This window comes from Pyrgilauda ruficollis, unplaced genomic scaffold, assembly GCF_017590135.1.
Source record: "Pyrgilauda ruficollis isolate IOZ18807 unplaced genomic scaffold, ASM1759013v1 scaffold37, whole genome shotgun sequence".
Taxonomy (NCBI): Eukaryota; Metazoa; Chordata; class Aves; order Passeriformes; family Passeridae; genus Pyrgilauda; species Pyrgilauda ruficollis.
In genome coordinates this window covers 8625342-8697430 of record NW_024525156.1, presented here as the reverse complement: position 1 = coordinate 8697430, position 72089 = coordinate 8625342, and the positions used below count along the sequence as shown (strand labels likewise).

The following is a 72089-nucleotide window of genomic DNA, read 5'->3' as shown; positions in this document are numbered from 1 at the left end:
TCCACCACACAGACACACATTTTTACAGGTTCTTGTCATCAGGTGGGCATTTTACTCCAGGAAAGACTCCAAGTACCTCCACCATTGTGGAGATTTCAATGTTCCTTTTCCATGGAATTGATGTAGACATTGAAAACGACTGATCTCAGGACCGGTTCTTAGGTGAGCCCTTCAGCAGTAGCCCTTCATCGTAAGAAGTCACCATTAAGCCAACCATCTGCTTTCTAGCCTTTAAATCCAAGGAAATAGCTTTTCTTCAGGACACCCCTAAACACCATCCACATGGAACATTATGAAACCATTTTTGAAAACCCAGGTGAATGAGGCTGACTGGATCTCATGTATTCATGTTCTTATTGACACCCCCACAGACATCCAGAAGGCTGGACCAGAGGTTTTCCTTGGAAAGCTTATTTTTATGGGCGCTTATTAATTATGGAACCTTTGCTGTTTCTTTCTCAGCTGGTTGTGCTCATCCTGTGCTCTGAGAGCCTATTTTGTAAAGCAGAGTCCTTCTTACCAGGGGTGGGAGGGAGGGTCACAAGTCTGGTTCCCAGAACCTCCTCTGAGCTGTGCTTTGGGATGGGACCAACCCTGGCAGGCAGCACTCTGTGTGTGCTGCTGTGGTGTTGCAGCATTGCTGACCAAGATATGGGATATGTTGCACAGCCACATTTCCACTGGGTTGGGAGCAAATGTCTCCCCATCATCTTCATCAGCAAAAAGAAAAGAAAAGATTTAACTGAGCTTCCCTGCCATGATTTTTTTTATTCCTGAATGTCCTTTCTACACCTTAGTCATCCAACCATCTCACAATTCCTACTGCTTCTGCCTTTGAGTATTTATATAACATTCTTGCTGTCAGCATAAGCATCCATCCCAAAGTGCTCCTCTAGTTCTTATTTCTCTCTCTTAATTTCCTGTTTACAGTTGACCCAAATTACTTTGCAACCATTCTTGTTCTCATTTGAGCATTACTATTTTTACGTATTGGCTTCTGTTAACATCTATTGCATCCATTCTTTACAGATTCCTGTCTCCTGGTTTTAACAAGCATAAATCCCTCCTTTCTACCCAAAGACTTGTCCACTTACTGGCACTCAGGACCTCTACTTGCTCCCATGGTTTCTCACAAGAAACTAGAAGTATTCTGAAAAAGTCGGAATGGAGGTCTTGGACTACACTCTTGTTCTTAACAGCAGACCTTATCTTAAGCTTACCATCCTACCCTTCCCTACCATTTGGTTCCAGCATTCCTGCACACCTGGGGTCTCATTCTGGTACCCTTAAATATCTTCCCTAGGCATCAAACTTCACTGCCTTGGTGCCCAGCAAGCAAGTGTCCATGCTGCCGTCTCAGCCATCACAAACCCAGCTGCTTGTTTTCAGTCAGAAACCCACTACCACCACCTTCTTCTTCCTGTTCTTGAAGGTCCCCTTTACCAATGGATTGTATTTTGTGCAAAAAGACACTAATATGAGCTGGAAGCCAAATCTCATCAGTGACAATAGTGCTTTCCTTCCACCAGGACACTGGTCTTCCTGGAAAAATTTCTAAAAATCCTGGCCAGACCAGAGGTGTGCAGGAGAGTGAAGAAAGAGCATATTTATCAATTAAGCACAATTAACAACCAGCATAGACCACCCATTGTCTTTCATGTCCCAGGTGATGAGAGCTGACTCTCTTCAAATAAAGTGCTCTGTGCAGTCTTTCTGGTTTGGATGGAAACACAGTGGTGTTTCCACTGTTACATTTGCCTAACCTGCACAGGTTTTATTTCACTGACACAGTACACACAAAGTACTCTTTAACTGATACTTTATTAAATGCTTTTCCTGTGATCATTGTCCTTGATATCCTGCTCATGCAGAGGAGTGTTGGCAGGAGTTTTGCGGGTTTTTTACTGCAACTATAGATTTTAGAGAAGTTAATCTGGCAAATAAAACAAAGAATAAGAGTAAATGGGCTTCATAGTCAGACTGTGCAATGAAAATATGTTCTTGCACTTTATAAGTGTTTTAATAGTATGGAACTTTCATTTTCCCTTCTTTAAAGAATTCTGATTTCTCATCTGATGACAAAGCAATGTTTAATCCTCTCTGTGCATTCATCACCATGGTACCAAAGTGCCTTACAGAGAAATAAGGCAGGTGGTTGGCAGTCTTTTCCTTGAGACTTTCAACAGAAGTGGCCCTTGAAGGATTTTGACAGCCTGCCTGTGTCAACCTGTTAGTATTATTAGTATTACATTGGCATATATGCATCAATGAAACAAACCCAAGGATTTCTAAGTTGCCTGGATGCCATTGTAACAGATGGCTGGGAATAGGAAAATAGCCCAGAAAGCATTTCTGCATGCAGCAGTGCTGCTGTTAGTTGAAACAAACCTGAAAGTGTTTGCTCACCCTGAAAATATTATCAGATGCTTTAGTGGATGGAACTTTCACTGACAATGTGACCAAGTTAGCGAAGCACTAAATTATTGGCAGTTTCAGTGATAGTTTCAAGTGTCTTGAGTTGAGCTTGTTACTGAAGAGATTAGCAGAGACCTATTGCAGTCTCCCTGAGACTGCCCATCATCCCTGAGGGAACAAGTTCCTTTGGACTGACAGACAGGATACTCAGCAACATGTGGAAGTACATATTTACATTCATGAAATTCAGTAACAACAGGCCAGAAATTAAGCCTCCAACAACCGATAGGAACACCTTTTAATCAAAAATAACTTTTCTAGTTATTTTTCTCCTTTACCACATTTCCCCACGCTCCACCCACACCCCCTGCCAGCTATTCCATTCCAGTGGCTTCTGGGCTGCTGTGCAATCAGTACACAGAATTTATGTAACTCTTCCCTTTCTGCTAATTCCAATTGATGGCAGATACATGTAACAACCACATTCAAAGAGACAATTCTGTAATTTATTTTCTGAAAGAAGAATACTTTCTTTCTGCTTTGTGCTTATCTGGCTGAAGGTAGACCTTGAGTTTATAAGTATTTTTATTTATCATTGTACTCTCCTTTCCACCCTACAGCTGTTTCTTTCCTCCCAGAAGCCATAGTGCGGATTAAGTGCCACAAGATTAAATCTACTAACAGCTCAGTTTCCAGAAGGTGGAAACAGCTCAGTTTCCAGAAGAAGGTGGATATACTGCTCTGGTGGAAGCAACAATTAGTCAGAGAAGAAATATGCATGTGTTCATCTGCAAGGTGCTTTTTCTTAGTTAAGCAACATCAACATAGAAGCAATCAGATGCAAGGGAGCAAATACTGTGGATAAAGTTAAGCAACTGATCTGCTATGAAACCTGATCTGCTGTGCAGAAAAGAATTAGGAAAACAGAAAAGCATCATCTTACATTTTCAGAGGACTCCTTAAAACCTCGACACCATGTCAGGCAGTGTGTGGTATATATTACAGGTAGCTGAGTTGCATCTCACAAACATGTCTTAAGGTTTCATTTTTCCACACGCCACTTTGCAACAGCTGGCATGTTGGATTTTTTCTTTTTTTCCCCCTTACTAATACAAAATTCTTGAGTGGGTTGGCTGTGAATTCCCATCTTTCTAAGCAGAAAGCATCCAGTTCTGCTTTTCCCCCCACATTTTGAAGAGCTAGACATGAGACACAGTGGGGAACTGAGCTCAGAGAACTAATTTTTGGATCTGATGGGGATCAGAGTTACAGTGAAACTGAGTGGTCCCGTGCAGAGATGAACATCATCAATATCCCTTCATTAAATGCAGCTTCTCCTTTTGTGAAAGCTAGATTAATGGACACAAAATTTACTCTGGCTCTCAGGACACTGTGAATCAGGCATTTCCATTATTCCCATGCCTACCAACAAAGAGGTTGACACAGAAGCTGGGCAAAAGAGCAGTGAGAAATCAGACAGGTTTCTAGCAGAATTCCTAACAAATTCCAGTGAGATAATCTTCAGAAATTATTTCTATCTGAAAGAGTAAACAAATGTGATAAAATCATGTCTGAGTCTGAGCACACCTAGATGGACTTGTTTATGGTCTAGCAGCTCTTGTCTCCCATCCCTGCTACTATCTTGCACATAACAGCATATTTCCTCCTTTTACTAATTTGCCAATAATTTTGTTGTTCTTGTTTCAGCTCTGTGGGCATCATGCAAATGATGGAAATCAGACTGGATATCCCATCCTTAGCTTAATGAAGACTTACAGGGGAAAAGTGAAGATGGTAAATTTGCTTCAGTGGAGACATACAAGCTTGGCACCACTTCAGGTAGAGCGATTGTAAAAACCAGCATTCCAGATCCCATGGAAGAAGTTACAAATACATTAACAGATCCAAAATACTAAGGAATGAAACAAATACTTGGAAAGGGTGGGATGGGGAGAAGAAGGGATCCTGCTCCAATACCCAAACTAGATTCACTTCGACAAGTGCTAATCTGCTGAGTTGTAAACACAATCATGTTTCTAAAGAAGAATTTGAAAAGGTTAATGAACATCACAGAAATGTAAGCTTCTTGGTTACTTAGGAACAGAGCTGAGTGATTCACAGCCATTTCTTAGACCAATCTTTGCTTTATACACTCCCTCCAATGCAGGTGATAGAAGAGTGATTCAGTCTGTCTGACACAGACTATCAAGGTCTGTGGGCCCGTTCCTCCCCATCTCCTTCATTTCCTTCTCTGAAGCAATGTTATTTGTGAATTGTGGATTGGATCCCAGCCAGGAGTATCTGAAAATGCAGTCTCATATTGCCTAAATCCATAAAGAGGAAACTGTTCAGACAACTGATGCACCTTCAGGGCAGAACATTAAATTGATCCTTTGGCAAGGAACACCATGTGTAGCTTTACACAGCAATTCCCATAAATACTACTAAGATTATCAGCCAAAGCATAGATTATCTTGAGCTGTGGTTGTCTTTAAGGAGCAGCTATGAGAACAGTTTGTACTGTGCGCAGGTACTTGTCCAGTCTATATGTTCCCCCCACCTACCACCCTAAAATTTGTGCCTTGAGAAAAGCTGGTGACAATGCCTCATCCTGTATAGCCAAGGTGACTGCTTTCCTGGAACATGACAAATCACCCAGTGGAAACGGCACTGTTGGCTAGTCAGAAGGGAACAGCTCAGATATTCTCCTGCCATAATTGAGTGGGAGTATCTGTTGCTTGGTATATCTCTCATTATTTTCTTCTAAGTGTTGAAAGATCTCGGGGTAAGTTGTTTGGGGTCTTTCTGGGGCAGATGGAGCCTCGATGTCCTTCTTGCATTTTCTCAGCTGAGGGAGTAGCCTCCACTGACACTGTATGTTCCAGCTCCCCCTTGTCAGTCCCTAGAGGTTTGCAGTCAGCTTGTGTCTCTGGATCAGCACTATATGTAGTTTTGTGTACATGTAGAGCTGCATATGTATTCCCACACACATTCCAGGTCTGATTTACAGTTTGAACTACAGGCCAAACTAGGCCGTTTTCTGAGTTGTCTCCATCATTCTGCAGAAAATTACTGTTCCCAAACCATTTTGCTTGGAATTTAAATGTAGTGTGTACAAGCTTTGAAAAGAGAATTTTCCATAATTTTTAAAGAAAGTCTTAAAAAATTAGCAAATATTATTAGTACCTTTTCCTGAAAACCCTTCTGGCTGCCACTATGCATGATTTCATGGAATGAGAGTTTTCCTTTCTGAGAAACATAAACAAGACTCTTCAGGTATTTCAGCCTAGTATTTGTGACCCTCTATTCTAATGCACATTTTTACCTCTTGGCCCCTCTTTGGTAACTGGTTACCTGTTAAGCAATAGAGTAACCTTAAGAAATTCACTCTGATGGAACATTCTTTGTGATCAGGATGAGTGAAGTGTTTGTTTTAACTCTGGAAGCAGGGTACATTTTTGTATATGCTTGGCTATTTCTTCGCTTGTTTTAAAGTTATTTTCCAGGCAACAAGGACACGCAATGTCATCATCCATAACAACATCTGTTGATATTGAAACACTCCTCTCAGCAGATGCCTCCAAACTGGTATATGGTGGCATATCTTCCAAATTCTCAAGATTCAATGACTTGAGAAGGCAGTTGAATGGGTTTCCTCAGTTCATGTGCATCTCCCTCATGTGCATCACTCTACCCCAAGAGATGTAGAGATTTGGATCAAATTCAGCGTGGCAACTGACATTTTCGTGATCAGGAATCTAGCTGGCACATTACAAAATCTTTCAATATAGGCTTTCAGTTTTGAGTGGGCTGGTGCTATCTGCATTTTCAAATTCCTGCTAGCATTTGAAATCAGGAATAACATCGCTCTGAAATTCCACCTCCAGAGAGCTACCAAATTTCTCCACAAGTACAGCATGAAGGATGAAGATGCCTCTCCTATTCAGACTCATTCATCCTCCCTTAACACAAGGCTCTGAAGGAGTTAAATCCTCTAGTCTAGTCTAGTAAAGATTGTGGTCTTGCCAATCTTTTCTTTTTTTTTGACTTTTTTTTTTTAAGGTGCCAGACACAAAAATAAAGAAGATGTATCAGCACACTTCCTTAGAGGCTGAGCTTCCTGATTAAGAATAAATGCAGGATATACAGTGTATTTTATTCTGAAATGGATTCCCTTCTAGAATTTCATGAGTACAATTAGCCATTAGCAAAATCTCCACACACACACACAGGATTCAGATCAGGAAATAATAGAAAAAGCCACATACTGCTAAAATGTGGAGAGGGAGAAAACCACAAAACAAGAGCCAACTGTTGTGTTAGTATTGTCCTGATACTGCTCCATGCCTGTCTCTACACAGGCTGAGAAGAGGGAATGAGTGATCATGTTGTAAAATGCCCAGCTACAATGCAGTGTGTTTGTACTCTTTACCACTGTGCAGTGGTGATGGCTGATCCTGGAATTCTGCATTTCACCAGTTTAGTCCAGGGTACCCACTGCTTCTTAGGAGTACCTCAAACATCCATGAATTAGAATTATTTTAGTGACAGGAAATTCTTTCATATTTTGGATGTCCAAGTACTAAAAATACCAGTGACAAACCTGAGCACTCGAGTGTAAAAATGAATTTGAAAGTTCCCTAAATTTGGTGCTGCTTGGGGCCATCTTAGTGTACAGGAACTTGTTCTGGTTTTTTCTTTTGTGGTTTCTTCTCCCCTGCAAATTTTTCCTTATTGGGTGTGGGAAAGACTTCTGTTGGATTGATGAGTGCAACATGTACACAACTGCCTGGTTCTACTCTCTGCATCTTCACACCCGTGATGTATGGAGAACCTGGCTGCTGCTACCACGTTTAAGACATTCTTCATTACCTGAATCTGGTGTTTTGAGGAAAGTCTTCTCTGTGTACCTTTTACATTCTACCGAGTGAATTGCAATTCACTCGTTTTCCATTTTAATATGTTATACAAATAATCATTGTATCTTCCAGCAGTACTTGCAGATATTTCTGACACACTGGTGAGGAGCCAGGTTCTATGGTGTCAGGGCTAAAATGGGTAGATACATGTTGGATTTGTAGCAACATGCCTTGGACTGAGTTTTGTAAAAGGAAAGATACAGACTGATGTTCAGAACATCCTGTGAAGCATCCACTCTGACTATTTCAGGTTCAAAGTTGATAGTTTCAGAGGAGTTCCTGATACACAAATGAATATGTAGAACTCTCCCTTCCTGAATGACAAAGGAACATATCCCCACATACTTCAAGGTATTTTTTAAATCAGGATTTAATATTATTGTCTGTGTTTTAGTGCTACAGCTGGTTCTTATGCCTGATGCTTTTTTCTTCTCCCACTGAGTCTAATTTCCTCAAAAATGAAACAAATCATATAACTCTCTCCACGATCATGCTGCAATGGTGTTGTCATAATTATTTTTATCTTCTCTTGTACAAGCCATATTAAATAGTGGCTATTATAAGGTTTTTCAATTTAGACTTAATTGGCAATCTGAAGCCTACAATTTTTTTGCCATTCATCATAATGGCTTTAAAGTGTACTCTGCCTAAATTCTGGATCCAGTAAATCAGGAACAGAGAATAGCTCTAGGAAAAGAAAGAAGCCTAAGGAGGAAAGTAAAACATCTAGGTAGAACCTGTTTGAGATGCAGCTATGTTCCTATGTTGAGGCAAGGATGGGAAGTTTGTTCCCCAGTAATAAATGACAGTGCTCCATTCTAAAAAAATCTCTGGTGGGCAGATGAGCTGAAGTCATATAGTAAATGTTTGGGAGAGTTTGTGGCATATGTTGAGAATGGACACAGAAACACATTGCTGAGCAGGACCTAAAGTAACCATATGTTCTCAATGTGTCTTTTCTTTCTGCTTGCCTTGGTGAATGGGATTATCTGTTTTCACATCCTAGTTACACTCAAGAGAGAGTACATGTATGATCTGAGCTAGAAAGGCTGTGTACAGGCTAGTAGTGCCATGCCAATACTCCCCAGAAAAAAAAAAACAAAACATCAAACGGTACCAATTCCTCTCTGAAAAACTTTTTTTCTGAATTGGGTTTGAGCCTTTTTTTTTTTTTTTCTCCAGAATTGCCCCTTCCTTGCTTTTCTGTCTACTTCCAGAAATGCTGTGCTTCCCATGCTAATTCTCTCTTGGATCACAAGCCTCTGTTTGCTGATTTTCATTCTGATGCTCTCTCTATAAAACTAAATGCAGAGCTCAAGGCCACTGCATAAAGCAATCATACTTGCATCTTGAATGGGCACATCTTCTTTAAATGTTCATGATATTGTGAAAACATGCATAGCACTAAAATTGTCTGCCTCTCCCCCACCTCCCAAGATCAATACATACCAGACTAGAGATAGATACAGTTTTTCTAAAATTTACAGTTATAACAGACATTTAATAGCTTAGTTCAACTAAGTTCAATACCTTAGTTGTCTTGATCTCTGTTTGGCTTATTTAATCGATCCCAAAATCATCTCTCTTCGAGGATTTTTGAAATATATATATATATATAAATAAAAATGTAACTTTTTTTTTAATGTTTCACTACATGACCTCAAGGCTCAGACCCTTATTTACAGATTTTTATTCACGTTTTTGGCAAGCAGATTTTGCATTAGTTTGCTCAAAACCTGAAAGCAGCATCAAGGATTAACAGAATCTAAAATTCATCATCTACAGCTCCTCAAGTGTGAATTTAATATGAGAGAAAGCTGACAGTATTATTGCTGCCAGGGTATATGGCTCTGAAACCATTCAGCAGGGCCAGAATGAATTTGGTTTATATCTGAAAAGGATGCCTATTGACAAAAATGCATCAGCCCATTTCTCAAGGGAAAATCAAAACCATTCTTTCCCAGGATTTACATACAGAGCTTTGGAAAGCATTTATTTTACAAACAAAACCAGGCATATTGCTTCCTGTTTATGCTGCACTCATCAACTCAGTATTCTAATAGATTTAACAAGAGGCACCAGTAAAACCATGGTTTGACCAGAGCAAATTATTTATAATTAATGCTTACAAGCTAGATTAATTTAGTCTCATTCCTCTCAAAGTGACTGGTTTCCCTATGAGGGCGTTTCACCCATGGCTAACCATGAAAAAGCCACCTTTGAGGACAGCTTTGAGTGACCAGCTCCATCAGAGGTCACATCTGGAGAGACTTGCCCATTACACTGCTTCCTATCAGTCTTGGAGTAGTTGCAGAAAAGTACTTGAGATTTTATTATCTGAACTATCGGATCAGTTATAATTAATGTGAAATTGTTTGTTTCCTGGCAGGATGATGCCACGTCTCAGGATGTGGGTAAACTGATCATGATGATTGTCTCTCCCTTTGGGTGAGGAAAACTTGGAAGAAAAGCTGAGGAAGCCACACATGCTTTTATTTCTTCAGTAAATTGTGGCAATTTAAAGCCAGATAGCAGAGAGAGTTACAGATCTTAAACTAATAATATTGATTTTCCTTTCTGGAACACACAGCCCCTCTACAAAACATTGCTATGAGAAAAAATATTAGACATCTGCTAAGCTATGCTTAACAGAAGTATTTATGTTACTCTTAGACTGAATTAAGCAGGGTGACATATAGCAAGTACATAGGAATAGTCATATGATTTACTAATTTTCACCGTCACTACAGTTATTCTTCTAATCTTGCATGCTGAAATTGAAGTGCTTTAGCAGAGGCCCTAACACTGTCTCTTCAGCTTTTAGAAGTTACTCTTGTACATTTCAGAGAGCATGTTTACATAGAGAGTATGTACTGTCTGTACTTTCACAGATAAATGTATTTTTTGCATTTTAAATAAACTGGATGGGAATAAAAGAATGTAATAAAAGAGGACCAAATTTCTTTCTCCATTTGAGGAACCATGGTCAGGATCAAATGAGCTGTAATATGAGGAAGGATAACTACTGATCAAAGCAGCTGCAAAACTACATGTAAGCCAGGGAATGGCACGCAGTTTCAAGGACTCTGATAACTTTCATCTTCTTTTATCATCTCTGAATAAGGTGAGGAGTTTCCAGGAGGGCACACCCTCAAGAGTGTACTCTCAGCCAGTTTGCTGATGACACAAACTGGGATGAGTGGCTGACACACCCAGAGGGTTGTGTTGCCATCCAGAGGGATCTGGGCAGGCTGGAGAAAGGGGCTGATGGGAACATCATAAAGTTCAACCAGGGGAAGTGTAAAGTCCTGCACCTAAAGTCCCCCAAGCACTAATATATTCTGGGGGATGCCTGGCTGAGAAGATGCTTTGCAGAACAGGACCTGGGTTGAACACAAGCCAGCAGTGTGTCCTTGCCACTGGAGCAGCTAATGGTATCCGGGGCTGCATCAGGAAAAGTGCTGCCAGTATGTCCAGGGAAGTGATTGCCCCTCTCCTTAGCACTGGGAAGGCCTCACTTTGTGTGCTCTGTGCAGGTCTGGGGATCCTCAATACAAGAGGCCCTAAGACATACTGGGGAGAATCTAATGAAAGGCCACAAATATGACAGAGGGACTGGACTATCTCTCTGTAAGGAAAAGATGAGAGAGCTATGGCTCTTCAGCCTGGAAAAGAGAAGGCTCAGGGGGATTTTATCAATGTGGTTAGTATCCAAAGGGAGGGTGCGCAGAGGACGGAGCCAGACTCTCTTCAGTGGTGCCCAGTGAGAGAACCAGAGGCAATGGGCATCTACTAAAATACAGGAGGTTCCCTCTGAACATCAAGAAACACATTTGTACTGTGAAGGTCACCAAGCACAGGCACAGACTGTCCATGAGGGATGTGGAGTCTCCATCCTTGGAGATACTCAAAAGCTGTCTGGACATAGTCCTGGGCAGCCAGCTCTGCGTGTCACTTGCTTGAGCAGCAGAGATTTGACCAAAGGACCTGCAGAGGACCCTTCCAACCTCAGCCCTTCAGTGACTCAGTGAGAATCCCAGGCCAGGCTGACATAGGCGTAGTTAGGATCCCCAGACAGTCCCCTGGTTTCAGTCTCATTTGTGCAAGTGAATTCTGCTTGAGGGCCCATCAAGGGAGGCAGAATGAGAGGGAGGAGGAGATCTAAGACTGCAAGAACATCTCTGTGTACTAGACACTAAATCACCTGGTTCTTGGAGTGAAAATGAAAAGTGTAAGAGCCTGTGAGAGGTCAAAATTACTGTCAGCAGCTCTAAAGGGAGATAGAAAAAACTCTATAGAGCCTGTCCACAAGGACTACTGAGAAATATTTCTCATGTGGGTAGTTTCATGAGATCAGATGCCACTTCTGTACACCTTCCCAAACAGCATTGTCTGAATGCTTTAGTGATCACCTGGGGCTCACTGCCTTCAGACTGGCCATTTCTTCACCATATTGACTACAAAAGTGTATCAAAGGAAGCAGCAAGTGCCAGAGAAAAGAAAGACTTGTAGGAGATGCTGTAGAAGCAGCACTAGAGAAGGTGGCAGCAGGTCTTAGAACTTAAATACAGGATGAGGGAGATACAAGACTTTTTTTATTAAAAAGCCCCCAGTGTTTGCCCAGGCAAATCCTTCATAATCATCTGAAACCATATTTAACAACAATGGATTTCAAAGGATCAGTGGTACAGGGGTTTAAAGAAAACAATCCTGCAAACATGGGAAGACCTTTTCCAGTGAGATGATTAACAGGACTAAATTGAGGAGAAAAAAAAGTTTTTAAATATTGCTCCAGATGTTCACTGCTCTGCACCTTGTTCAGCTCAGGTGGGCTTAGATACCTGATTTTATCTTCATTACCATATTAATTTTCAGTTATCCTAAAACTGGGAGAAAACTTCCCAGGTGAAAGTCTTATGAATGCACATCCAGCTTACCTCCTTACAGCAGTCCTTGCTGCCTGTGTAAAATACTGCCAGGCCAGAATGGTAGCTTTTAGATCTAAGTCTTTTGATACAAATGTGTCAAATGGGAAGAACTCACCCTTGCACTTTGACATATCAACACCCATAGTTCAATTAGGACAAAATTTGACAGTAGAACATTCTTCTAGCATTAATAACTGTTGTAGCTTTGTGTAATGTCAGATTATATTGCTAGTCATAACATGAAAGTTCCACGAGCCTTTCTCTAACTGACAGAAGAGAAAGCATGCCAGGTTTTTCAGCCCATGAATTTTGGGAGAGGAGTGAAGAGAACTGGAGAGGCCCTATAAACTGCCTTTGGCAATTAGAAGATTAAATGGACACACATGTCTTAGTTCTATATAGATTTTATCAGTGTACAGAATAGCCCACCAGACTGCATTTTCCATATTTTCACCAGTTTTACACATCTTTTTGCAATTAACACATGGTTCAAAGACTGAAATAAAACATCATTGATACTTCATGTTTATGTCATTTGGCATTCATCCATAATTTCTCCCTGAATTATTCCATGTTGTCTGGGAACAGCATTTGACAACACAGTCTTCAAAGGGTTAGTCCTGCAGGAGCTGTGTAAAGCAGATCCTGCAGACTCTTACATGGATAGTCCTGGTTTAGTCAGATGATGATTAACAAGAAGAGCTGATCCAAAACAATTGAACTAATGTAATGTAATGTCTTTTTAATGATTTCATGCTGCTAGGCTGAAATACCTGATTTTATGGCATAATGCCTAAGAGTTGGGTATCCATTCCACCCAGCCATGTTACACATGTGCAGGAAAACCTCTTCTACCTATAAGGGACCCTTCCACAACACTCATGTCCAAGGATGCAGCAACAATGAAAGATGCAATTTTCCTCAATGTCAGTAACATTGAGATTCTCAGTGTATATTACCTTGGAGAAATTCTATATTGATACCAAATCTTGATTATAGTTTTTCCAATAAACTTAGGTTTCTTACCAATTATAGTGATCCAGGTGATCTTATATTCCTGAGCTAGCTGAGTCATGTTTTTTCCATCAGTATTAACAAAAAATCATGAAAATGAAGCCAAAGAGGACCATTGTTAGAGAAGCATTTACTCATTGAAGTAGTGGCAAAATTTAGCTTTTTAAAAAGAAGTAAAGATTATTTATGCATTATTGCATATTGTTATAATTATTATAACACCACATTCCTACAAGCAGGAAAGAATTTCTGGAATGTAAAATATTGATATTATGATGGTGGTTTATTAGTACTTAGCTAAAAGTTATGGCAAATGTAAAGAGGATCAGTCCTACATCTGCCACGTGTTGTCATAATTCAAGGTTTAAGAAAGTACATTGAGTGATACCAGCCTCTGGCAAAGCATTACTGATTGAATGTCTGCCTCACATAGTCTGCATAACCCTGGGCTGAGGCTCGGCCCGAAGTCCATTGTACAGCTCTGCTGAAATTACTTGCAAGACATGATAATGTGCAGCTGCACAGCCATTCTTTTGTGCACCAGCTTAGCATTGTGAAACAGGGCATTCCCGGGGATCTACAGAAGTATTTGTGCCATTGTGAGACACACTGGTTTAACCTAGATGTACAATGAAGCCAAGGTACAAAACATGCAAAGAGATCCTCACAGATGTGGCAAACTTATGTGTTGTGAGCAAAAGCTATGGCTCTGGCTACACTGCAGGCACTGCTCTCTGTAGCTGATGGAAGGCTTCTGGCCACATAGACTGTGCTGTCTCATGTGGCAGGTGTGCTTACATCACCTCACAAAGACTGGTGCTGACAATGTGGGGAAGGTATACAAGGTGAACTCCTCAGGAGTAACCCCATTCCCTATCAAGATGAGCCATGGGTGATATCTTTCCTGTCCTGTGTGTCTGGTTTCCTTTGCAAAGACCCAGGAGTGCAGGCAGGAAGGGAGCTGCCGCATAGAACAGTAACTCCTTGATTTCAACAAACACTGGACCAAGAACTGTGAGACACAAGAGTAAGAAATGCAAACAGTGAGACTGAAAAATTAGGGCTAATTCTAGCTGACACTGAGACATTTGCCATCATGTGTGCACAGCCTTGAAAGGTTGAACAAAAACAACACAAAGGAACTTCTCTCCTTGCCAGTCTGGGTAAGTAACAGTAACTCCTGTGCCTCTGCCTGCTGTAAGTCATGCCTCTATTACTCACTCTGTATGAGAATGTTTAAATACTTCAGTGAAAGTATTGAGCAGAAGGTTTAAAATTAAACAAAAATAAATACTTTTTTACACATTACTACACTGTAGATTTCAATAATGCTGCTTGTTGTCAGCTTGAGACTACAAGCAGGTTGATGAGAGCCTTGGAAACTCCATGAGTGCATTAGAAGCTGTCAGCTCTAGAAACCCTTAAAGAGACTTTAAACAGCTCATAGAAACTGGAAAACTGAAACAGAGGCATGTACAGGGACTTCACATTAGTTTATATTTGTCTTGTTTTTATGGTTAGTTAGAGCCTTGAGTTAATGAACCTTGAAGAGTGTCCAAGATGTATTTGTTCACATCTGTGTGTGTCAAAGCAGACACTTAAAATGGATGTTGAGAGATTACAATAGTCAGCATCTTACCTGTATACTTTCAGCATGCTTTTTTCCCAGTTTGTTATTTAAAAACTCAGTTAAGGAGAGTGTTACTTGCCTGAGAAGCATTTAGAATCTTTATTCTCAACCTTACCAGGAAAGATTTCCCAGAGAACTGATTTGCAGTATCTTGCTGCAGAGTATCACTTGAATACTGCTGGACCTTCATAGAACCCACTGCAAACAAACACCCACACTGACTGTGCACCCCAGTAATCTCTTAGTCTCTTTTTCCAATGTGGGTTGTGACTGCTGTGTTCTAGGCTCATCTACATCATGTGTTCTAATTTGCTAAGATGAATGTCATCACCACCACCATCAAAAGCCTTTCTAAAGTAAAATAATACAATAACAATTGCTTTTCCTTTGTCTGCAGCATCTGTTACCCATTATAGAATAAAAGTAGAGTATTCTGATATAATCCATTCTCAAAGACACACAAAGTTACATGTTTTTTTACTCTCTGTGTGTTTTCCTCCAGGTAGTCCGATAGTTACTTGTTCCATTACTTCTATTTCCAGAAACAGAAGCTTTGCTGATTGGTTACATTTTCTTCCTGTCTTTTTAAAGCTCTCAACATGTTTACTCTTCCCATTGGGTGAAATGCCTCCTATTATCCATAAATTGTCAAAAGTGATTTTTAATAGCTCTGAGATTTCATCAGCCAGTTCAAGATGTGTCCTAGGACACAATGGTGCCATCCTTGCCTTGGCACTGACCACTCCACTAACCAAGCTAATTAATAGTAGTAAGTCAATCAGCTATCTGATAATGGAAAAGGTCTGTGGAGCCACACTGAGTTTCATTTATCTATGGACTGAGGCATACCAAACAGAGGGTACTTTGGAAATGCTACCATTGCACCTTTAACTTTCAAAATGTGCACTCTGCCGTTCTCATCATTTGTGCTCTGTGCAACATCTGTAGTTCTAAGTGATTTTTTCCATATGGTGAAAGTCCTGGAGATTGACAGGTTAGTTTGTACAACCAGAATGTACTCATATAAATAAGATTACACTAGGATCTTGGGGGCAAGGGGAATTTGTAATGCCATATGTGTTAATTTCTGTGCCAGATAAAATTATTTTAATCCACTATTGTATGCAACTGTATGTGCTTTGCCCAGGAAAATTATACTCTTGATATCTTATTCTCTCTGCTGCATTTCTGAACTTCTCAGACAATGGGAATGCTCATCTGTACTTGAATAAAATCTCACTTATTGTGTTAGTCTCCATCCTTGCTTGCTTGATTACTCAGCATGCCACAAAAACAGGTTCTTGTAGTGTTTGCTCCTTACCAACATTTGCCAAAGGGGATAATGCCAATTTCAAAATTGGGGTCATTTTGGTATATTTTTTTGGTGGAAGACAATAATATTTTTGTGTCTCTTAAATAATTTCTGTAAGGAAGTAAAAAGAACAAGACAGACCCATCAGCTGGCTGCAAACAGTATTTGAGTTATAGTAATGAATTGTGAAGGTGCAAGATAGGGATTGTGAGACTGTTTGGACTGAACATGTTATATATAGGAGGACAATCCCTTGTATCTGTCAAGTTCTCACTGTAAGTCCCCTCTTGATAGCTGAGCATATGTATGCAGATATTTGACTATTAGGTTTGACAGGAAAGGGACTTGAATCTGACTACTGAACTCTACAAGTACTGAGCATAACATAATTTTGGACACTGTCAGTGTCCCTATTAAAAATCTGAAAGTATTGTTGAAGTCAATATAGGATTTGTGATTTATTTTCCATCAAACACACAGGCAAAGAAGTCTTCACAAAGTCAGTTTCGACAGTGAGTATAAAAGCATGTGAAGTGAAGGCTGTCAAGATGACTGAAAGCCCCTGTGAATCATTGCTTTGGACACCTTTCTCTCCAGCTGGGCACCTTCAGAAACTCCTCAGCTTGAATGAATTATTTGGTCAACTTGTTTCCAAAGCCTATGTCTTTTTTTCAGTGTAGCTGCAAATACAATAAACTCAAGCAGAGTGAAATGAACTGGCACTTCAGATTAATGTCAACATCTGTGTGAAAATACTTCCTATCAGTGGATAGCACTTTTAGCTATATCTAGTTTATTTGGATAGCTGCATTTATTACTGCAGACTTCTCTCCATTGCAGCTGCAGGCTATTAACCTGGAACATGACCTCTTTTAGTTATTACTTAAGGCAGTAATAGTAGTGATACAGATTACAATGAAAATCCCTTGAGAAAAAGTAACAGAAATTAAGCTCAATGTCATTAGAATTTTTCATGTCCTATAGTGAAACCAGTGTATTAATGAAAAAAATATGGGGAAATAATGTGGAAACACTTAGCTAAAAGAATCTCATTTTTTGGATTGACGTCTCTCCTAAGTATCAAAGATGAGATTAAAGGAGCAGTGGGGGGTGGGCAATAAGAAAAGCAAACTCATACTAGAATGATTTAGGAAAGCAAATCAAATGCTTTAGGGCACAAGCTGAACACCCCTGGAACTAGGATTTGAAACATAAATTTCAGGTAGGCTTTACTCCGCATGTAAATAGGCCATGTGAACTTTCTTTGAAATTTAATTACAGACCATTGCAGGAGGCAGGACATTTCATCATTTGGACTCTTGATCTTTTCTGGCTTGTTGAGACCTATGTTCCTATGAACATCTCAAGTTACTACAGGCTTCTGTTCATTTTCTTGCCTCGGAATCCCCTAGGGATTTTTATGCTGCAGTTTCATGTTTATTCAGAACACAATATCAAATTTGATAAAAATTCAATAACGGCATTCAACTGGACAAGCATGTATGCATGATTTTTTGTTGTTGTTGTTTGATATCAAACTTACTAGTGAACGTATATGGGCATGAGAAGATAAAGTACAAAATAGGCAGGAAGATCAGTTAGTTTGACTGATGATCTTTGCTCCCAGGACCTACAGCTTTAAAGTGCTAATTAATGTTAGCTGGTAACTTCTCATATGTGCATCAGCTGTGTAACATTGCAAATTGGGTCTGCTTTGCAAGGGAACATTTCTTATTAAAGACGGTAAAACTCCTTTTTCTTGTGATTCAGAGGAACGTGATCCAGACATAAAAATATAAAAATCACAGAATGTTACTTTTCACTTTGGACAAGATCATCTAACTCACCCCACTCTCTGAATGATTCATTGCAATATTATCAAGAGAGAGCTGGGAATGTGTATTATAAATAAAGGACAGACCAATTTCAAAAGAGGTAATGTTATCAGGAGAAGCATCTCTGAGAAGAAAATAGATTCAGGGATGAAATTTAAGGTAACATATTCAAATATCTTTATTCACATTTTAATTAAACACCCAGGTTTATCTTTCAAGTAGTGTTATGCTTCCAGCATTTGGCTAAAAAGAGCTAGGAGTCTCTGGGACATGCAGAATTTGAAAAGTTCACAGCCAGTCATGGAAGCTTTACAAAGGCTGCCCTATTTCACCTGAAGACAGACACAGCCATCCATGCATATTCATGTATTTTAATTCAAAAAAAGGTAGCAATTAATTTATACTGTGCACAATTTCAGGATGCTCTCCTTCCTCTCTTGAGTGTAAAAGGCACGTGCTTACTGTAAATGATGAAAAAAGTGTTTTAATTAATCCTGAGGCATCCTACAGATTGATTGTAAGTATCCTTCATTTACTACATCAGGTGAAAAAAAACCAAACAGCCATCTATGGTATAATACTTCCCTCCTGCTCCATGCCTCCATAAATATGTAACACAGTCAGAGCAGCCGGTGGCAGCCTTCCAAGCCAGTGAGAAAGGGCACCCATTTCTGTAGTGTGTGCTGGCCAAAAAGCCACCTTCTTTCCTGCAATGGAGAAGGTTGGAAAAAGAACATTTTTTAGTTAATTCTGCATCTTCCACACCACAACATGATTTGCTATTTTCCAAATAGGATGGATCCTTGAGGAGAGATGTCCTGCAGGCTCCTTTTAACCTTGGCAGCACAGCTCTTTGAGATGCCATGCTGCTATTTGTGGCTTCCTACCACAGCTGCACATCAAATATACAAAGCAGCAGCCAGGCACACTTTGGCAGCAGGAACAAAATTATAATGTGAGGACTAGAAGAGAAGTTACTTGTTTTTTATTGTTCTGGTTAGAAATTAGTAATCAAATGTACAGAAGAAAGTAATTGCTTGCTGTTCTAAGCAATTGTTCCAGAAAGAAAAGTTTGTTACCAGGAGAACAAGGGTCAAATTCACTAATTGTATATTCATGATTAGCATAGGCCTAATCTAGGAAAATTTTGAAGTTGTATCCAGGATCTCTTAATCCAAGTTGCATTTTCCATGTATCTGTTTCTTCACCATCACCACTCCAAATGACAGAGGCAGAAGAGGAACCGTGACAAAACAAAAGTGGGAGTGGTAATGCTTTAGTTCTTCAGAAGCCTAAGGAAAAAGTGAGAGGCTGAGATGCACTTAAATGCAGTCTGACTTTGCCCCACTCCTATTTCTGAGGTGACTGATTAAGCTTTTTTGTATTTGCATGCACATTTGGTGCCTTTTTGAATGCCCTTAGGTACTCTGTCTGATCTCCACATCTCCAGATGCTACCCTAAAAAGGCACAGATTTCCTACAGGTCCTATGGCATGTCTGCAAGCTCGGTGTGAATGCAATCATAGCTTGCATCCAGAGGACACAGATTTCAGATGAGCACACTTAAAGTTTTCACTGAAGTGTCTGCCACTGACGCTGAAGTCACTCCTGCCCCAGTGCCTCCACACTGTCCAAAATAACTCAGGAAAGTTATATTTTGCAGTTTTAACAGTCAGGGACTATTCAAACTGGTTGCAGGACAATCCCACAGTCTATCCTTTTCCTGCAGCCATTCTTCAAAGAGTCACATGTCAATACATGTGCCTTCATCTCTGCAGGAGATTTTATTCAACTGTGTGTTCAGGTTCAAGTTTGCAGCAAGTTCAGTGGCCTTGCAAACTCTAAGTGTGAAGCTGCATCTGGTAGTGAGAACATTCTTCACTAACATGCTTTCCTGTAGTGAACAGTGTGCAGCGAAGGAAGCAGGTACCCCATGGATTTGTGCTCAACCTTTGTGTACTTGGTGTGTTGGGATGTCACGCCAATGAAAGACAGAGATCCCTGCCACAGGCCAGCTCTGAGTTTTACTGCACTGCAGGCATTTCCATGGTTCCCTTTTCTGCCCCTGCCCTGTCCTACCTTGCTTGCAAAATATCATAGAGCCATAAATAAAGAATCTTTTCTAAAAACTATCCTTGAGTTTGCATAAACCCCTACTCAACACCCACCTCCAGGAATCAACTCCTAGCAAGGTACAGAAAATCCTACATTTCCTTTACTACAGATTTCAGACCTTGATTAAACGCTCATGGGCTTCCACTAATAATTTTCTTTTCCTTTCCCACACCAGATAACATGGTCCTGCATTACCTAGCATTTTTACAAGCGTCTTCAGGGGAAGAAAATGAACTTTAAAAAACCCTGAATAATCAACTTAGCCAACATCTCACTCATCTGGCAGGAATCTGGGACCAGTGAGAATGGAGTGAGAAAATACTGTTTCCCCTTTAAGAAGCACAGAAGATGTCACTTCTGGTTTATATAGCTTTCCAAGACAAATCTTCCTGAAATAAGATTATTTAATTAGCAAATACAGTGGATTTTGTAAGAACTAGATCTCCTTCAGTGATGTAACACCTTAATAATCTAATCCAATGTGGCCCATGGTGACTGTTATATATTTTCCTACAAATTTATCACAAGAAGGAGAACTTTGGCTCCCAGCACACATGGGCAATCTCATGAAATAGCATTTTCTTCTTTGTCTTTTAATTATTTTTTGGGAGGGCTGGGGGGGTACACAGGTAAAGAGGACAAGTGATTATTTCACAGAAAAACACACTCAAGCTGCAACCTTGAAATTATAAAGTCTGTCTCCAGCTCTTCTATTGAATCTCACTAATGTTTTGGAACTTTTAGGAAGGAAAGTCTCATATCTGCAGGAGCTCTTCACTTTTTTGGGAGTTAAATAACAGATAACTGACAACTTCCTTGGGTCACTTCTGGCAGAGTGTTCTCAGTCCAACCAGAGCAAAATCTGTCAGCTTGCATTTTTTCTGCCACAGTTTCTCAGAAAATGCTAGATTAGGTAATGCTGTAAGTTACGCTGATTCATCTTAACTGTGACACGTTCTATGGCTGAGATCACGCAGGCTGCAACAACTGCTGCTGTGTCAAGAGTGGAGGACTTGGTCTTTTGTTCAAATAACAGGGGCTTGTATTTTTAATTTTTAGTTGAGACTAAACCCTTGAAGACAAAACAGACCTACCTGTGGTGTGAGAAATAACCAGAGCAGTGCTTCTTCAGCCAGGAATGAACATCTCAGACCTGAGTGGATGCCCTTTTCCTTTCACCACATAAAAAAGTATGTCAGCATACTTTTATTTTCACCACATAAGTAAAGGATGTCAGAAAAATACCTACTTAGTTGCCCTCTGTGGTTTGGTTTATCAAGAAAAATTTATTCTCAATTAATGGGTATCTAGACTTGAATTTCGACATATGGTATAACTATGACAAGTTCCAGTTCCTACCATCACAAAGTCTCTGTTGTGAAGTCCTCACCCTGCCCTGTGTGTACTGCAGAGATGACCACACCAGGGTTCAGCTCATGGTGAGATCCCCCAGAAGGTGTTTCCATAGAAGAAGCCACATTTCACTGCCTGGGTACAAACATTGGACAGTTTGCAGGTTTTCAAGTTGTCAGACATAGGCTGGAGGCATACTGAATAAAAGGATTTAGGAAGCTGTTACATTATTTTTAATGTCTCCACTGCTTCTCAAGGTTTGATGTTGCTTGTACTGCATATTACAGTCATTCTGATGCTTATAGACAAGGAAATACAAAGAAAATATTCGGGGTTTTTTTAAAAAACAGGTGGTGGGGTTTTTTTTTTGTTTGTTTGTTTGTTTGTTTTTTGTAAACATATCTGACCAGCTGATACTAAAATAAATTCACTTTGGCCTTGTACAGTAGCTTTTGCTCACATAACATCTAATGGAAAAGCTAATTGACATTCTGTCATTTCTGTTTCAATTAACTGAACTCAATGATGCCGCCCTCTAAAATTCGTGACAGCTGATCTATTTCCAAAATAAACCAAGTAACTAAATTTATTTGCAAACAAAAATTACCTCATTCTGGAATACATGCTAAGCCTTTTTCTGTCCTCATCACCCGGTACAAGAGAAAATGTTAAGAAAATGCTTTCAAACAGTTAAAGATCAAAAGGGAGACTCTATGTCACAGGAAGACCATGGTTGAGAAAAATTAATCATAGGTAGTTTCAAATGTTAAAAAAAAAACAAAACAGCACCTTCAATAAAAAACAGCATACTGGCAATTAAGACAGAAATTCCAGCAGAAAAACATAGCAATTACGGATAGCATTTCAAGAAGAAAAATGTATTATAATGAAAAATCAGAACTTTCATGGCATCATCCATGTAGGCATCTGAAAGCATGTTCCAGGAGTGCTGAGAGGTCCCCAGGTGTGTGATGGCAGGATCTGGCAGGGCATCCCTTGGGCACGGGATCAGCCACAGCCCTGGGATGAGGCTGACACTGGCCAGGCATGGTGGGAGCTGTGGCTCAATCAAGGCCAAACATCAGAGGCTCATTTTAAAAGCAGCTCCCACAAAAAGGGGCTGTGGCATCCCCAGCATCCCCAGCCACAGAAGGAAGAGGATATTTTCATATTTCCAAAAATTTCCATGTTTCCTCCATAATGGGGAAATGAACTCAGAGCCCCAACATGTATGGAAGTTTGAGAAGCGCCTCAGTCTTCTGCTGAGAATAGATGCTTCTGCCTATATAGGGATGTATCAGTGTTGAGCAATACCGGATTGGATAGGAAACTAGGTATGAATTTCCAAAAATGCAAGAGAGCAGTGTGAAAATAAAGATTTTTGTTGGACAAGTGGTTTCTGGCTGCATGAGATTTGAATTGGTTGACAAAACTGTAAAATCTTCCACCGCAGGATGAGTGTGTGTGTTTATAACAAAACTCAGGCATGCTCAGTGAACCAGCAAATAATCCACTGTCACCAGCACGGCTATTAACCATCTGCAGGGATCTTTTAGTGTAATAAAGCTGGACATGGAAATGTGGCAATGGCTTTATTACTCAGGAGCGTGCTTTATGTTCCTTTAAACATGTAAAATGTCTTTAAAATTAAACAACTTCTTACAGCCAAAATGCCTCATTTTTGTTTACAGGTGATCTCCACCAATCTGAGTTGCATTGTGAAAGGGGTGTACATGTGGTAGTCAGCAAATAGAATGATGTGCCTGTATTACTATCTAAGTAGATTTAACTTTCAACTGTCTCATTAGTATTTTGTTTTGAATGTAATACACCAGCAATTACTCCCTTTGCTCCCTTATTAATATTTTAGGACTGTATCATCTTGTTTTCCTCAGAGGTACAGGAAGCAGCAAAAAGGAAGAAACTCATCATTGAGCTGTTTTGTTCCTCTATTTATGGTACAGGTCAATGTGTTACGGAAATTTTTTGAGGAAAAAAAAAAAGAAGAGCAGTGTTTGATTTTTCAGCATGTGGTAACACAGTGCTTCCATTCCTGTAACCCCCCCAAGTAGTTTGCTACATGCACACCTTATTCCTGTGTAACCTTTTCTATACATAAATATTTGCATAAAGTGTGAATCTTGATATACAATAAAAAAAAAAAACCAAACAACAACAACCAAACAACAACAAAACAATACCCCCTATTCTGTTTATTCTCTGAACATTTCTCCTCCATTCATTCAAACAACTTCCTCATATTTTTTTGTTCCTGGATGTTCTACCTACAGCTGATTCTCCTCAGGTAAAAGAATTGATGTGTGTTTCCATTATTGTACTTGGAGGAAAATATTGCACAGTGCTGAGCTGGCGTTGTGGAGAAAAGAATGTACCTGTTCCCTCAGGGGTTGTACTTCTCCTGCCTGTTCCATTGCCTGCTGGAAATGCAATTCATTTCACTGTCCCACAGTCTTATTACTTCGGTGTTATTTTTATCCGTATCACTGTTCGTTATTATTTGCCTTGTTATAATGCCTAGATACTTCTGCCAAGATCAAGACTGTACAAATGTGGCCTGAATCTGCCAGTAAAATGTTGCTTATTATAGTGGAAGAGGTAGGAAAAAGAACAGAGAAAGTGAACATTATTGTTTCAGGTTTATGTAGAGAATAAGCCAATCTCAGGGAGATGTTCTCACATCTGGGAGTCTAGTGCTGGTTTGAATGTATGTCCCACTGCTCCCAAAAGAGATGGCAGATGTGACAGCCACAGTCCTCTGGAGGCTGTTGGACACATCTGGGAGTGCAAAGAGCTGCCTGCGTTTAGGCAATCAGACGCCTCTGTTCAGCCTACTTGAGGTCACTTGCTTAAGGTTCTTCAAGAAATGTACAGCAAAATGTGCTTCAATATAAATCCCATAATTTCCAGTTCACTGTCTTAATCACAAATTAATTATTCCTGGTTTCAGCTTCTCTTTTTTTGCTTTCTCCCAACCACCTACACTACTGCTGTTATGAAGTGAATTATCCTTTCTTGCTTTAAATTTTTCTTCTTTCTGTTTCGATCTTTGATTTTGGCTCCAGTCCTCCTCTCTCGCTCAGCAGAAGGCTGAACGCTGCTTTGGTTGGAGGCTGTGTTACAGAATGTTCTCCACCCCTTCTGCTCTTTTGTTGGCATCTCCTCCTACCCCCAGCATGCCAAACAACTCCAATGCTCTCTGAAGCACAGGGATCGCTAGCCTTTGTAATTCTCTTTTAGCCAGAGTGCCCGTAGCTGTTGGTAGACGGCAAACAGGTGATGTATCAAAAAACTCATTTCTGTGAAATACCCACTCACAATCAGTTCTCCAAGATAATTACATATGTGTGAACAAAAAAATTATTCTGATTCATGTCAGATGGATTTCCTTTTAAGAGTCATGTTATACATTTATTTCAGGCAAGATTAGGTAGAAAAGACTGACCTTCTTAAAGCACTCTGTTATTCTCTACAGTCGCATTTTTCTTTCTTTTTCTGTCACTAAGAAGTCATTCCATTTCTGTGTTGACATTTTTATCTTCTTTTTATAGCCTTTCCAAAAGCCATGTCACTTACTGAACTTTTGCTGACAAACAAAAGGAAAGAAAAATGTCATGAACCTCCAGAAACAGCAAATGGCAAGGGCATGCTGTATTATTCAGATATGGTTGAATAACTTTTTAGCATTCATTTCTCATTTCACTCCTTTAGTTCCACTATCTTTTCCTTCTGGTTTTGCTTTAATTCTCTTCTACCCAGTATTTTTGACTCATCTGTTTGTTCTGACACTTCCCTTTTTTTTCCCATAATTTTTTTTATGATCAACACTTCTTTCTTTAGAATTAACCTATTTGATTAGTTCTGTCCTCACTTTCATTTAGCCTCTCTGCCAACCCCTTCAGGTATTATATTGCTATGAAAAAAATTTTATGTAGAAAATTTCCTAAGTCCACGGCATCTGCTATTCATCAAAATGTCTCTGTCAATGTGCCATTTTTTTGCTTTACATTATCAAATCTGGACCAATCCATGTTATTTACCTACTTAACAACCACCTTATGAACAAATGTAATTTTAGGATTGGAGCATCTTGTTCTAACGCCAAGCTAAATGGCCACCACTAACTTAGCTAATGTAGAGCTGCCAGAAAAATAGTTTTTCATGAGAATCAGAATTAGTGGCTGATGAGAAAAGTTATAATGATACTTCTTATTCCACTATGAGAAGTCAGCCTCTGAATATGCGTTTTTTTAGAGCAATACTGTAAATGGCATTGTTGTTTTTTGTCCTTAATATATCTGTTGCATGGCCTCCATAATAGATGCAGACTCTAGGGGGGCTGAAATTGCTTTAACAGCACCTCGCCCCAACTCGTTTGAATGTCACTCTCCTGCAATATGGGTCTGATGCTTTTCTGCCAACAGCACATTGCTGAGTTGGTCTCCAGCCAGGCCAAAAGCTCGGACCAGGTGTTTGGAATATATTCGACAAGCCTCTCTGAAGAGCTTGAGAGCCATCTGATGCCGTGAGATCATGGGCTGAGGAGTGCTGCTTTGGTTTCGTGTGCTGCTTCGGTCTGCTGATAAAATATCCACACCGAGAAAGCCACTACTATCACAACACAGCCAGTGAAGGCGCTGGCTGAGCTCATCAGGTACTCCCTCCTCTTGAGACTACAGATAAATGGCCAATGAGGAAGCTGTGTGATTTCATCACACTTCGGATCTAAAAGTGGCTATGGAAAAGCATATGGCTTTGCAATTGTTTTTGGTTGGTTTTTTAGGTTTTATTTCTCTCTCCTTCCCTGCACAGACAGTTGCTGTCATCTTCACGAGATCAAACGTGCACTGGTGTCATACTTGATGCTGAAATTCACACCTACTTTCCTTCAGCAGCCCCAGCCAAACTTTAAAGAATTTCTAACTGCTGAGGATTTTTTTAGAAGGTATTTGATCATTATGCTTTTGGCAGATTTAATTTTGAAAATGAGGTGATGTAACGAATTAAAGAAAAGGGGAAAAAAAAAAAAAAGCCACAGGAGACTGGGAGAGCTACTGTTTCACACCCAAAGAACAACTGTTGAATCTTCGTTCTGCAACCGCCCGCAGCCAAACCCCCGATAAAGCAGAAAGATCTGTAGGTGTCCCCTGAAGGGCGGAATCCTGCGGCGCTGGGGGCTCGCGCTGAAGGAGCCTCCGGAGCCCCGGGAGTCGGGAGCCGGGCCAGGACGTGCCCACGAAGGGAAGGTGTGCCTGCGGGGCGGGGCAGGGGCCGCGGGGGAAGCCGGTGCTGAGGGCAGGAACGCCGGGGGGCGGGCGGGAGAGCAGACAGGGATTTTCGTCCCGGAAAGGGGCAGGGATTCCGCCCGGCTGGGCAGGCGCCAGGGCGCTGCCGAGGGCGGCGGCTTTCCCGGAGCGGGGCGGGGGCGGCGGTGGCGGTGCCCGGTGCCGGACCCGCGCCTCCCTCCCTCCTTCCCTCTCTCCCTCCCTCCTTCCCTCTCTCCCGGGCCGTGAGGGAGCGGCCGCGCCGGGTCACCTTCCCGGCCGCCGGCAGCCCCCCGCCGCCCCCGAGCCGCCGCCATCCGCCGCTGCGGGCCGTCCCCGCCCCGGGGGAGCGGGTGCCCCGGGGCATGAGCTGCGCCTCCGGGAGCGTCGTGCTCCCTGCCGAAGAGCCGCCGCGAGCCGCCGCCGCCCCGCTGGAGCTGCCGGCCGGGGCGGGGGAGGCGAGCGGGGACACCCCCGAGGAGGGCGAGGGCCGGAGGGGCGGCTCGGAGAGCGGGGCCGCCGGCGGCGACAAGCCCGAGACGCGCTCGGTGTGCAGCAGCAGCGAGAGCGGCAGCGGCGGCCACGCCGGCGGGGCCGGCCCCATCTGCAAGATCTGCTTCCAGGGCCCCGAGCAGGTGAGCAGCGGCGCCGGGGCGGGCGGCCGGCGCCCCGCACGCCTTCGCACCCTCGGCTCCGGGGTCGAGCCCTGTCCCTGGTGCTGATCTCGGCGTCGCTCCCCGGCAGGAATCGCCCTCCCCGGCTGCCGCTGTGCGGGCTGGTTGTGGCTAAAGCCTAAGGCGAACCTGTGCCGGCGCAAAGCTTTGGGAGAATTCAGGGATTTTGCCGTGTGTGGCTTGCACGCTGGGTGTCCTCTGGCGGTCGCGCTCCCTGGTTCACCTCTGAGGGACTCCACACAGTACGAATTTCTCAGGTTTCTGTTAGACTTTAAAATGAGAGTGTTGGCTTACAGATAATGCTGAGAAGACCTCCAAGTGTCATCTCTGTCGTGACGTTACTGGCATAAGAGCAGCAATGGATCTGTAACTAGCGTTTTATAACTTGTCTTGGAGTTGGAAAGAAGAGAATAGCTGATTTATATAATACAGAAACTACTGGGGGAAGTGCTTATTTACATTATTTAAGGTCCTGGCTGACAGCTGGCTAGCTGGACAGCACAGAGCTGTGCTCCAAGAGCAATGTTCTCTTGGAATCGTGACATCACACATTTCTTTCTGAGTGATGACTTCGAATAGCTGTTGTAGAAGTGTATCCAACCACTTTTGGTACCTTTTGAGGTATTTGAAATGGCTGATGGTACTGTTGTTTAATGCATGGTAATATTTCAGTTGTTTCACATAGGTATGTGAACATGTGTAGACAGCTGACTTTTCTCAGTAGAAGCAGCTAGGTATTTTTAAGACAGTTACATTTTTGAGTATTTCATAGCCAAAAATACATGCTTTTCCAGATAGTGAAATTGAGATCAGGTCATTGTTACAGACCCCTAAAGATTTTGGTATTGAGTGTACATGTGTGTGAAAGGTTCCTTTAAAGTTGATGTTTCTGTATTGCCTTTCCAGGGTGAATTGTTAAACCCTTGCCGCTGCGATGGCTCAGTACGATACACGCATCAGCTTTGCCTCTTAAAGTGGATAAGTGAAAGAGGGTCATGGACCTGTGAACTCTGCTGTTACAGATACCATGTTATAGCCATTAAAATGAAAAAGCCTTGTCAGGTAATTTGTTCTTTTTTAAAAAAGTATGTCTTTGCAGTAATTTTTTTTAAATGTAATTATTCTTACTTTTACTTCCAAGGTTTTTGGAAAATGCAGCAGAAGATCCTATATGCCTCACCAGCTAGCACTTGCACCCACTTGAAGTTGGTTTTTAAGACCAGTTACATACACTACATGTGTAGTGATTTGGTTCTGTTATGTTCTTCTAGTTTTTGGTTTGTTGGAGAAATGGTCTTTAGAGTTTGGTAAATTCTGTAAGTAGTTAAGTCATGTTGAGATGTGACAGAAAACTTGGATCTCCCAGATTAAGTTCCTAAACTTTAAACATGTCTTTACTGTTTGTTCAAGACTCACTCAGAGGTTGATTTTGTTCTTTCTTCAACTTGGGGTCCAGAGGGGAGAGGGGAAGAAAGCTTCTGTTGTCTGTCATCTACTGTAAAAATATAAAAGGAGGTGAATTATCAGTCTTGGCACAATTCAGAGCAGTAGAGCACTCTGAAAGTTCTGTCCACCAGTAGCTGTTTCAGGAGCTGAAATATGCAGTAACATTTTCCACATCTCTGTTTTAGCAGCCTCAGAACATGAGATGCGAGTTAGAGCATTGTAGTAGTAGCATGTTCAGGGAGAGGTGGGGGGAGAAACCTAAAGCTCCACCAGATCTCTTAGGGAAGCCTTAATACCACTTTGCATATCAGAATTCTTTAGAGGCTTTAAATTCCATCTTGGAAATTATGCTTTATAACATCTGAGGAACACATTTAGTAAGATAATTGTATCTTTTTTTAGTTTTGATCCTAAGAGCTCAGAGATGATGGAGCTCTCAAAGGCCAGAGCACTCGGGTCATTTTTCTGTGCCTGTGTTTGATTGGAATTTTATAGAAAAGACATGGTTGGATGGTAATGGCAGTTGTGTGAACGTGAGAAGCACTCCTTGGATACAGAATATCTCAAGTATTTGCTTACAGCTGTTCAGATTATGGGCAAGTACTTTCAGAGCCAGTAGACTTCTATTTTTTTTCCTTCATTAATTCTCAAAGGAAAGGTTTTGGTAAACTTTCCTGGAGGGAATCTTTATGATGGAAAAAAGTAAAGGATTTGTAAAACAATCCAGAAAATGAAGGTGGTAGATTCTGTTTCTACACAGACATTGTTTGGCATGGGGTTTAATCCTTTTGGCTTTTTCTAACCTTTGAAGAAGTCTTTCTTTTTTGCATATCCAAAGCAATCTCATCCTTTTCGTAGAAAAGATAACAATAGAAATAGTTTGCAATTATAGTATCTGAAAATTGTTGTTAGACAGCAAAGACATGACACAGTTGCCTGCAAAGAGGCATCTAGTACTATTTGACATGTCCTAAGGTAGTCAAAATGTGCACACAGAATAGCAGATATGACAGAACTTATTAGGGACTCTGGAACTGCAGATGGAGGCCAAGTGGGTATTAAAGGACATCTGAAAGTCATTAGACATCTACCTGTGGACAGCAGAATCAAGCTCAGGTTTGAAGAACAGCTATTCAGTTTCTGTGGAAAAGCAAAGCAAAGCAGAGTCAGTAGATGACACAGTAGGCAACAAAGTTTGGCCAAGCTTATAAGGGAAGTAGAAAGAAATTGAAGAGACAAAAGTTAAATGCCACTCATTGCATTAGTTGTTGCCTTTTTTTTTTTTTTTTGTGGAGTTGGAGGTGGGGGAGGGAAAGGAACCAGATTCATGTTTCTCATTCAATAGCTTAATACTTGGTTTATTCTTAACCATGTTTTTAATTTTTTAGGTAAGTCATTTAAGTCTGTCCTTTCTTTCTTGACAAAATAGCATACAGAAAGATTTCATGGAGTTGCAACTCAAATAATAAGTTGGACATATAATCCTGAGGTCAAATTCCTGACACCCAAAAGATCACCCATCTCTTTGAGGAAACACAGTAGTACCTTTCTCAGTTTCCTACACAGAATATTCCTCTTGTAATAGCAGAATCTTAAAGGAAGTCTCAAACTGCAGTCATCTGTGTAATTTTATAGGGGGAATCAGTCTTAAAATGCACTTACTCACTCCCCCATACTCTTGACTGTAATAATATTGGCCACTTTTAGCAACTGACTTGGCTTAAACTTTTGGTTCTGAGTAGTTTTCTACACTACACAAAAGCTTGTTTTAAGGTAACTTTTTGGTTAGTTTTGGCAAAAAGCTGAGTGACACCATTTCAATACAGAAGGAAGTTGAAACATCATCAGCTGAAGTAGTGAGTGTACTTAGAAGTTCCCAAAAAAGCAGGCCTTCTTGGATTACATTAGATACAGTAATTGGACAGGAGTAGTTTACTCTCTCAACAACCAGTAGTCCGCCTCATACATCTTCCCAGAATTGTCTCTACCAGTCTTTTACGTATTAGAATTTTGTAGAGAGTGTCATAGGAGAGAAAACTGGTGCTATTAACAAAAATAGCTTTTTCTCAGGTGAATGCAGATTTGTACCAGGTCTACTCAAACCTGGTCTATTTACTCTCAGGTCTGTGCAGATTTACTACAGCTCCTCAGGTTTGCTTTCATCTCATGTATTTAAGGAACTTTACAATGTGTAGAGACTTAAGAAAGAAGAGGTTTTTCTATATTGTCATTCAGAATGTTGGAATAGAAGTGAATATTCCATTTAATAGCTAATGTGTTCTGTGGTTTCCATTGCTTCATGGAAGGCAAAGTTATCTTCAAAGAGTGTGTCTTCTGGGGCAGCGCATTCAAGAAACAGAATATTTCTGTTTCGATAGAAATTCTTCCAGTGTCAGTGTGCCAGTTCGAGATTCAGCAGCTACTACATAATTCACTTTTAAGAATCTAATCCTGGAAACACATAGGTTTTATTATGGAAATAAACCTTAAAACATAAACAAAACCCCAAATTAACCCATGGGCTAGCAGTGGAAGATGAGCCCACAAACAGGTTAATGACATTTGGTATGATGCATAACAGAGATTTGGAATTTTTCAGTATCCTTCTTAGGATCATATCAGAAAGACTTATTTAACTTTGCACTAGTCCATTAATGAAAATACACATTCATGTTGCTGGACTTGCTCCATTGGCAGGGTGGAATTTGACCCAGTAATAGGCAGGGCTATGTTAATAACTAGAAAATTCCCTTACTGCCCCTCAAACTATAATAAAAACTGCTTTGAGCAGGAAGTTTTGGAAGGACTTAAAAAGGAGAAAGAAACTTCAAATGTATGACTTGGAAATTAAACTCATTTGGAAGTATATTTGAGATTAACAAAAAGAAAAAAGTGCAAAAAGAAATATTTTATTAGTTTGTTAAGGTTATAATTTGTACAGATTTCCTTCCTAAAGGAAATATATTCCTAAAAGAACTATAAACACATTGTTTTATTTTTATTGGTGCTATCTAATTTTTATGCTGTTAGAAGATTAGTTCATGGGCTTGCACTTAAGTATGAATGTGTATTGAAGAATGCCAGTGCTCTTGTAAGATTCAGAATTAATGTTTAAAAGTGGAATAGAATCATGCAGAGGTAGAGAATATATACTTTGGTGCTAAAACCTGTCACTTCTATAAGTGAATAGTAAAGATATTTAGAGAGTAGCCTTTTCTAGACTGTTAGTGTAGTCTGTCATAGAATAGTGTTATGTTAGATGTTTGATAAATCCTGTACATTAAAACATTATATTCTGGTACTTTGGTGAAATGGACCTATTCCAAAAGTGATACAGTAGATAGATGTGCTAATTTAAAACCTAATTGTGTAGCAGTTCAACACCTTTTCTGATACCAGAAAGATCATAAAACTTATTTTAAAAAGTAAATGCTTACTTGTTAGGCCTGATTTCTTAAAACGGAAAAAATTAAGGTGGTACTTTTCAAAAGGTAAGGTTTCACTTTTCCAAATTTTGTTAATGTATGTAATCTTCACTTATTTAAGAAAGCTCACTGGCATCAAGTAGATAAGCATGAGTAAAACTGCATAGCAGACTGCAGGTATGTGAATGCATGTTACACTAAAAAGTGCAAAAGTCAAGTTCTTCAGCTACTTCAGTATGGAGGTCAGTGTCCAGAAAAAATTGTGTAGGAAATGTTTAGTAGAAGTTTTTGCTAATGACTATGCTCAGCTGAATGACAGCGTTAAGTTCTTCTAGGCATAACTAAGAAGGGGAAAGGGAAAAGGCTGAAATCTCCAATTATACATTCTAAACTGCACAATGTACCAAGAACAATCTATTAATGTCTCTCCCTGTACTGAAGATCCAGAAGAATACATTGTGCTATTCTGTATGTCAGTGGACAAAAAAGAACAAAAAGGATTGTTCTAATATTGGACAATTTACAAAGAAATTTGAACAAGAGATAAGGAACAAATCTATGATACACTAGTGCTGGTACCGAGACCGCTGGTACGCTAGCCATTTCTAACAATAATTCAGTTTTTGGCATCTCAAATGGGATGTGTTTTAAGAGGCTTCTTAAAAAGAAAATCATGAAGCTTCGCAGGCACCCTTTGAATATGAAGGCACTATGCAAGAGCTGTTGGAAAATAAAATACTTGGCTGAGACAGGTATAATGAACTGAATGGAAATGAGATTCAATGCCTGAGTAGTCATTAGAAGGTAATTAATACTTCAATAAATGCCTGGAAGGACTTAAAAAATCAAATCAAGTCATTTTAATTTCATGTGATGGAGAAGAAGGTCCATCATAGTGGAGAAAGAAGGCCAGTAACATGGTCAAATTAGTGGAAAAAAAGGAATTGCACTTGAAGCGGTTTTGCACTTGCTGAGAAAATTACTTTTGTCATGAGCTTAGGAGATGTGTTATAGTAATTGAGACATAAGACAAAAGTAATGATGAGAAATTAATTTTTTTATGTATAAATGGTCTTAGATATTAATTAGAAAGTACATGCAAGCTTTAGAAATATTGAGAACAGGAAGATCAATATAGATATTTAAGTTTAAGATCATTCCAAGAACAAATTCGTGTTTTGGAGCAACAAAACTGTGCTGGGACATGAAAATCCTAGAGATTTTAATGAACCTAATTGAATGGTAAAATCCATAGAAAAAGTGGTAGAAGCAGAGTAATGCTTTAGTTTTGACAGGAGAGAGAAATCTGAAACAGAAAACTAATGTCAGTCATCAGCATAGATATAGTTGCTGTACTTCTCACACTTTTTTTTTGGTAAGCATCTGTTTTTGGCCACTTCTAGAGAGAATTTACTAGACTAGATAGACCTTTTAATCTGATACACTCACAGTTGACTCAGTGACTGCACTGGGTAGGTGGTGATTATGATCAGTTTTAAGTAGCATGCTTAATGAGTTTAGAAGCAAAAGGATAGCAGAGCTGTTGGAGAGGGCAGTTGAGGGTTTTTTCTGTGGTGGAAAAGGCAAAATACATTTTCTGTCTACTTTCTGTTAAGGATCTGAAGGTAAATGAGAGACTGAAAAGGAGAATTGGGTAAGCAAGTGTTAGTGATGCAGAGTACAGAGAGTATAAAAGAGAGGACATCAATTAAAAACAGAAATGCAAGAACATGGAAGGTGTCAAAGAGAAAATTCTGATGGGATAATGAATTTCATGATGTGTTTTCTTTGTTTTCTTGTAATTAATGCATAGAGAGACTTTGAAATAAAAGGAGTAGAGAACTGGCAAATAAAGGTGGTGAAAAGGTGTAGAGACAAAGGTCAGTTTAGCTTGAGAAAAATGTTTGGTTGGCCATTCAGATGAGAGAGCACATTTTTCACAGAGCAAGTAAGTGGAGCACTGCTGCACTGCTAGCACACTCGGAGCTGAATATTTGGCTGTTAGCATACAGAGCTGAAGGAGTGCAAAGTGGACATCACAGTGCAAAGGAGGAACAAAGCTTTATAAACCTCAAAAAAATGGATATAATTGATAATTAATAGCATGTGAGAGAGAACAGGGAATGGAAGAATATATTAAGTACCAATGATCTGAAAGTCATGAAATAATAAAGAATAGTAGTTGAACAAAGGAACTGATTCTATATCTCAGTGAGAATTGGGTAGGGATAGAGAAGAACTAATAACAAAGTACTAGATACTGACTACAAACACTGAAGCATATTTGTAAGTTATGAGAAGAAATTAAATTCGTCTTAAGAGGTCAGAGCAGACATCAAATGGGAGCTGAAGCCATCGGGAAGGAATATGGGGGATTACAGAGAAAGTCAAACAGTTTAGCAGTTCTAAGTCAGACTCCTAAGTATATCCTAAGGTAATCAAGTAGAATACAAAATTAAAAAGAAAGCAGAGCATACTTTAAAAAAATAGTATTAAAAGTACGTGGGTGACTCTTTTATTTTCTGTAGCTTATTAAAAACACAACTGCTTTCTGTTTTTATTTTGTGAGATGTGTAGATTGTGCTCAAGGCAGTTTGACTGCTAGAATAGTGTGAAAAACAGTGCAGTGTAAACTGTGAATAGTACTTGGAAATAATTGAATTACAAGTGTCATCCTGATCTAGTGGTAAGACATATAATATAGATTTAAAGAGTGGCATTATCTTGTTATATTAAATAGTGAGTTAACTACTTCAAGGAAAAAAAGGTGGATTCCTTCAGCCTAAGATTTTAATGGGGCAGAATGTCTTTCATGAGATAGAGTGTGAGGTTGTTTTTCAAAGGAAATATATAGAATTATAGTTATTGCTGGAAATATAAGCATAAATTACATATTTGCAACAAACTTCATTGTAAAAAAAAAAACAAAAACAAAAGTAGAAAAGGGTGTGAATGGGAATCAGCATTGCTACATACACATAGGTGCTGCTAAGAATAACACTGCAAGGCTCAAGATACTCAAGGTGTCAGACCTGCATTCACGAACCTTTGTGTTACTGGATTTTTTGTCATTTTCTGTGCTTGGGTGTTTTCCCAATGGCTTGATCTGCTAGAAATTTGTTTAGTGATCAAAGATTTCTGAGTTTTCACAATACAAATTTTTGTCTTTTTGTCATATGTCAAAAATCCCACTTATTCAAGTCCTTAATTCCTATCAACAGAGATTAGTGGAAAAATGCTGCCCCAAGAAGTGGTTGTTTCAGCAAGCTTCTTCTATTTCTTAATATGAAAAATTGTTAATGGTGAACTGCTTTCATACCGTGTGTCTGTGATTCCTTAGCTTATGCCGATTTGGCAGTAGCCTGCTTTGAGCACCAAATACTGTCAATACATGCTGGCTTCTCTACCAGTCTATGTTAACTCTGAAGTGTCCCTGTAGTGTTATCCACAACTGAAATTTGTCAAAGAAAGTTTTATTAAATTAATTCTGAAATTTACTTTTAATACTTCTTGGTTTTGAATGTTCGTCCATTCTCACTGAAGTCTTCAGCGCTTCATCCCAGTGACTGGCAGTCATGCCAACTTATTTCTTTCTTAATTTGCTGTATTGGGGAGACAGCTTTTTCAGCTATTGCACTTGTATTTTAAAAATTTTTTGTCCCATGTGTATATTCAAATTGGATGTTTGGTATTCACTCTGAAGATTCTTTCTTATTGCTTCAGCAGTGTGCAGAGAGTAGCCCCTGCCTTCTTTCATGCCTACAGTGCCACACTGAAGGAACCCTTTGACCCCAGTTCCTTTGAAGTACTTGTCTGAGTCAGAGCACCCTCATTGTGCGTTTTGCCTGCATGACTCTTTTGCAATAGAGTTCTTTGCTTCTTTATTTAATTTATTTCAACTTTCCTTTTTTCTTAGTTTTTTTTCCTCTTTTTTTTTTTTTTTTATTTCTCCTCCTTTTTTTTACATTTCAGTGAAGCTTGTGGAGAATGAGTGTTCTCATTCTTGGCCACATGCTGTTTCCTTACTCCCTACTCTATTTGCGTGTATGTGTCGCATTTTTGTATATTTTTCTGGCAGTGTCTTTCTCCAGGGCAGCATTAAACTTCATCAGTTCTGTGATGAGCATATTCCCAGTACAGGAATATACCGTACTGTTACCCTCACAAACCATATTAGTGAATGGGGGGCTATTTCTTAAGCAAAGGCTCATTTTTGTCATCTTTTATGGCCAAAGAACAGATATAATAAAATAATTCCTTAGCAGTTTCAAAGGTACAAAGTCATGTACCTTGCCATCAAGATGAAATGCTAGCTAGCTTTATGTGCATTTAATACTCTGCTAACACTGGAAGTATATTATTCCAAGCACTACAAATATTTTGGAAAAAAGCAAATTCCATTAAACTGGCAGCCAGGAAGATGTAGCTGAAGCAAATGGGAGTAAACTTCAGTATTCTTCCTCTTCTTTCATGCTAAGGAAGCTCCCTCTGCTCCATGGGCAAGAACAGACAGACTGAGAGTCTACATCTTAATGGAACACTTTATGTATCTCTCATTGCTTTATCTGAGCAGTCTGCAATTTACAATCTACTAGAGCTTGTGGTCACTCCCAGCACATTATGTTCCTCCTTGAATGACTAAAGTCTGCATCTGTTTCAGGGCTTCTCTTTCATAGGAGTAGAGCAGCAGGGCAAATTTTAGTAGAAGGAATGGGTGTAACAGCTGATGTGAGCTCCCTGAGTCACATCAGAATAACAGAAATAGAATATGGAAGACTTACACTTTCAGCCTTTTCCTGCACCTGCAGCACTGTTCCTCCACATAGCCACTGTCTTTAGTGACCACAAGAATCACTGTAAGCTCAAATCATTTGATGCCACCTTCCAAAAAGGACACTTCGATGTACAAGCTGATTTAAAATCCTCCTGAGACTTAATAAGGAGGGTGACTTCCTCCTCACCCACCATTTACAGAGTACTACATATCATCTCATTGCCTTCTGGATGCTTGCACCAAATAGAAATTTGATTAATAACGGATGCTTTTCTGATATCTGTCGAACTTACGGAAAAGATTTTCATATCCTCCACTACCCAGTATAAACAGAGGGGCCTTCAAATACTTCCTGTAGAAATGCATTCATGGGTGCAGCATCGTTCTCTACAACTACTTGAAAGGAGGTTGTAGTGAGGTGGGTTTGGCCTCTACTCCCAATGAAAAACAATAGGACAAGAGGAAATGGCCTCAGGTTGTGCCTGGGGAGGTTTTGATTGGAGATTAGCAAAAATTGCTAATTGAAAGGGTGATCAGGCAATGAAACAGGGTGCCCGGGAAGTAGTGAATTCATCATATCTCAAAGTGTTCAAAGCATGTGGATATGGCACTTGGGAATATGGTTTAGTGCTGAATGGAATTGTACTAGGTCAACGGTTGGACTTGATGATCTTAGACATCTTTAGCAACTTTAAAATTCTATGATCCTATAATCTCAGGGATTTCAAAATTTTCTAATTCAGCCTGTTCTTTCCTTCATATAGCCTTGGTTAAAAATCTAGAAAATATGTGAAATAGCGGGTTGTTCTATGGAAATGTGTCTACTTCAGAATTTCTCCACTGAGAATTGATGTCATGTACTTGACTGTGTTCAGAAATTTATGGAAAATCTATTGTGGAAAATCTAGTGGAAAGTATTTATGGCTGTTGGAATTTTAAAAGCTTATCTTTATCCTGGGTCTTACCCTCCTGCTTTTGTAGATGTCACTGATACAATTGCTGTGAACTTAGCCCCAGAAATTAAACTTACAAAATCTAAGGAATTCAGTCTTCTAGTCTAGATGATTTTAGAATAGAAAGCAGTTTCAGTAGTTTAAGTACTTCCAGATGTCTTGGTGGTCATCATGTGACACAAGTGGGTCTTTGTCTTCATGGTACAACTGTCATGCATCAGGTCCTCAAGATAACTTTCAAAGTTCTTCCTTCCTTGTTTGGGTTCAGAGATACAGGCTTCCAACCTGTTTACTTAAAAATCATCTAGAATATCTGCAGTTCTATATCCTACAATCCTGCATTAGCATATCTGAAGTGTGAAGCCATGTCTTTGTCCCAGGGTCACTCTCTCTGTTTTCATCACCACTTCTCTGGGCAACCTGTTCCAGTATCTCACCACTCTCACTGCAAAGAATTTTTTCCTAATATCTTATCTAAACCTACTCTCTTTTAGTTTAAAGTTGCTAAGCCTCATCCTATCACTACACTCCCGGATAAAGGCTCCCTCCCTGTCTTTCCTATTGTCCCTCTTGTAGGGGAAGAGAGTTTTGTAGAATATGTTTTATGATAAGAATAAGAAAATTACTTTAGAAAGTTAACTTTTGTTTACAAACTCAAATTCATGCATGAATTTGCATGCCTCCAAAGAGATGGTTAATTTCCACATCTCATGTTTATTTTCATTACTAAAGGAAAAGCACTTTCAGAAAACTTCTGTATGTGCTGGAAGACAGCAATCCGACTGTTCAGGCTGTCTGCGGCCATCAGCATCTCTGAAGGATGTGGGTCCAAAGTCGCAGCTATTTAGCTTCCTGCTGAAGGATTCTACCACTGGACTTGGTTATGTTGTTGGTTGAGAGTCTGGGCTGCTTCATTTTGCTGGACCATGAGCAGGCATTCACCAAATGCCATTTTAACAGCTCTTCTATTGGAAAGTTGCTTAGGCGTGTTTTCACAGTCAAAAAATAACAACTTTTCTTGTTCAACACCTCATTCCAAGTTCCCTGACTGGAGAAATGATGCATTCCTTCAATCTCTCTTCTCCCTTAGAATCCTGTATGAGTTAAGGCAAATACAACAGAAACAGTTCTCTTCAGTACAGCATAGCAAAAACTTTCTGGCATCAGTATACTGGCCATTTTAATGATTTTTTTTTTTTTTGTATAATTTATAATAGTGATTCACAGTCAGTTTTCTGAAATTCAGAGTAGGATGCTGGGTAAGTTACTAAGTCAGCCAGGCCTGACTGGGGAAACCTACCTGACGAAGAGTATTAACTCCTCTCTTTACCAGATGTCTGAGCCATTTACCTCTCTGAGTGCTTTGAGCCATGAGATCTTACACTACCTGTTCCACAGTTCTGAGACATGTTCCATTAGCTCTGTCTGCAGTCACCAGTCTTAGATGCTCTGCACTTTCTCAGCTCACAGGCTTGATATCTACCAGAGTCTAATAAGTAAGTGAAAATTCCATCTGAGATGGAGAAGCTTCTCTACTTTTTCATTAGACATCATCCATGTAAGGATGAGTTGCCCACACACTCTGGAAATCAAGGAATTTTTGTCTGACTACAGTGGCAGAACCAGGGCCTATTGAAGATCTACTTCTCTGTTTCTGTCCATTCAGAGAGGTGAAGAAGGATCATAGGATCATAGAATGGTTTGGGTTGGAAGGGACCTAAAGACGCTGTAGTTCCAATCCCCTGTGCCATGGGCAGGAATGCCACTTGGTAGATGAGGTTGCTTAGGATCCCATCTAACCTGGCCTTCAACCAGTGCTTCACCACCCTCTGAATAAAGAATTTCTTCCTAATTTCTTTCATTTTTTTCAAGTGTTAGCAAGTTGTTACAGGGATTATATACAGGACCACTAAGGTCTTTTAAGAGTGTCCTAAACTAGTTTAATTAGAGCTCAACTGTTACTGTTAATATTGGCAAGGAATCCAGAAACTGTGCTGACTGGAAAGCAGAACAATCTTGTGAGCTTCTGTTCTGAAAAGAAGACCAGTAGCTCCATCATATGTAATCAGTGAATGTAAAGAGGAGACTAATGTCTAGAAACAACAAAATGTGACCATGTTTATAGTAATAAACTTAAAAAATGACAATTGCAGAATAGTAAGTGATTCTTCCATAAATGTATTTTCCATATTAAGAGCATGTACTTATCTTTCGTTCTTTTTGGTGCTTTTGGTATTTTAGAGAAATTGATTGCATTTTTATTTTATGTCTGTGTTTTTACTGCAAGAGATGGTATATAGGTTATATATAAGCCATATAAGCACCATCAAGCCAAGAACAATTTATAGCTTGGGAATTTTCAAACACATTGATACAAATGGATACTACAGGTTTTGGTATTGCAACCATTGCTTTTTGCAGCACTATGCTGACACAGAGTCTAACAAATCAGACAGCTGGAAATTTTCACAGGCACATTCTGCAATTTAATTTGATTATGCCAAGGGATTTCAGGCATATTCATGATATGGTTAGAGAGAAATTGAGAGTGTCTGGTATAGTGTATACTAGAAAGGCAGCTATTTTCTTTTTTCACAGATAGAGCTCTACTATTAGATGATATGTAGTATCTAAATTGCCACTTTCTGTAATGAAGCACTACAGCTTATATGTTTTTATAAAAATGGAATTTATAAGTAAGTGAATGAGCAAATCCATGGCTACTCAAACTATTAGAAAAAAATTACGACTGATTCAAACAACAGCACCTATTAGTGTGTAGTTGTGATTGTTTAGCAGTACCTGAAAAAACTAATGCAATTGACTGCTATAATTTTGGTGTTTAATATATATTTAAATATATAATAATCATAACTTAATTAAAAAGCTTATTCATAATAATATTAACATGAATACATTATACTAGTTCTTATAAATGTATTATGCATCTTTAAAAAATCTTCTAGTTATTATACATAATGTGTGATATATTAAATAATTAATAAATTACTTAATTCTTCCACTAGGCCAAATTTTCAAGCAGTATATTACTTACCATAATTCTTTGCACAGTCTAAAATTCTATAATTATTACTAATTTCTCTTTAAGTAAAGACTAATTGCTAATTTAATTCACTTCAAAATCAATCTAATTGATTTATTAATTTAAGAAATTACATTCAAATTGACTTAGAAAGCAGACTCTGCCAGATTTCATACAACCCAGAACCCAGGACTGTCTTCTTCATGATTACATGCTATATAATAGCTTGGTATTCTTACCAATCTGCCTTCTATCCTTCATCCAAAATACTCATTATCTTACTTTGGGATTAGACAAGGCAACAACCCGAACTCAGGATATGTTTCTTGAGTGATTTTGTTGCCCTTGAAATCTGAATTTCTCTTTGTTTCACATCTTACAAAGAAACACATGAAATCAGGATTGCTTCTTCTCTCATGAGCATCTTCCAGATTTTCACATGAAAATTCTGATCGCAGCCTGTGAATTAGTTTTTGCTCAGGGCCAAAAGGAGCAGAGGCCAGTATTTGTACTGAGTGGATTTCTGGTGAGGTTCTATCATCTTTCATTGCTGAAACACATCATTGCCTTATAGCAACAGGAAAAAGACTGAATAGAGAAGGTGCATCTTCCTCACTAAAGGTGGGGAGTTGCTTTGTTCCTGAACTATTGTTCAACTATTGTGACTAATGCTGCTGCAGGATGCAGGGAAATCCAGTGACAATACATGGTGATGTTATTTGATTGCATATCTTTGGATTCATAGAGTGTCTAGAAGCAGATACTGGGAAGCAGTAATTATGATGTACTTTAAACAAAATTATGCTTTACAACTAAACTGTGCTTATCCAATCAAATGTGTTTGTGCATCTACATTCTGAGGGTCCTCTTCCAGTCTTCTTTCAGTGAACTGGGAACTTTGAACTCTGAAATTCCAATTACATGGAATTTCTTTCACTTTCATATAATTTCTATGGTTCTTTTCCATTAAAGCCTTTCCATGGTTTCTTTTTCTGCATCCAGAGCCCTGAAATATACCAGTGTCAGAAATAGTTCCTAACACTTTCTTTGTACCATACTAAAATAATTTCCCTACTTATCCCTATGGAGATTATGTGACTAGAGTAATCAATTTCATTTACTTTTCCTTTGGTTCAGTGAACATCTATGTATTGTATAGGAACTGGAACTGTTCCAATAAATTACTTGGAAGAAGTTCTACTTTTGAATATCCTGATTAATACAGAAATTTATTATTAAAATAGTATCCTTAGAGGTGAAAGTTTAAAACCTTGCTTTAACTCATGTGAACAATGGGTTTGAGGCAAGGTTCTCATAAGGGAATGGACCAAACATTAAGGTGTAGAATATTCTCAAATAAACTCTCTGTGTTTCCTTTTGCATGGGTTGTAAAAATTATTTAATTATTCATAAAGTCAAAAAGACAGAGAAAGAGTAGCCAGGACTTTTGGAAAGTCAAGCTAGCAAATTAAATGTGACTTTCAGTAAAGGAACCAGAATTAATACTTAAATACATTCAACATGATAGACAAGAAGGCATAAACAGAAGTGATCAAGAACAGATGATTCCTCTGTATCGTGACTAGCTTCCAGGGTATTTTTGTGGAAGAGGCTTGGTCTCGCCCTCCATGCTGAGCAATTTTTTACATACATTTGGTGAGTGCATCAATATTATCATGAACTGCACAATCTTAGCCTCATGATCATCATTTTTTTAAATCTAAAAGTTGTCAGCAGTTTTAGGTAGAATTTACATATAGTTCTTTTCCCAGGAGAGAAGGAAAAAGCAAATCCAGAACCCTTTCTGATATTGTGTATTTGTGTTGAAAAAGAAAAATGCAGAACTGTATAGGCAAAGTATGGTTAACCCTCCAAAGTGATTACATGGCCTGAAAATTATTAATACCTCCTTCATATCACTTATTTATGATCTTGCTGAGGTTTACTTCCTCAGTGCAATTATACTGAATGTTTTTTCTCTCAGTGTTCTTCCAGGAATGTGGACCTGACCGTAACACAACAGCCTATGTTTGAGCTAAGCTTTCAGTATCATTTTGCAGATTATCTTTAGGTTGCAGAGACTGCAACAACCATGGCAGGCTTTAATTTCCTCCAGTCATTAATATTTAATTTTCAGATTATGCTATCAAAAATACAGTAGGTTGTAATGAAATTCAGTATTTCCAATACAGCTGCAACAGAAATTGAACAGTTCCTACTTTACAGTAGGAATACAATTTATTCACATAGAATGGTGATTTCATTTTCACCAAATATACACATCCATGGAATGTGCAAAATACAGATGAGCTATGCCACTAATCTAAACGTAGTTAGTTTGAGTCTCATAGGAGTTAAAAGTTAACTGGAGAATAATTTACCTAACCATACAAGTTTCTCATTTCCTCCAGGAACCCTCCCTAGACTATCTCCTCTTTGCTGTGTCGTATATCAGCAGGCATCTGTTCTTGTTTGTTTTAGTCCCCCATGAGAACAAAGGCTAGCAAGCATGAACCTTCTGCCAGCTTCCTACAGAATACTTCATCTGTGTCTTCATCCTCCTTGGATGGCCTGTAACAAACTCCCACCAGGATATCTGCCTTGGCGCCCTTCCCCCGAATCTTTACCCATAAACACTCAACTCTATCGGCACCATCATTAAGCTCTAGACAATCAGAACACTCCTAACGTTCAAGGCTACCTTGCCAACTCTCCTTCCTTTCCTATCTCTTCTGAAGATTTTGCAGCCATCCATTGAAGCACTCCAGTTGTGCAAGTCATCCCACCATGTTTCCATGATGTCACAGTTTTCCTGCTGCCCAATAGCTTCCAACTCCTCCTGTTTGTTGCCCATGTCACATGCATTAGTGTGGATGCACTTCAGCTGGGCTATTGATCCCACCACCATTTTGGGGGGAGAAGCCCTAATTCCTACATGGCATTCTCAGATGTTTCTGTGCTTTCTAATGTATCAATAACTTGTGCTTGACACATACATAGATATTTATTCCTGCCTTACTGAGATGGCAGACCAAAGGATCTTTGTAGCACTCTGCCTCTCCAACACTAGTGTGCTACCCCCAGGCTGATCTCTAGTGAACATGGCTTTATCCCTTCTCCCTTCAAGTTTACTTTAAAGCTCTTTCAGTGAGCCCTGAAAACTCCTGTGCAAAGATCTTTTTCCTGCTTTGCTACAGGTGTACCCTGTCTGTCACCAGCAGGCTCAACGCTATGTAAATTGACCCATGATTAAAAAACCCAAAATTCTGCAGGGAGGGAGTTGCAGAGATTTGCCTGCTGTGCTCGGCAGGAACTTATCACCATTGTCCCCTGTCATTTAGGTCACTGCATTGGACAGAGGATAGGGAATCCTCCTCATCATGCATTCTGTCTGCCCTTTTGGGCCTGTCCCAGGGAAGGTGGTTGAACTCTTTCTTTACTTTTTCTTTTTTACTCCAGTATTCCTCGACCTGCTTGCCCACTCCTGGAACTCTGTCAGTAAGCAGAGAAACTCCCCTGCCTGGGCACGCCTCCCACAGGGACATCACTGCTGCTGGCTCCTGCTGGCACAAGAGCAGGGCACACTCTGCAGCCTGGCACCAGGGTGTCAGCGTATTCCCCTGAAGCTCTGCCTGGGCAGCTGCCTCAGCTGGTCACAGTTGGTCACAGTCTTGCCTAATTCCTTTCATTTTTTGACCATCAGCAAAAAATAGATACTGATAATTTCTCAGAGAAAGAATAATATAAGGCTAATGTAGTTGACATTACAGCTCTGCTTGTCATCTCAGATCCCGATTCTAACAATTTAAAAATTGTAAGATAAAAGGTTGAACTGTTCTGCTTAGTAAGTAGTAAGATTTTGAAAGGTGAATGTAATAGAATGTGAGGATGTTGTAGATTGACTAGAATGTCCAAGCTTCTGGACAGCCAGAAATCCAAGGTGTACCCAGTGTAGGTGTAGATGTTCAATCAGTTGTGTACATGCAGTAAGTCAACACTTCAGGAACTGTCAGCTAAATTGCTTGAGTGGTGCACAGATGGACGGGATCTGCACGGTACATGTTATGTTTTGAGAATGTCCCAAGTAAAATACTGGTGCAGCCTTCCAAGCTGACAGAGAAATTACATACAGCCCAAACTATCTGTATTGATGAGCTCTCTACCAGATGAAAAGATAATGGGCATCATGACTCCAGGCATTCTATGTGTTAATAATGTATCAAAATAGGCAGCCATTAATGGTGTGCTGCAATTTTTGGGACATTGATTCTTTTAAGAAAAAGTCATAAAACCAGAAGTCTATAGCTAAAAATGACATTTCTAATGTTTGTGTGTGTGTGTGTGTGTGTGTGTGTGTGTACTCAAAACTATGCATTTTCTGTCTAGCCTGGTCAGTAAGTTCACTATCATTGCTTACTGAATCAGGTAGTCAGCGTGTGCTTACTGCAAAACATTTAAGAAATCCTAATTATCTAATCACATAGACTACCAACAAGATAAAGTAAGGAACAGCCATTTCAAAAATGAGTTGTTGGACTTAAATCAGTGTATTCTTTGCTCTTCTAGAAGTTTTATTTCATGTGTATGCAGATTACAAATCCTGTAATGGATAATGGATGACAGTAGGAAAGAACTTTTTCTTGTAAGAGCTGGTTCTAGCAACTGGAGCAATCTAACAAAAGGTTTTTGAGATTGCATATTTGGTATGTCTTCAGGTTAATTATGTTATGTTGCAGTAGGTCACAGCCAGGTGTTACTGTTACTGGTATGTAAAATATTAATTCCAGAATGAGTGAAGGGATTGAGAGGTTTCCGTCAACAGTGCCCATAATAAACTGTGTTTCTGAGACAACAGAGTGGGATAATCCCATAGCAGCTCTTTGTCTTAAGGAATTTTGGTGGATTATAAATTGGTACAATTGAAGCTGATACACGCTTGGGTAGCCATAAGGAAATTTCATATGTTTTTTATTGAGGATGTAGGAAAACCTGTCGTTTCTTTGCAGACTTTTTAAGGCAAAGTATTCTAAGTACAAACACAGTATCAATTCTTTTGAGATCACTTTTCTGTCATGTATTATACAATAATCAATGGGCTTCTACAAGACATTATTAAAACAAAGCCAAGTTAATATTGATTCATCTCAAAGATGCCAGACCTTTGAATATTTTATCCACCTTTATGTTAGTAAGGACATGCACATAACTGTATTAACTTTAACAATTATTCCATCAAAGCAATACATTTCCTTCAACTTCTGAAAGTCTCAACCTCAAAAATAAGGAATAATTTCCTTATATTTGTATTTTTGTTTGACAGAAACCTCAGAAGAAAAGAGGAGCAATATTTCTGGGGTCAGAATTTGAACTCTAGAGTGCAAGTAACATATTATACTCCCAAATGGTTTATCAGGGGAACACCAGTGGTAAATAAAAGTTTAAAAGAACCAAACATAATGAAGTGTCAGTAGAAGTAAAAGTCTAAAAAGTTTTCAAGGGCAGATAGTATTACATTAAAATCAGAAGCATTAATTATATTTTGCTTAAAACACCATTTTCATTGCCATCATTGTAAATTAAAATAAAACGCTTTTTTTTTCATGGGCAACTGAGATGGCATGGTACATCGTAATGCTACAGAAATTAAGGAAAAGAATATGAAATGGAATTTTCATAGAAATTCAAATGAGGTTTTTAAAATTATTGTATCTGAAACCCATAGCATTATTATAGCTATCAAGATACAAAATATTTCACATTTTCTTTCCATTTCTAGTTATGAGCAAAAATGACAATATTTTTCATAATATTTATTTTTTAGGGTCATCTACAGAAGCTGACACAAAAATCCTGTCTAGATCTTTCCTAACTTGGCAAAATATTTAGCTAAAATAACTGTTACTGACTGTGGAATGCATAGTCAGCAAATAGCAAAAACAAATTAGAAAGTCATAATATTATGTATAATCATGGATGATTAAAATTTTAGAAGCAAGTTATATGAAGAAAATGAGAAAAACACTAGTGGAACTAATGGATTTAAATCATGGCACACTAATAATGTGATCATTCAATTTACAATGTTAAATAATTCAGTTTGTTATATTCTGAATGCAATTTCTCAACATACTATCACTGCATAATTTTTATTATTTTGTGACCTCATAAGCCATTAATTTGACATTAAAAGGTGAAGTGATTATAACATAACAGTGAATACAATATGGAAAATGACTGTGAGAAGTCAAAGAAAGTTTAACTGACTTTGATGTTTTAATAAGAATCTTACTCTCAGAAGGAGCTTTCTTTTCCTGGGTTTCTTTCAGTTGTATTCTTACACGTGCTAGCCATGCTCTGAGTGAGACTTCAGGCACAAACAAATGGTGTGACCACAACTCTAGTTCCTCTTCACAAGCCTTGTAATGAAATGCAAAGCAACCAAAGAATAGAGTCCTGTGCTGTTCATCTCGCTGTCCAATGGCTAATGCTGGCCATGTTTGAGAAAGGACTGAACAGTCCAAGCCTCTCAACATGTGACTAACATCATAACTACAGAATACCACCTTCACTATGTGAGAAATATACCTGTCCCAGTAATATCTGCTCACTTTTTTATAATTTCTACTCAAACTCAGTCAAATTTATGGGGAAAAAAATCAAGACACTCATTTCCCAAGGGACAATCTCAGATTGTTACAAATCCAAACATTTTGGAGAGTGGCAAGGAGGAGGAAACTTCAGTTGGGGTAAAGTAACCATCAGGAACATCCACAGTCTTCTTGCCATTAGCACTAAGGACTAACATAGACAGAAGATAAGGTCCCCAAGCTCATCACATGTTAGAGCTGAACAGAAATCCATCCCACCCCATCACTACTGGGGTGCTGGATGCCAACCACAAGGAGGCAAATTATTGGTTTCACGTAAATTTTCTAGTCCGCTAAAATGTCTTCCGTCTTACACACACAGTCCTTCCTCACCCATCTACTATGAAAGATCATCAATTAGCTTAATTTACAGATTACAGTAATAAGGAGGAAAATTTCATAAAATTTTTGAATTTCTTGATTATTGCTGACCTTCATACTGAAAAAGGTGGAGGACTAAAATTTCTTTCATAGAACAAAGACAGTGAATACCACAAAGGTTAAAGTAGTTGGGTAATAGAAAAAATATCCAATCCTATTTTTGGGTTCTTATTTTTTATTATTTTGATGGAGTTTTTGGTTTGTTGATTTGGGGGTTTTCTTGGAACTGTTCTTTGATTTTTAAAGGCAGAAGAGTTAGGAACAACAACCTCTGGAATGCTTGTGGTTTTTTCTCAGTAATTGTAGTAATTTGATAGCGTGCTAATATGCTGAATCTTTGGAATTACTGACTTTATTGAGGTTGAGTGATTCAATTGCTTGCATTCTTGACAGATCAAGAGAAGAGTAAAATAATGAGAATACATTCTTTAGAAGAGGCTAGGAAGAGGTGAGGATCATATCTATGTTTCTTAGAACTTTTCAAGGTCAGGGTTTTCTAGAATAAAGAATTGGGAAAACCCAACAACAAGCCAACAAAAAGCCCCCGTGACATGGGTAGTAGGAGCGGTTGACACTGAGGAAGAGACACTGCTTTTCAGGCAACACCAGAACAGGGGATAAGATATCCAGACTGCATGCTACGTTATTTATCCCAAATGTTTGGATTTCTTTTTCTTTTGTTCATTACTCTTTTTTGCAGACTAACTATGAGCAATCTAAATTTAAAAAAAAAAAAAAAAAGAAAATCAAAATAAACTGAAGTGAGTTTACGAACTTCTGCATTACTTAAATCGCACTGTGACAGATCTGCTGTTTATTTCATTTATATAAGTATTTTCAGTTATTGCCAGCTTCTTCTGTGAATTCGACAGTGTGATACTTTGTGACAGTTAAAGCTTTTTTTTCATGTAAATGGACTTTGATTTCAGGCATTCCAAAGAAATTTAATACAGTTCTGTCTCACACTGATAAAGAAAGACGATAAACGATAACCAGCAGCATTTTTTGACAGATTTCTGCCAAGTCACACTATGTAGCTTCAGCTGAGAAATGAAAAATAATTTTGTTTAACATTACCCTGTGGAGTCTAATGAATGTTCAGTGAATTTCAGTCCTGAACTTCCAATCCTGTATACTGAGTCATGGAAAGCTCACACCATTCTGTCATGCATCGCTTGTTAATGGCCTTCTTTGACCTTTATAAAGACACTTAACTAAGGAAATTGGTATCCATTGTTGTTTGACATAAAAAGGTAGTATTTAGCATGAATAGCCCCATTCCAAACCTTCAAGTTCCATGAAAAAGCTCGTATGCATTTCATGAGTTCATTATAAAAGGATAGTATTTCAAGATAGACAATGTACAAATTGTTATATATCTATCTCTTTGTACTGTTATATTCAGAAGGTTGCAAGAAAAGAAGGAATGCAGCACCAATTGTGCATATTAGGCTACAGTAGAAAAGTTAATGGGAAAAGCTGAAAGAGATGAAAGGGACGGAGGACCAATTGCTCACCCAGGCTCTTCACGGTGGTACTTGATGGGAGGAAGAGTGTAAGTGGGACAAAAGAGCATCACAATGAATATAAGAAAAAATGTGTTTGAAGAAAATCTTTTTTCAACCCGAGTACAGTCAAGAAATGGAGCAAGTTGCACAGAGAGGCTGAACAGCCTCCATACCTGGAAATTTTCAAGGTATTACAGAATAAACCCCTGAGCTACCTGGTCTGATCTCATTGCCTTATCATGTTTTGAGCAGGAGGTTGAACTAGAGGGCTCCCACAGCCCATTGCAACCTGAATTATTGTTTTATGCTATGATTATGTGGTACTGGGTACCCAACAGCTGTAAAAAAGAGAAGGCTTTAGTAAAGTAATAGGAAAAAGGAAAAATTATTGCCAGATGGGAAAAGAGGCAAGAAAACCCTTATTGCAATAGGGGGCAGGTACATCCAAAATTAGGAGCAGGAAAGAAAGCTGTCTACAAAATCTTGACACCAGCCCAGGAAGGAGTGATGGGCCTGGAGTGGGGAGTCTGCCAAAGTAGTTTACATAATTATGTCCAAGAAAAGCCATGTATGTTAAGGGTAATCTAGAACAATTAGTTCCTTATGCTGTGATTTGTTTTTGTGACTCTTATAATGGAATTGTATTTCTCTTATCTTGACAGAAGTCAGTATGCACACTCTTTTATATCTAAATCTTGTAACGCCATAAACCAGAGTCATGTCACATATGGAAGATACAGCCTTGCCTGGAAAGATGGACATAATTGGGGTGCACTGAAAAGAAATGTTTGTGCTATCTATATTCAGGGCTCCTCTTGAGTTTTCATGTCGCTTCTACACTAGGTTGCAGGAGTCTTTTTGTGCTGTTAACACTGGTTTATGCAGAGAAAGACAACTCCTTTGGTATGTCTGGAACTTCTTTGATGAGAAGCCTGAAAGTGAAAAATGGCTTCACACTCCAGGAGGGAGGGTTGGAAAGGAAACCTGTCACAATAGCATAACACATATTTGAAAATGTCTTCTTCCTTTTTAGTTCTGTTCATTGCCCTTCAGAGATGAAAGACAGAGTTCCATTCCTAAGACTTAATTTTTTTTTACCTACATACTCAAAACAGGAGTAACACTATTAACTCTTCAGAAGTTTACAACTAGATCGTATTGATAGGGACACTGAAGGAAATGGGGAAGCACCTATTAGCTTCACTTTAAAAGCGAAATAGAAAAAAAAGATATATAAAATGTCAGTATCAAGGATATTAGTAAATATCTATGAAGATATGTGTACATATTAAAATAATTTCTGATTTCAGGAAAAAAGATGGAGTTGAATGTGCAACCATGGACAATAACATTTTTATCTTATACAACTTTGTTTCTCTTTTAGTGGCAAAGCATTACTATAACACTGGTTGAGAAAGTGCAGATGGTTGCTGTAATCCTAGGATCTCTGTTCTTAGTAGCAAGTGTGACTTGGCTTCTATGGTCAGCCTTCAGCCCTTATGCAGTATGGCAAAGAAAGGACATCCTTTTTCAAATCTGCTATGGAATGTATGGTTTTATGGATCTAGTATGCATAGGTAAGCTCAAATCTTTAAACAGCACAGACTGTGGTTTAAGACTGTGACTATTTCTATTTTTCTAATTGGTCACTCTAATTGATCACTCCAGTTCTTTGCAGATTTATTCTCAGCTGATACCTTTGGCAAGTGCTGCTTTTTACAGTGTTGCAAATATTGCAGAGAGAAAAGAATCAACGAAGCTTTACTCTCAGATTCATGAGTGGATTCACAAAATCTTAGTGGTGAGAACAGGATCAGTTTAAATTTCTTGATAAAATGACTAGCAAAGTTCAGGGAGTTAGATGAAAATATGAAAGACATTATTAAAATAATTAGTAAAATTACACACTGTCATCTGATACCAGTTTGAATTGAATTGTGTCATCATGAAGCACAGAAGAAGCCCTTGAAGATGTCATCAAACTGCACACCCAAAATTAGGTTGCACAGATTATATAGGTCACTGTGCTAGAAATGGAGGTGAACAGAGAAGGCAGGCATGAGTTCTTTGCACATCATAAACAATTATGAAACACACAGCAAGTGCTAACTTGCTTTACTATTAAAAAGCCCCAAGTCACTTAACTGAAATCTTGTAAAAGAAAATACATTTCACTGCAACACTGTATTGACCACTTTTGAAATTTCTGAAAATACACTGGACCCAGGAATATTTAAATAGAAATCCCTTTTAGTATTTGGTAAAACAACCTGATTTGATAGAATATTTATGATTATTTGGAGAGAAAATTTACATTAAATATTACATAATTATACAATTTAGAGAAATAAAATTACATAATTAATAATAATTATTTACATTAAACCACATTCACAGAATTTTAATTGCAAGAAAATCCAGAAGTCAAATGGCATCTGATGTTTGCATTGATATTTATGAGAGATAAATGTTATCTGAATCTTATATATGGGAATTAGAACAGTGCTGAATTCTGCTTTGTAAGGAACAAAGAAACAGAGTGATTCCTAATATCAAGGGTTTTACTTCAACTGTAAAGCCACATCATCTTTGATTGAAACCATCCCATTACTGTAAAAGTATTTATGTTTCAGCTACATCAGCAGTTCTGTTCATTTTGTAATTTTTGTTAGAGATGCCTGCTCTGGAATATTTTATATCACAGGCTTTCTTCTATGAACCCAAATCTTGGACAGAAAAGTGAGCAGAATCTCATACTTTGGACAAGTGCACATCTTTTAAATGAATAAAAGGACTCAGCTACATGTCCTCTTAGATGCTGATTTCTGAACATCACCTGTTACAGCTTAATCCTCAATACTGAGGGCTTTGCTTTTGTTTAAAAATAGACTAAAGAAAGATAAAATGCTTCAGGCATTCCAAGAATTCCATTTATATGGAATTCTGGTTTGTTTGGGTTTTTTTCCCCAGTGAAAAAAAAAAATACTTTGGAATGCATCAGCTAGTTGAAATAACCAGTTACTTCAAATTATTTTCATTTTTCCCATTTGTTTTACTGCTAAAACACCTAAACCAGATTAAAGTCAAAATCAGCCAAGAATGTCTGTGGGTGATCAGAAATATTATGTATTTATGCATAGAAGTAAATATTTGGAAGATGACCTTCCATAGACTGGTGCATCCTTTATCTGCCTTTCAAACCAGCTAGGCTCAAGCCACCACTGAAGTGGAAGCTGCTGAGTGAATGTGTACCTCACATGGAGCTTCTGGCTTAACCACACCCTGCAGGAGCTAAGCAAACACACAGATAAACTGACTTGCCTGTCATTTAATAAATTCATATTTTATAGAACTGTCATAAATAATACATGAAAATTTAAATATATTTGGACACTGCATTGTAGTTACAAAATTCACTGCATATATGACTTAGGAATTTACTAGACTGTATCTGGAAATTCAGAAATCTGTATGAAGGAGGTTTTGTAATTGATGAATTTTGATAATTCTGATTCATTCAGATGCACTTATTCTGCATATACTCTCAAGTAATTTGCATTCTGTTAGCTTGTAAGATCAGGACTTCTTGTAACTCTTAAAGGTATTCATCAATATAGTCAACCTTATTCAATTTCATCTTTTTCTTTCATGATAAAGTGAGTGGTTTGGATTGATAATTTTAATTTATAATTTTTGATAAAATTCCCTAATAGATATATGTAAGTATTACTTATAAATTGTTTTTACAACCCAAAATACTTTCCATTATGCTGATGACTTCTCGAGGCATTAAGTTATTTTACCATTATTATGTATAATCTCTTACATCATGAAGCTTGTAATGCTTCCAACCAGCTACAGGTCTCAGGATCTCCTCTCCTTTCATTTGTGTTTAGCCATCCATGGCATTGTCCTAGTTTTGAACAGGATTTACAGTGAGCGAATACCTCTGCTCCCACTGTAATCTCTCTTTATTTCACTGAAAAATTTATGCAGACATACAGGTTTTCCTGTGCACCACATATTTCAAGATAATGCTTGAGATACTGGTGGTATGACCAAGATTTATTCCACCTGCTTTCAGTCATATCTCCCTACACCTTTGCAGAAACAATACAAATACTTTTTGGTTGTTTGTGAAGTGTAGATATCTTCACACAGAAAGTGGGAAGCATTTTTTGAAATGTTTTGCTATAATTTTTAAAAGCAGTTGGCCAAAAGGTACTGACATATTTTTATATATTTGAAAATGTGCACACAACAATTCATTTACTCAATGATTGACTTTTATATGACATGTAGCACACCAGTCACTTTCTTATTAAGTAAATTACACCCAACTTGTATTTTACTTCTTTGTTTTTACATTTCAACAAAAGAAAAACCCTGAAGATTATAGATCACCAGAATAATATGTTCTGTTCATTCTAGTGTACATGTTTTATTGGTATCCACTCTTCTCTTTCTTCTAGTCTGAATTTTCACAGATCTATTCTTGAGAAATAGGATTGTTTTTATTTATCAGTGTTGGCTTTAACCCTACAAGTCATTGCCTTATACCTTCCTGCATCAAAGCTGAGTGTAAAGCTGTTCTCTTTGAAATTTGCTATTGGTTGAAGTTTTCCAAAGCAAACCTTGAACACCCTGATCATCAGAACCACAGCCTGTTAAACCCAGAGCTATTCCAGTGATAGTGCTAGGATCAGACCATCTATGTAGGGATTACCAAAGGTAGTGAGTTCATAAAAGGAATGAATAGTATAAATCCCTTATCTACCCACTGAAATACAGTATATCAAGCCTTTGCCATTCTACTTTCTAAACCTAGCAATTATTTTGCATAACAGAAAAGTAGTAGAATTGGGTTTTTTTCCCACTAGAAAATAGTTATAACTAATGATCATAAATGGTTCTAACATGAGCAAAACCTCTCACAAATAATAGCAGCTGACTTGCAATCCCAGAACAATATTGCTGTTCCTTTTCCAGCAGTGAAGAGAAGTTGTTGCATTGCACTAGATACATGACTGGTGCCAGTAGTGCTGTGGCAAGGGAGGAAGAGATGGGAGCCAGTGCAAGGTGTGAATTGCCCTCTGAAAGCCTCTTTCTTCCCTTCTAAGTAACTTGATGCCTTGCAACATTTCTGTGACTCCTTTGTTGTAAAAAGGAACAGGCTAAAGTTGCTTACAATGAATACATCTAGCTGCACTTTATATGTCTTCACTCAGAAAGTCTTTATTTCTCCCACACGGGATCTAATTCCAAATAGTTTATAAAGAATTATATTTTTTTTATTATTACTATTTTTAGCATGGATATATTTCACTTTAATGCTGTGAGCAATTGATTGCTTTTTTTAATATTTGTGGGCTCTAGAATAGTTTTAAGACATGACATTTTGTCCAGAGGTAAAGTCTGTTTCTGAAAAGGATCTTTTTTCCCTGGATAAAATCTTGTGATATTACTGGGAGGACCATTCCTAAATGTGTATATGTAGATCAGTGTGATAAATAAGATGAAGTTGTAACCTAATACCACCAAATATGAATAAGACAAGTTGACTGCTTGTAAAGACATTCAATTGTGAAAAATTTCAAGTATCTGGTGAGTCAGGATAAGAAAACCTTTGAAGACAATGAAAGAATAGAATAGTATTTGGCAAAAATATGAAAAAAGAAAATAAAATTAAGATTCTTCATAATCCTATTAGCTGGATCCCACTGCAATCCCTCCATCTTAGAGATAAAGCCTAAAGGGAAAGACTTCTTAGGACCATAGGACATTTAGATGGGTCCATCATCCAAAAACTCTGTTCCTTGTAGATATTAATTGGACGGAACATCCAAACAGCTAACAGCAGTGAATTGTAATATTTCTTGGGATCATCTGAGTCAAACAAATATTTTTCCCCTACAAGTGTTCAGCTGTGTCCTCTGTGCTGTTGAAATCATGGTGTTTGGAAGAAATCAGAATTCTTCAGGGATTTATTCTTGTTTTCTTTCTCATAGCTACCTTCATTGCTGTGAAATCCTTAAGGGAAAGGCAATTATTTGCCATTTTCTTACAGTTCCACTTCAGTGACTAAATACTTATATTTTGAACTTATATTCAGAACTCCTCTGGACCTGGAAAATCTCTAGCATTTAAAACATACCTGGAGGTCCTGTTGTTTGTGGTCTTAGAACTGCTGGTGCCAAGAACTTCACATGCCAACTCCCCCCAGCTCTTTTGCCTCATCTATGTAGGTATTTTTAATATATAGCTCTATCAAGAAGGGAGCTAAAACTTTTTACAAAAGGAATTATGAAAGTACTGCTTTTCTCCTTCAACACTGCCAAATCTGACAACTTTATGCCAAGACTTGCAATATTTGATCCTTTGTTTTGTAGCTCTTTTAAAGTATATGTGACTGACAGCTTCCACTATAAAGGAAATTTCTCATCCTTGCCAATGTTTAAAAACTTTGGAAACATAATTTCAATAAATCCTGAAAGCCCCAAGACAGTAAAAAAGAGCTCCCTGAAAGAAGTCATCCTACAACTTCTTCTGTTGTAATTTTGGAAAGATATTTTGACTGTTTAAATGTACTTCATGAATCTCAATGATCCTTTCTCGAATACTTCCTTCTCTTTTCTGAAATATGTTGTTCAGGTTCTAATGGAATGCAGACATGCGTCTTTACTTTGGAGTAAATAGGTTCTTTTAACTTTTAATAGGTTCTTTAATCACAGACTTGAGAGAAGTTGGACCAAATGATGCTGTGTTCCAGGAACAGGTTGAGGAAGATTATTCTCATCTCCTTTATCAACTTTATAGGAAATCCAAAAGAACACAAAAGGATTAATCTTTGTCACCACAGTAAAACCATGGCTAATTCGGTTTGTAGATTCTGTATGGGATCAAATACATTAATTCTTTTTTGTACAATCAAGCCAGTCTTGAAGACACATTTATGTGTTGACTAAATTATTATGATAAATGTTAAAGACAGGTTACTTTATCTATGTCTGAGAAGATAAAAATAGAAATCTTGCAATCAAGAAAAATATTCCACTAAAATGCTTTGCTGTTACAAAATACATTTCGAATATTTACTATTTAATTAAGTTTGTTTTGTGCTAATTTTGCTGTATTGGATGCTTCAATGAATTCTAGGCAACTTGAAAGCCTTACAGAGATGCTGCATTCACTATCATGTCCTTCTGAAAGAAATCTTTGTGTTTCTCCATCTTTCAGTGTAATGATCTTTAAAAATATGTTAGAGTAGGCGTTGCTGTCTGCAAATCATTGCACTTGAATGTGAGGTTTGCTGTTCGTGTAAATATTTTTACCACCCTTTCAGCTTGTGTCATCTTTCTGTGAGCATCTCCTTTCTGGTATCAGTTAATTGTGCAAAAGGACCTCAGACACTTAAATCACAATTCTCTTGTGTAGAAACAGGTGATCTACAATCTCTTTGGCTAAAGGACATCACAGATCATATTACAGATGTGGCCATGTATAGGAAAATTTTAGGCAAGGAGCACACTGGACAAAAGATTTATAAATATTTTTGGCTAGGCAGATTGCTCTCTTCCCAAAGCAGGGAGCCAGAGAGAACAGGTGGTGTTGCTCAGAACCATGTAAGTGTCCTCAACCAGGCTGGCTGAGGAGAAAACTAGTAGGAAGGCAGAAGCCCCATGTGTCTCCCCAGTAGATCCATATTTGAAATACTCACATATAAAGAGTGTGAGTATAAACATATACATGCATACAAAAAGTTAGAAGCTTCATTTCTTTAAATAAGTTGCTTGAATGCATACAACAGGCATAAATATTAGCTACATGGAAATTCATAAGCAGATTGGTCTCTTGAGGACTACAGAAATTCTGTATTTTCCTTGTAGGATCTTTTAAAAAATTTTTGGGTCTCAAGAAAAAGATGATTTGCAACTTTTTTCTATTGAGTACTGAAGAGAAAGAAGAAAGTTTATCATCCTTACCATGCTCATTGTAGTTAATAATAACATTTAATTTCTTCTTGTTCTAAAGAACAAGACAGGAAGGTGATTATATTTACAGCTGTTTCATAAATCTTCTGTGCTCCTAAGTTGAACTGGGAATATGAAAGCAGTTAAATTTGTCAATATCTGTACTGGATTCTACAAAACACTCTTAAACAAATTTAGGACTAGCCTGTTAATTGGAGAAGGTGTAACCTACTTAAAGGTCTATTTAAACCAGTACAAATGTCAGTAAATAAATAGTACTCACCATGAACAAGGGCAGCACTAGCATAAACAGTCAATATCCAAATCTGCCAGTTTTGCATTGGTTTACTTAAATCTGAATAATTTGTTTAGTTCGGCATGCTCAGATTATTCCAGTATTGGTTATGCTGAGCTTTCATTCAGAACAACTTTATTTCCTCTGCATGCTCCTGCCTCCCAAACAAATGAATAACCAGTTAAATTGCATATGTACAGTTTGTTTGAATTATTAATGTTATGAGTAATTTAATTTAATCTGGAAATTGCCAGAGTCGTTAAAATGTGTTAAATCTCAATTTGCTCTCAAAATGGTATGCATTGACATTTTGTATAAGCGCTCTTTTTTCCCTCTTACTTTCAGGACTGATAGTCCATGAAGGTGCATCTGTTTATCGAGTGTTTAAGCGCTGGAGAGCTGTGAATCTACACTGGGATGTGCTAAATTATGATAAAGCCACAGACATAGAAGAGAGCAATCGAGGAGAATCCTCAGCAGGGAGGACATTGTGGCTGCCACTGACTGCATTTAGAAACAGAAGTTTGGTTCATCCAACACAGTTAACCTCACCGAGATTTCAGTGTGGCTATGTGTTGTTACACCTGTTCAACCGCATGAGACCTCAGGAGGATTCATCAGAGGATAACTGCTCTGGGGAAGTGGTAATGAGAGTGACCTCAGTGTAAAGATTGTGCTCACTGTGCTACACAGATAAGGATAATGTGCCCTGGTGTTACAGGATGCGGAATGTAGTTATGATGAATGGTAAAACCATTAACACTTGAAAAAATATATACACTTCTTTTTTTTTAAATTTAATGGTTTTTATATGATCAGATAAAACACAAATACATTTTTCTGGGGGAAAAAGTCTCTTGGTTTTTATATAGTCTGATTTATTGAACCTTTTCTCAATTTGTACCTGAGGTGTATGTAACATAGCTTAACTCTTAGGTCTTTGAATGATGAGGAAACTCATTTTTAAGTAAAAAGATATATTTAAATGTATTTTCTTAAACTCTGGCTTTAATCCACTACTGTTATTTTTTTCCACTTTCATGAGGATTAAACTGGACAACATTCTTCCAAAAAGAATAAGAATGTTGACACAAGTCAAATATTTTTCCTTTTCTGTCTTTATTTTGCTGTGGTTTGTAGCCCAGTTCAGGTGTGTGAAAATAAGTGAAAGATATAATGCCCTTTGCATTTAAGCAAGAAGTCCAGTGGGTGTTCTACAAAACCTAAAGGAAGATGGGAATTCTTTTCTTTTAGCTCTCCCAGATGTCCATGCAAGATATCAGACACAAGTATGATACAGACAGGGGGAGAGTCTTGTGCTGCCTCTCAAGTCTCTTAAGATCTGCAGAGGGCTGGTGCTGTGCCTGTGCACAGAAGTGACGTTGTCTTCTCAGCAGCGCTGCTGGAATTAGCAGTGTGTGAATCTTTAGTACCATTCTAATTATAGGTCATTAACATCCCTTTTTAAAAATAAAAAAAAAGTTTAAAAAAAAAGAAGAAATGTGCATTGCAACTCCTGGAATAATAAATCCTGATAGAAACTGAAGTATAAATAATACAGAACCTTAATTTTGCCAGGGAACAAATCGTCATATTAAAAATGAGCCAATATTCTGATAGATCAATGCTGTGAAGTTTGCTTCTCCTGTTTCTGTTTCATGACAAAAATTCTAATAGGATTTAATCAAATAGTAATGGAAATGGAAATAATTTTCAACTTAATAATAAGCCTGTTGAAGATTGAGATATAAAAGTAAGACTGAAATTACTCTGAGAACACTAGCTTACTCAAAACAGTTTTGTAGAATCATAGAATATACTGATTTGGATCTTGCCACTGACCAGGACCCCCAGGGCCCTTTCCGCAGCACTGCTTTCCAGCATCTCATTCCCTTGCTCTATACACACACGCAGGGTTGCCCCATCTAAAGTGCAGAATCCAGCACTTGATCATGTTGAACTTCATATGTTGATGATTGACCATCTCTCTAATTTGTTGAGGTCTCTCTACAGGGTCTCCCTGCCCTCAAGGGGGTCAACATCTCCTCCCAATTTAGTGTCATCAGCAAACATATTTAGTGTTCCTTTGAGTCCTGTGTCCAAGTCATGAATGAAGAGGTTGAGGAGAACTGGGTCAGGGATGGGGTGTTGGCTTGACCTTGTGTGGCTGTCAGATCCCCACCCAGCTTCTCTATCCTTCTCAACGGAAGAGAGGGGGAATATAGCATGAAAAATCTTGTGGGTTAAGACAGACAAAGGCATCACTGACCAGCTACCCCTCCTCTTCCCAGGCTCAGCTTCAACCCTTCACTCCCAACTTTTCTACCTTCTCCCCACTGGGCAGCACAGAGGGATGAGGAATGGGGGTCTGCAATCAGTCTATAACTGTTCCTGTCTGCTGCTCCTTTCTCCTCACACTTCTCTGCTCCAGCCTTTGGCTTCTCCATGCATTTCAGTCTTTCAGTATAAGCCTGCTCCAGCGTGGGCTCTCCATGGGCTATAGTTCCTTTGAGATATGTCTGCCAGGGGCTGCAGCGTGGATGTTGGCTGCACCATGGTCTCTCCAGAGTTTACAGGGAAGTACCTGCTCCACCAGGACAACTCCAGGGTCACAGGGCAATCTCTGTTTGGGACAGACTGTGTTTGGCATGCAGCAATCCCAGCCTCTCCTCACAAAGGTCACCTCTGCAGCTCCCATCCCCACCTGCCCCACCTCGGCACCTGTAGCCAGTACAGAGATAAACCATTTTCTGTTTCAAAACAAGTTTATCCAGTGGCTGAAAATTTTTATTTTGTGCAGGAGATGGAGTACTGAGGCTGGAAAATTCCCTCTCATGAATCAACAGGATGGTACTGAAATCAGTGCATGCCTTCCTTTTATAAGAGGCTTACGTGCCACCACCAGACAGAGGAGGTCTCTGTAACTACACTTGGAAGGGAGATAGAAATAATTTAAGCACTGGTGCTTAAAAGCTCCTTGTATATTCATAAACATTTATCTAATGAACACTACACAGGGCCCAGCATTCTGTGTTACAGTCTCACAAACTCAAAGTTACATTTAGTAAATTACAGATGTCTTACTGCTCTCTAACCAATTCATGTGAAAAGCAGTATGTAAACCATGAACAAGAAAATGCTATCTCAAAAACCCCACTTATCTCCTGCATGGCAAATTACCAGAATACAACAGCCACTCTCCTTGAGAAACTACGTGAATTCACTTCTAGGTTGTCTTTAAACAATTTCCCAAAGGAGGAATTTGGGGAGAAATAAAAGATGAAACTATGACTTGGGAAATACTTGTTCTTAATTACTGCTTAAATGAAGGCTGCTTTCCCAGAAGGACAACAGCTTCCCTTAACCAAATTGAGATCATAGTATCTCAAAAAGCATTTGCAATACCAGCATAATAAAGTATGCTGTGATCAATATACTTATGTTTCACACCTGCTAGGTACTTGTGATCTCTGGGATTTAAAGAATATTTAAGTGGTCTTTTACAGGATCCTAAAAACAAAATTAAGAACTATATGAAAACATTTTATTGTAAAGAAATATTTTTTATTATCATCCAAATGGGTAATGTGCTGGGGGGAAACAAAACTCACCAGAAAAAAAAATCAATAGATGTAATTTAAGAGAATACAAGACTTCTGTGCATAAATATTTGAGAGACACCTAGGTCTAGAACACTTAACAACCTCTGTGTGAAAAAAAATGGCCCAACTAAGAGAAACGAAAATTGTTTGTAAGAGAATTGTTTATGGCAAATATCACAAAAGCCTTTTTAATGGTAGAAGAACTTAACATTAATTTCTACGGCACAATAATTTTGCATATGACTGCATTTATGTACTTCCATATGTAGAAAACAGGATCAGGAAATTATAAACAGCAACCGAATTAGTACAGGCAGGATGCAGTTGTTAAAAATAATGGAATTGTGTTGTCCTGCAAAATATTTTCAGTAGTAAGAGTGCCTAGTGCAGGATATGAACATTTTTTCATTGACCTTGTATTTGGATTAGTGCAGTACTTGCAATGCTGTAATCACCTACATGCCAGAAGAGGAATTAAAATGAGAACAGGTGCATAGAGAGGATATTAGGATGAGAAAGGAGCAGGGACTCTATTCCAGTCACTCCGGGGAGAGGAGGAGGGGTGTGAGCAGAATTAGAAGAGTCTGGCTTGTTCTGCTTAACAAAAATCGAGAGCAAATGTTATTGTTCTCGGTTGATACATTGCAGAATAAAATTTATTTTAGGCAAAGGACAAGCCTAAGACAGCAGAAGAACTCAAGGACACAAATAGATCAGAAATAAATTTAGCTAGAAGTTCAAGGTAGTTTTAAAATATTCATGGAATGAATCACAGACAACAATTCAAGCTGGAAGGACCCATGGGAGGACATCTAATCCAAGCTGCAGAGTCAGCTTTGAGGTCAAACCAGGTTGCTCAGGGCTTTAAGCCATCAGGTCTTGAAAATCTTCAAGGATGCACAGCCTCTGTGGGCAACCAGCTCCAGCCCTTGACTATTCCCAGAGTAGCATTTCCTTCTATCCCATATTTTCTCCTGTTACAGCTTACACCCACTGTCTCTCATTCTCCCATAAACCCCACTGGGAAGTGGGTGTCTCTGCCTTCTTGATAACCTCTTGCTGGGTCCTGGATGGCTGCTGTAGGACCTCCCCTGAAGCCATCCCTGCTCAAGGCTGAATAAGGCCTGATTCTCCCCATGCAGGGCAGGTGCTTCTGCTGAATTTGTTCAGTTGCTTCATTCCGTTCAGTTGTTCAGTCTTTCCTGTACTGGGCTCTGCAATGCATTAGAAGATGAAAGAACTTGTTGGTGAAGACAAAGGCAAAGAAGGCATTAGGGACATTGATCTCCTCTCGGTCCACTGCCACAAAATCACTCTCTCCACTGAGCAATGAGCACACAGCTCCTTGTCTGGCCTTCTACTGCTCACACAGAGGATGAAGATCTCTGTCTTGCCCTTGATGTCCCTTCCAGTTCCAGCTGAGCTTGGCTTTCCTAACCCCACCCTTGAAAAGCTGGTATTTCTAAAACCCTCCTCTGTAGGGCCCTGCTTCTGCCTTCTTTTTGTGGTCATTTTCCAGAATTTTCTCGTGAGTTCTTGGCTTAGCTGAGCAGGGCTGCTGTTACACCCACTTGTTTTCCCAGGTATCAGGATGAACCATTCTCATGTGGTCCATATAGTCACGGCAGTTCCCCTCTACTCTTTAACCCTTCAGAGCTCCTCTTGTGTGATCTCAGCTGCCTACGTCCTGGATAAGATGCTCACTTGGTGCCCTACATTCAGGCTCTGCCATTCTCCTCCCTCATTCCCCTTAGGATCTTCATTTTCTCTCTTTCACACTCACCATAGCTAAGGCTGCCATGGGTCACCACCTCCCCTGCTGGTGTCTCCTTGAAAGGGACAGCAGATCTATCAGTGTGATCCCATGGGATGGCCCAACCAGGCCCTGTATCAAGAAGTTGTCCCTGACACCATCCAGAAACATACTCCTGCATGTGTCCTGACATGCTGCCCCTCCAGCAGTGACAGGGAGGTTCATGGCCCCAAGGAACACCAGGCTTTGTCCTCCCCAGACTCCCTCTAAAGTTTTAAGTAAGTCCCCTCCTCCAGTCTGACCCCATGGTGGTCCCCCCCATGCTGCTGCCATTCCTTCTCTTCGCTTGGTTCTGACTCACATGCTCTCACCAGGGCCACAGCTGGCCCACAGGAGAACTCCACATATCCCACCTGCTCCTGTAAACCTTGGGCATCCCTCCTTCTCATCCTCCCTGCCTCTCTTTCCTTCTTGTCTTTCCTGAGTGTGCCACAGTGAATTACTGGAAGAGCCTCCATGAAAAATAGTGACAAAAAAAACCAGCCTGAATCAGAGAGGTTTTAATGGCTTTATGAAAGTAATTGACATGTCATTTATTAGTGGTGGCAGAAGACTGGGATTAGTACCCTTCTGTCCTGCTTCTGACCAGGACAGGGTTAATTTTTGCATACTGGGAGAGGCATGGCCAGGACCTGGAGGTTATTCTGTGCCACCCCAGCTTCCTCTCTCTTCTGGGAAGGAGTGATTCCTCCTGGTCAAGTAAGTGTGGTGGAAGGAGATGTCTGGTATTGTCTATTGTCAGGAGGGGGTTGCATGTGAATAATTTATTTTCTTGTACCCTCTGTCTTTAGTATTGTAGCTGTTACTGTTAATTTCTTATCTCATTGCTGTTAACAGTAAATTGCTGTGATTTCAACCCATGATCTTTGCCCATTATGCCTCCAGTTCTCCTCTCCAGAGCAGTGCATGGTTTGGAGAGTCCCAGTGAGGGCAGTGAACTGGGGAGAACCATTCCTAATCCATGACAACTTCCCCCTCTGTGCTCATTTCTATGGACACAAAATGCAAACATCTCCTTTTCTGAAGAATTTAATGTCTCATCCAAAAACTCATCCATTAGTTTTTTCTAACTAATCTAGTTAAGTGAGAGACATTTAACGAGAAAAACCACCATTTACTTAAAGCCTAGAACCAGATATAATATAGGGTGAGGTCTTGCCTGCAGTTCCACACAGAGGAAAAAGACTGGAAGTCAGATCATATGTCAAACCTGCATTTCAGTCACCATCCTGTTTGGATATTAAAACCACAGTGAGAGAGAATCAAGGTGTTGCACAAGCTAAAGGTTTGCACCACCACCTCTGGGAAGTCATATTTTTTCCATTTTCTTTGCATTTACTGTTTACTGACAGTAAAACAACTTAACTATAGGCAGCATAAGGGCAACTTTTGAGTTTCTCTTTTGGGACACAGTAGAAATAGCAAGAATTGTGCAGGGAACAGCCCTCACATTCGTATGACTTTGAAAGCAAGGAAGAATCAGATTCTGCTCACTCAAGAATAGAAATGTTGGCTCTTAAACTGAAGATCACTATCCCAAAACTGTAGTGGTGAAACACAACAAGGCTCTCAAGGAAAAGCTATTTCCAGTCACCACTGTATACATAAGGTTTAAAAATGTTTAAAGTAGAAAAACCCAAACAACAGAGCCCATAACAAATAGATTACTATTAGAGGCATATAATTTTGGGAGTCAAACTGAGCACCACTCCCTAGACTGGAAAAACTCAATAATTCTTTTGAATATCAATAAGAAAACTGATAGAAACAAAAAAAAAATGTGCTTCATAAAGAGTTTCTTGACCACAGAAAGCTAATATGATGGGAGCTCTGCAAAACAGTTTCTCAGACAGCAAAACAGATTCTCATATCTTTCCTTTGGAATTGTTGTTTAAAATTCAACTTATCGTTAAAACAAAAAATGTAATATTTAAAACTTTCCACATATTCTCCTCTTGCAACTGGGCATCATCATATTAACCTGCTCTGGTGTGTAAATCAAATTCAGTAATTCGAACAGCAGTGCAAAGACATAGGCAGTCCATTTACTGAGCTCTGCCAGTCTGATTATACTCCAGACAAAGCCACAATGGTTTGACAGGAATTTTTTTACTCCTTTCATAAGGTACCATGGAACCCATCATGAATGCAAAGCAAGCTGCTGGTGGCTCCTCAGGAATTAATTTGCAATTTGGACTCCACTGCCACAGAAACTTTGAGAAAAGACTATATTTGATTTTGTTGTTGATTTTTCATACTAGTTGCTTCATAATATTTGGGTGTTTTTTAACTACAGATTGCCTTAGTTTATTGCATTTCTATCCTGTAAATGACACACCAATGGAATGATTACCAGTACTGAAATCTAACTCCTGTCTATGTACAGCAGAGTATAGGACAATACAAGTGGATGCTACTGCACTGCAAAGCATAGTTCTCCCTCTGAAAACTTAACCAGTGTTTTCAAAAGAACTGAAGATTTCTAGTGGATTGAATTTGAAAGTAATTGATTATCTGTCAAATCTGCAAATCTGTAAATTATGTACCAAGGAATACGAACATTTTCTAATGATTGAAAAATATGAACTGTTAGCAGGTTTTGTGAAAAGAAATTAAGACACTCTTTAAAACATTTAATCTTTCTTGTTTGCCTTAAGTAAAAAAAAAAAGTAATTTTAATAAGCCTCACAACACTTTCAAAAAACCCTAATGAGTTATCAATTCCTAGAAATACCTCTTGTATAAGACGAGATAAAATAGTGTTCAGGACTGAACTGAGTACCTTAAAGAGGACACCAAAAATACATTAAAAAACCAGTAATGTTTGGATTTCATGTATCAAAATTAGAAAATAAGTTTTGATTCTTTACACATTCTGAAATTGGTTAGGTGGGTAATAACATTCCCCCTAGATTTAAGGAGAGACATTTATAATGCACTGTAGAGTGCAACCAGACTGTGGTTTTGTTAAAGGTGATGCATACACTAAAGTCTGTGTAAAAGGTAATGCATACATTAAAAGCAGTCACATGGAAAACAAATAAAAAGGAAACACTAGGAAACAGGCCCCTGAGAAGCATAACACCTTTCAAAGGTCACCTGCAGATAACAGGAAAAAAGGAATCATTAGCATAATTTCCTCCTGCTGTGGCCAGTCAGCTATCCTGCAGGTTTGTAGAAACCCATGAACATCCTCCTGCTTAATGAGTTCCCTCCTGACAGACCAAAGCTATCCTTTCCCCTGGAGCCTCCTCATGTACAAACTCTGGCTGAATCTGACTCTGACATGTCACTATTTGCTCCCTTGCTTTAGAAGCAGTGGGCTTGAGGGCCTGTCCTCTGAACAACAGAAGACCTCTCAGCTGGCCAAAAATTCATAAAAACCTCATAAAACGACATTGTCAGCAGGAAGCAGCTGGCTGGAGCCAACCACAGAGCTTGTTTGAACACCAGACCAAGCAAACTGTACTGACCTAGATCCATGCCTGAAAGTCTGTCTGAATGCCAGAATTTGGGATCAGTCATGGGCAGAGACCAGAAATGGCACCAAGATCACCAGAGGAGGAAGAGTTAAGGTGAATGAAAGGGACATGGACGATGGTGGCATAGTGATCCAAAAGGCTTTCTTCAGTGTTCTCTGCTCCTTCCTAGCCCAAAACCTCGCTTTGTCTTATACATGAAACTGGAAAAGGAATAGCCAAACTTCTGAAAGCAAAAATTATGTTGAAAAATTTATCTAAAGGTCCTGTTTTTCAGGCCTGATCAGCACTAGTTCTTGAGGAAAGAGTACTTCTTCCCTGTTACGACCTGCCACCAGAAGGTGAGAGTAACTCAAGTTCTTGTTAATGGATCCCTTGGGAAAGACTAGTGTGATGTGGCACTGAGTGCTCAGTGTTTATTTAAAAAAAAAAAAAATATATATATATATATATATGTTTATTTTAGAACAATTTGGTTGCAATGGAAAACAGGTATGTAGCCCTTTTGGTTGTTATTATCTATAGTAATATAGCATATGAAAGCCCAGACACCACACAGGAACCCGAGCAAGAAAGACAGTTTTACCATCGGGCACAAACATAGGAATTCCTCTGTGTAGGTGCACAGACACACTTGGATTTGTTTCTCTAATGCAACTGGTCAAAACAAATAGTAGCTTGAATGTGGTTCAGGGACAGAAACTCAGTGCCAGCTGCATTTCTCCTGGCCAGAAGCATCCCTGAATAAAACTCTTCCATGTCTCTAATAAAGAAGGCAATTAAATCCAGAAAAGGCACAAATAATTTTAATACAATATGTTTTGTGCTCCTGATCTATTGGACAAGGACATCTATCATCCAGGCACAGACTGGCTCCAGCTGGGTTGTGCAATTTGTTAGACTTTGCTATCTCTTGTCCCAGGCAGATTCAGCTTGTATTCATGAACTTCAGAATGAGTTTTTACACTTTGAAATGGAAGGTCTTCAGTACACGGGCTGATGTTAGCAATACATTTCAAGCTACATTCAGTGCACACGGGGGTGGGACATTTGTTCCCACTGAACACATCTGGGCTATTACTCACTCCCAGACATTAAGGTAATTTATCCACATCCCACTTTGCCACTGATGACAGCTTGGCATTTGTCCATGAAGCAAGAGTATCTGAGAGGCCTGTTCAATATTTATCCTCACATCAAGTGTTTATTACCTTCATAGGATATTAATTTGGGTATTACATATTTAATAAACCCCCCATTTACTCCAGCTGAAAAAGGGTACTTCATTTTGTTTATCAATTAAAACACTTCTTAAAAAATGCAAACACTGTCTCTGTATGTAACAGCCCCTAATGACCTATCCACCATTTCTAGTCATTCATAAGGATAAATGAGATTTCCTATTCTCTTCCCAAATTCTCATGCTTTCTGCTACAGTTTCTAACCTGTCACTCAAGCAAAGCCCTGGACACCTCATGCCTCACACACTGAAATGTGTATTCTTCATGTGACAGGACCGCCCTAAACTCACCATTTAGGTCAAACTAGCATTCAGCTCTGCTCTGTCACCCTGCCAGTGGAAATGCAAGGGGTCAGTCTCTTCCCAAGCACCCCCTGGACAGGTTAAATGCTGTAGTTAGGGAGCTGTGTGTCAGCATTTGCCTGCTTCCCCAGCTGACATGAACTCAGCTCATGCCACAGAAACCTCAAGAGCTGGGACAAAAACCATCCGAGGCCAGCAGCTGTCCCCTCATGTGCTCTGAAAACACAACCCCATGCTGCACAGTTCAGCTGACAGGCCTCATTCTTTTGCTACATCTCTCTGTTCTGTGTTTACCTTCTCATCAGCACACCTTGTTTCTCTTGTCCCAGGCACGGACAAACGTAGTGGCCCCACTAGAAGGGAGAAGGGAAGTTACCTGTGAGCAGATTTGTTGGAGATAGAAGCTGTACTCTCCTGTGCCCAGGCCCATTGCCTTGTGATGTCCCTCACTGCAGCAGCAGCAGTGGGAGCTGTGATGGCTGCAGGGCTGCATCCTCTCACTGCTGCACTTGGTGAGCCCAAAGCCAGCCCTCCCTCAGGAGAGGCACCGCATGCAAAGCCCAGTCCTCCGGGTGCTGCTGGACCTGACTGAGCCACTGCCACCAGCCAGAGACAGGCATGCTCTGCAAGGAGGGACATACTGAGCTCCTGGCAGTGGGCAGACAGCTTTCTTACCCCAATCAGTGACTTCACGCCTAAGGATGCCCAAATATTCCTCACTCACTCCATGCACAGGCCAGCAAGTGGAGAGTGTGAATCAGCTGGTTGAAGAAATCACAGATTAAGGCCAAAGGCCCTTCAGTTGAGTAGGTAAGTGGCCAAGGTAGAACAGCAAAAACAAAGTTATTGATGGAAAGGGACAGAGACAGGAACTTAGTCTTTCACCCTGGCTCTAATGAGGACTTTTCACTCACTTTGCTCCACTGCACATGGATTCCCCTCATCCTTTATGTAGTTAGATTAGATTTTAGATTCCTAGATCTTTTTATTTTTATATACAGCAGCCTCTTTCTGCATACGTAGCATATCACAAGGAGCCTCTGCTCTTCAGCAGGGCCTTTTAAAGCCTACCTAAAAGGAACATAATGTAATGTAATATGGCAGCATCATCACTCAAAACCATCTGGATAATACTAAACTTGTACTAAATACAAATCCAGAATTTTATGCTGGCTTGAATTAAACTAATTTGATAAATAAAGATATGGTGTAGAAAAATATATGCAGATTCAGTAATACAGATTTTCAGTTATACAGATTTACAGTTTCAAGGGAAATATTTACAGTAACACATGCATCTTTTGAAGCTCTGGTTCTAATGCACGCATTCAACTGCCATAATTTTGATTGAGAGGGAATTTTAAAAGAAAATATAAAGCCAGTGATTGAGATCTTGGGGACTGATTTAGCAAGGAGAAAACCCCAAATATTTTTATAGAGCCTTTCTTTATAAGAGTAAGGCATATTTCTGAAAAAAAACAATCATCCAGATCTTACAAAGAAACTTTAGACCCTGTAGCATTTTAGCTGTGGTTAGCTTGGACCTCTCTGCTTACATGAAGTCTTTTTCAAACTGAGCTGCCATTTGCTCTTTCTGATTTGTTTTTTCCTTTTGTCCAGTTCAATTCCAATTCTCAGGTGGTTTCACAATGACGGAACAGTTCTACTCAGCCAAAGTGGAAGACAGCCAAAATACCCAGATGAAGAGATTTTCAGATGAGCTGGGGGAAATTCATTATGCTGAAGGTACATCATTATTTTCAGTAGCATTTGGTAAAGTGGAACAGGCAGTAGGTGATTATTAATCATAGAAACATTAGCACTTTGTCTCCTCCATGCAACCTTTCTTCCTCTGCTTTGGTTTCTCTGAAGTCACACTTGCTCTGGGCTATAAGAGCAAGTTGGGCTAATTTGGGCTAATGTTGTATCTACTGCCTCAGCATCAGCAGTGGTGGAGAAGTTTCTTCTGCAAAGTTAAAGCCGGAGATGCTGCTGTTATACAAAAGCAATCAATAATACTATTTAACCCAGAGCACTGAGACTGCTACAGCACACACAGCAAAAGCGTGCCATGATTACATATTTCTTTCCACTCATATTAAAAAAAAAAAAAAATAGACTAGCTTGGGCTGGAAGGGGCCTTAAAGGTCATCTAGTTCTAATCCCACTGCCATGGACAGGGACACCTTTCACTAGGTTGCTCAAAGCCACATCCAACCTGGCCTTGAACACTCCCAGGGATGGGACATCCACGGTTTTTCTGGGAAATCCATTGACACTTACAGTGTAACCTTTCCTTGGTCTCATCTGCAAGTTAGATAAGTCAGTTTGATGGTAGCTGGAAAAATAAATACAGAAACCCACCTCTAGGACCCTGAGCTCAGAGCCAGACCCTGATTATGAGAAAAGAACAAAAGCATGTAGTGAAAATTTCCCTATGTGCATACTGCAGATCCACCAGCTGGCTATTGTTTTGAAGGAAGCTAAAAGATTGAAAAACCTAAATGGTGGCATGTGCCAAAAAGGGAAAAGTGAATTTCAGTAGTGACAGGACACAACTCTGTCTTATTTAACCCAGATAAGGCTCCTGTGAGGCTTACTTAGAAAAAAAAGCCATGTAAATGTCAGAGAGAGCATCAGTTGACCTTGCTGCAATGAACTTGGATCTTAACAACACTTACCAAGCATTTAACAGCTGCAAAAAATCCAATCACCCATATACCAGATACATTGGGACAGTGAAATACTTGTGCTGCATCAGCTATATGCTTTTTAGGTTGTTTGAACTTACCTACATTCAATCTATAGAAGTCAACATTATTAGACACAGATTGTAATTAATGTTCTGATATAGGAATTCTATTTTTTTTTTCATGCACAGTGATTGGAGACTGATTTATCCTGATGGAGCTCACATTTCAGTGGAGGAAGACACAAACTAGCAGGCAGCAATGGATGACAATGTGATAAGAGATGTGCTGTGGCCTTCCTCCCCTGTTGCCCTAATCCGTTTCAAACAGACCTGCAAACTCCAGGGGGTGTAGAGAGGAGCTTTGCTGCAGATGACAGGAGAATGACAGGAGCACAAAGGAGCTCCATTCAGTAGTGTTATTTCTCAATCAAAACTCAAGTTTTGCAGTCTGCAAGCAGATCAAGTTACCTGATGACTAAGGGGTTCCTTATGAAGCCTGGATTGAGTTCCCAGTGTACATGCCCACATTTGTTTATTCCTGAAATCTGAAAAAGAAACTAATCTCAATAAACCACAGTATTGAGACACATGCCACAGCCATTTTGTCTGAAAAGAAGAATTCTCTCATTATTGGCAGTGACAAAAACCACAGAAGTAGCATAGAGAAGCAGCACCAGGTGAGGTGGTCCATAAAGTAAAGGAAAGCATGTGTGCCAAGCTGCTGCATAATACAGGGGCTGGAACCGAATGTAGATTTAGACTGTCAAATCACAGCAGGATTGTCTCAGTCAAGACATAGAATTAATTCCCCATAATCAAGAGGAGAGAAAGACAAGTCTTATTTTTTTTCCCAGATGACGCTTCTGGATGGCAGTAGTGTCTCTCTCTCTCCACTGTAAGAATGAAGCAATAAATAATGATGCAAAGACCTGTAAAAAGACAGCTCCCCTCTCCCCTGCATTTCCAATTTCTGTTGCATTTCAGAAGTAGGCAAAGCGATACCAAATTTGTCCAATAGGTGTTTTCTCCTATAGAGCTGGA

The 72089-nt window shown here is 39.1% G+C and overlaps 1 protein-coding gene across 1 annotated transcript; it reads left to right on the top strand.

Moving 5' to 3' along the window:
* The first annotated feature begins 27125 nt into the window (after window positions 1-27125).
* On the top strand, window positions 27126-59012 carry MARCHF11 (membrane associated ring-CH-type finger 11). The gene is made up of 4 exons (XM_041475961.1): window positions 27126-27438; window positions 28384-28539; window positions 51039-51231; window positions 58265-59012. Exons 1-4 carry the CDS (start codon window positions 27169-27171, stop codon window positions 58585-58587), a joined length of 942 nt encoding a protein of 313 aa, XP_041331895.1. The 5' UTR covers window positions 27126-27168; the 3' UTR covers window positions 58588-59012.
* Window positions 59013-72089: the final 13077 nt, after the last annotated feature.

Bases quoted from the DNA above. Each gene is read 5' to 3' on its own strand.
- MARCHF11 (XM_041475961.1), top strand. From the start codon at position 27,169: ATGAGCTGCGCCTCCGGGAGCGTCGTGCTCCCTGCCGAAGAGCCGCCG. The intron at 27,439-28,383 runs GTGAGCAGCGGC...TTGCCTTTCCAG, and splicing joins GCTTCCAGGGCCCCGAGCAG to GGTGAATTGTTAAACCCTTG. The intron at 51,232-58,264 runs GTAAGCTCAAAT...TCTTACTTTCAG, and splicing joins TATGGATCTAGTATGCATAG to GACTGATAGTCCATGAAGGT.